The sequence below is a fragment of the Hakea prostrata genome, chromosome 3, assembly GCF_041222555.1.
Source record: "Hakea prostrata isolate BN-2017 chromosome 3, UWA_Hpros_2, whole genome shotgun sequence".
NCBI classification, from domain to species: Eukaryota; Viridiplantae; Streptophyta; class Magnoliopsida; order Proteales; family Proteaceae; genus Hakea; species Hakea prostrata.
Window position 1 is genome coordinate 72,529,456 of NC_142602.1, and position 72,089 is coordinate 72,601,544.

The 72,089-nt window shown below is 37.7% G+C and overlaps 3 protein-coding genes across 9 annotated transcripts; 1 reads left to right on the plus strand and 2 right to left on the minus strand.

Moving 5' to 3' along the window:
* Positions 1 to 8,838: 8,838 nt before the first annotated feature.
* Positions 8,839 to 25,146, plus strand: LOC149022995 (high mobility group B protein 15-like). Its single transcript, XM_089150878.1, has 7 exons — positions 8,839 to 9,111; positions 9,421 to 9,705; positions 12,800 to 12,878; positions 23,342 to 23,504; positions 23,633 to 23,761; positions 23,900 to 24,300; positions 24,404 to 25,146. The coding sequence occupies exons 2-7, from the start codon at positions 9,464 to 9,466 to the stop codon at positions 24,845 to 24,847; spliced, it is 1,458 nt and encodes a 485-aa protein (XP_089007004.1). The 5' UTR covers positions 8,839 to 9,111; positions 9,421 to 9,463; the 3' UTR covers positions 24,848 to 25,146.
* Positions 25,147 to 27,509: 2,363 nt separating this feature from the next.
* On the minus strand, positions 27,510 to 29,160 carry LOC149022996 (ethylene-responsive transcription factor ERF062-like). Its single transcript, XM_089147377.1, has one exon. It carries the CDS (start codon positions 29,095 to 29,097, stop codon positions 27,847 to 27,849), a length of 1,251 nt encoding a protein of 416 aa, XP_089003503.1. The 5' UTR covers positions 29,098 to 29,160; the 3' UTR covers positions 27,510 to 27,846.
* A 13,034-nt stretch (positions 29,161 to 42,194) lies between these two features.
* LOC149022997 (uncharacterized) lies at positions 42,195 to 47,166 on the minus strand. Of its 7 annotated transcripts, none has more exons than XR_016172504.1 (5): positions 46,973 to 47,166; positions 46,783 to 46,827; positions 46,471 to 46,573; positions 44,105 to 46,381; positions 42,195 to 43,685 (listed from the first exon to the last, which is right to left on the minus strand). XR_016172504.1 is itself a non-coding variant. In XM_089150879.1 (4 exons), the coding sequence occupies exons 2-4, from the start codon at positions 46,787 to 46,789 to the stop codon at positions 46,279 to 46,281; spliced, it is 213 nt and encodes a 70-aa protein (XP_089007005.1). In that variant the 5' UTR covers positions 46,790 to 46,827; positions 46,973 to 47,166; the 3' UTR covers positions 42,196 to 46,278. The 7 variants fall into 7 exon arrangements, 1 of the variants encoding a protein (XP_089007005.1); XR_016172503.1 differs by having other exon boundaries at positions 44,001 to 46,381; XR_016172502.1 differs by having other exon boundaries at positions 42,195 to 43,661; positions 43,790 to 46,381.
* Positions 47,167 to 72,089: the final 24,923 nt, after the last annotated feature.

A 72,089-nucleotide genomic window follows, 5' to 3' on the forward strand; every position in this document is an offset into this window, starting at 1 on the left:
CACTTACCTCAATCAGATCAGTAAGTGTCACACCCCACCTGTCGATCTCGATTACCCGCCCGACAACCCGTGGGAGTGAACCATCACAGGATCCACGATCTTACCATCAATAATAATAAATGCAAGTAATAGACAATTATGAGCAAGAATAAGTGCAATAATTAATAGAAAGATTAAAGAAGTCCAAATACTACAATAAAAATAATAAAGGAAAGAATCAAGGATCAAAACGAATAATGAGTTCAATGGAAGCAATCAAAATAAATCAAATAATCTTCCTTCCAATTTCTTTCTCTAAAGCTAAGAACTAGTCTTCTAACTTAGCAAGGAAAGGGGTTCTCTAGTTCTTCTCCATACGATCAGAAAAATGTCTGGCAACTCGTCTCCTCCGTCCATCAATGGGTGCTATAAGCGCACTCTATGCACTCGCAGGAGCTCCCACATAAGCTATCTCCATCTCCCACTGACGGTGCCACATCTTCTTCATACGAGAAGGCTCCTTCATGGGGTACCAATCCAATATCCGTCGTATGGCCTCCATCTGTACAGACTAATATAACATGGAAATAAAGGAATGAGTTCTGATGAACTCAGTAAGGATAACATAATTCTCATTCATATGTCAACAAAATCAACAATGCATATATGATATGTATGATATGCAGAAGTACGAATGCTACTAAGATCTAACTGGGCAAGTCTCTAACAATTGACATGCTTTAAGATATACACCAGTCCTCATTTGGGTAGGTCTAGTCACTCCGATCCCTCACACTGGATACCTCTGTTGGGATCCTGGGTAAAGGGGTAAGTCCGCACCTGGCTCACAAACCATGGTTGGGGTTTAAGTCAGCACTCTCTTACCATGACCATTGGCATGAGTACTGGCGCATGTCGGGTTTTCTAATCCAATGCAAGTCATAATGGTAACACACTACATGAAGTCCAGATACATCCCCTATGGCACCAACCAACTCGGTTCAGATCCTTCGCAACCTATGAATGAGAACCCTCATGGACTGGCTACCGCTATTGGACTCCACTCCCTAACCCTATGGTCATCCACATATTGTTGGAGTGGAAAGCTCTCATGACTCCTCACGACACTCGGTCCGCTCCTTGGACGTCCATGAGCCTAACCCTAACATATGCAACCCTACCATTGCATGAACAACAGTGGACCACTAAGTCTCCGCACGGACTGGTTACCGTTGTAGGATGAAATAGTCACATCACCATCGTCAGGGGTCATCCGGCTTCAATTCTACTATCGAAAGGGTAGTTGTATGTGGGGTACCAAGCCATGCAACTCTAGACTCTCCCTAGGTATGTCATCCAGTAGTTATGATAGTGTTGGAGGCATCAGTGAGCATGTGTCCCATACCATAGCCCTCTGATATCTCAAGCCAAGATATCCCAATGGAATAACATTTCCATCAGAACCAAAATACACCATTCATAATCATACCACAACCATAATTGATAAAGTATATACAAAGACATTACAAACAACATGTATACAATAGGATCAACATGCTTATTACAGTTACAACAAGATATACTATTAAAGAACAATTAAGAAAGACATTGATTTAGCATGTTCAAGTCATTGCATAAAGATAAGCTTGTATATCCTTACCTATAATTAAGTAGAACTCCTTTAAAATGCAATCCACAAACAATTATAAGACTTTTAGTAGAAATAGAGAACACCTATAAACAGGGTTACAAGATTATAGAAGTCAAATGAGTTAAATAGACCAATAGCCAAAAGCCACATACTTACTGGAAACCAGCCGGTTGCTTGGGTCAAGCGACGACCACCACTAGTGACCGCCCCAAAAACATAATACTTTCAATCCGAAACTCAGGCTTTTGATCATCCGATTTCAATCCATTTTTGGGATGATCTCAATCCGAATTTCGAACCTAACATACCCGTAACCAAGGGGTAACACGAAACCTAAAAATTAACGTAGGTCAGTCATCCAAAATCTTCCCCTTGATTGGATCCATCATTTTCACGAAAGCAGGGTTTTGTTTTCGGACAAGATCTCATCAAGAACATTGGAAAGAGAGCTACAACTAACCAATTGGGTAACCACTAACAACATGGGGATGGGTTTGAAGTCCTCTATATACTAGCATACTATCATTGTAGTTTCCCCCTTGTTTGGTACCCTTTTGAACCACCAAATTCGGTTTTATATTCTAAAATCTTTGATTTTGTAGGCCACTGTCTCTGTTGGTCGACTCATTGGTCGACTGAGGCAGTTGACCAATCAATCGACCGATGAGGACAGTAACCTCATATTTGGTCTGTTTTGGATGTTTTGATATCTTTCCTTCTAGGTATCTTTCCTAATATGTTATATATACTTGTTTAGGACTTTCTTTCCAAGTTTAGACAACGTCTTACTTAATTTCCCAAGATCCTTTGCGAGTTAGATAAGGTAAGGATGGTTATTTCCTTAATTACATAGATTGCATGATCTAGTTTCTATATTTGAATCTCTTTGATTTATTTCCTTAATTAGATTCTTACACTAATATACTATTGATGCAACTACCTTGATTACAGTAGCATTATTTGTTTATGCTAATTAGTTCATGTATGATTTACTTACCTATTGTATACAAGTTGGATGTTGTTATTGATTTCTTTCCATATAAGAAGTTACCATATATGTGATATGATGGAATTATGTTTGTGTATGATTAAGTATGGTTTGGAAAGGGGAGGTGTCCTTTTGACACTTCTGTCCTTGGACAACTACGGGAATATTATGGGATGTTTCCGGAGATGCCCTTTGGATACCTTCCTAAGACTGTTGGATGACATATTTAGGGTTGTCTAGTAGTGTTTGGCTAGGATGTCCTGTTGTGTCAGACCCTAATCGGAGGGGTATTGAGACTGAACGACCCGTGGTAGCAATGGGGATTCATGGGCACTCAAGCCCGGTAGCCAACCCGTGAGAGGACAAGAATCACATTGTGGGGGCCATTTATTGGTAGAGTTGCATATGGATAGACTTGGGCTCACGGGCGCTCAAGACCGGTAACCAACCCATGAGGGGACGTGAGAGCTTCCTGTTTACCATATGTGGATGACCTATTGGGTTGATGAGTCCGTAGTCAGGGAGTATGAGGACTCTAGTGTGAAGGATACCGGAAAGGATTGCTAGGGGCGAGGAATGGAAGTATCTGGATCTGACTTGATGTAACTAAGTAGGAGACTTGCATTTGGCTAGGCTTGACCCTGACATGCGCCAGTACTTAGACCAATGGTGATGTGAGAGAGAGGTGACTTAACCCCTAGCCATGGAATGTCCCAAGGGATGAAGGACCCATTACCAAATGATGATGGTTGATTGAGACTTTCCTAAAGAAGTACGGTGCTATGACTTAAAGCATGTCTACCAATAGAGACCAACATATAGAGTTAGAATCATAATGCATCATGTGTTTCATATCATATAGCATCTTACTCTACTTTGAAATCCTACTATTTATGTTACTATGGATTAATTGCCTTACTGAGTTTCTTTGAAACTCACTCCTTTTTGTACAATATCTTTTGTTAGATTACTCTACAAGTACTAATGACTACGAAGGTCAATATGAGGAAGCGCAAATTGAAGAAGCGTACTTTACACAAGGTGTTGGCAACCATGAAGATTACATTGAGGACTCCTCGAGTGGTCTTACTTGTTACCAGGATTAGCCCTATTGTGGAGTGGGAACGTCTAAGCGTCATTGATGAAGTCTATGTTTATGAAGACGTTCTTTATAAAGTAGAAAAGACTCTAGCTTAGTTTGTTTTATCTTTCTTTCTTGTCTTTAGAACCAGTTTTAATCTTTCTTTTGACTTGCGATCTACTTTTCCGCTGATTGGTAGAGTGGGATTCCGCCTCACTTTACTTTATGATTTAGATTCATTGATTGTCTTTCGTACTCTAATGATATATGATTTATTCTTTCCTTATTTGGATCTCTCATTTATACTTTGCACATTGATTATTTATGTTCATGATTATGTTATTGTTTATGTGGGAGGTTGATTACCTCGATACTTGATCTTCGGGGTTGTGGATCACACACTCGGGTATGCCAGGTAGGGTACCGGCTGGGTGGATGTGACAAATGGAGGGGTCCAAGATCTTTGACGGCAAAGACAGAGGCAATAGCAGTCATAAATTTTGATAGTAACATTTCAAAACTACCAGTAACAATGATGTCATCCACATAAATTAAGATAAAAAGTGATCCAAAAATACCATGATAAATGAAAAGAGAAGTGTCAGTTTTAGAACCAATAAAGCCAATTTCCAGTAGGAAGGAACTAAGACGATCAAACCAAGTATGAGGGGCTTGTTTGAGACCATAGAGATATCTGCGAAGGCGACAAACATAATCAAGATGAAGAGGGTCAGCAAACCCTGGTGGCTGTTTCATATAGACTATTTCATTTAGAAAGCCAGGGAGAAAGGCATTTTGGATGTCAAGTTGGTGAATAGGCCAAGAGTGGGAAACAACTAAAGATAGAACCAGGCGGATAGTAGTGGGTTTGACAACAGGGCTAAAGGTTTCATTGTAGTCAAGACCCTCTTGTTGATTGAACCCTTTTGCCACTAAGCAGGCTTTGTGTCTTTCAATAGAACCATCAACCTGCCTTTTAATTCGAAACACCTACTTGCAATCTATAACATTTGTCTAAGGAAAAGGAGGGACAAGAGACCAAGTGCCATTCTTTATTAGGGCATTAAATTCATCATTCATAGCTGTTTGCCAGTGAGGGTATTTGTTGACAGTAGTGAAAGAGGTAGGCTCAAGTTGGGTATCATCAGAGATGGATGTAAGTAGGGCTTTGGGTGGACGGTGGGCTTTGGAGCGAGTTACCGTGGGATGAGTGTTAAGAGAAGTGGTTGGAGGAGTTGGGGAAGTAGATGGATGGTGAGGATCATAAGGGAGATCAATAACAGGATCCAAAGAAGGAGAAGAGGATAAGGATGAGGTGGAGGGGTGGGGCCCAAGGGGAGGTGATTCAAGTAGGGGTGGGGATGGGAGTGGTGAGTCTTTAGGGGAGGGGATTAGGCTAGGGGAAGAAATAGGGGTTAGGTGGGGAGGGGAGGGGAGTTGTGGTCTTCTAGGAGAGTTGATTTGGCCAAGGGTGTGGGTGGGGTTGGGGGGACTGGAGGAGGAGGAGATGGAGGAGGAGAAGGAAACACAGGAGGAGGTCCAAGAAGAGAAGGTAAAGGTGGTTGAGAGTGATGGGTAATTGCAGTGAATGATGGTTGGTGAAAAGGAAACTGTTTTTCATAAAAAAAAAAACATGGCGGGAAGATAAGAGTTTATTTGTTTGAGGATTGAAGCAACGATACCCATGGTGACGAGGATTGAAACCAAGAAAAACATGCATGCTAGAGCAAAACTCTAGCTTGTGTTTGTTGTAAGGACGAAGGTAAGGGTAGCATGCACAACCAAAACCTCTTAAGGAGGCATAATCCGGATGGATTGGGGTGAGACATTGCCCAAAACAAGGGTAGGAGTCCTATTTATAAGAAATACTGCAGTTTCAAAGGCATGGTTCCAAAATTTTCTAGGGCAAGAAGAATAAGCTAACAAGGTAAGGCTAGTTTCAACAATATGGCGATGACGACGCTTGACAACCCCATTTTTCTCATGAGTGCGAGGACAAGGGAGGTGATGATCAATCCCACAAGAAGTGGGAAAGGTAGACATAGGGCGATATTCGCCACCCCAATCACTTTAAAAGTGTTTAATCCGTTTGGAAAATAAATTTTCAACAAGTAATTTAAACCGTTGAAGAATCCCAACAACCTCAGACTTCAAATGCATAGGATACAACCGAGTGTACTTACTAAAGGCATCCATAAAAATAACATAGTACCAAAAACCATCAATAGAAGCAATAGGAGAGGGTCCCCATACATCCGAATAAATCAAGTCCAAATGGGCTTTAGAGGTTGAAGTAGAAGAGGAGAAGGGGAGTTTATGACTCTTTCCTTTTTGACAAGCATCACACAAAAACTGAATTTTCTCAGAAGTGACAGGTAATCTAAATTGAGAAACAAGACGGTGAAGTAATTTAAAGGCAGGATGGCCAAGTCTGGAGTGCCATTGGGAGACAGAGGCGAGTTCACCAATGAAAGCTTGGGGAGAGAAGTTGCCTAAGGGCCTCTGGTAAAGTCCATTCCTAACGATTCCCTGGAGAAGACAAGCCCCTGTTGCTCGATCCTTCACATAAAACAAGTTAGGATGAAACTCAAAGATAGCATTATTGTCACAAGTAAACTTGGAAACTGATAAAAGGTTCTTTTGAATGGAGGGAACATGAAGAACGTTATTGAGGGAAACATGATAGAGTTGTGTAGGGAGAGAAAAAGTATCAGTGTGAGTGATTGGCAAGCCTGTACCGTTACCTACCAGAACCTGATCCGAACCAGTGTAAGGGTGAGCCAATTGAAGATTGTCAAGGGCATTGGTGATATGATGTGTAGCCCTAGAGTCAGGATACCAAGTGTTTTCTGTATGAGGGCCTCCAGAGAGTTCGAAAACATGGACGAGAGGGGGGGGAGCATTGGTTGTACCTTGAATAGCATGATTGTAGCATTGATAACAATCACGAGCTTTATGGCCGTGACGATCACAAATTTGGCAAGTAATGAGAGATGATTGTTGTTGTTTGTAACCACTAGCGGAGGGTGGAGTGGCAAGACGAGGAGGATGATAGTTAGAAGAACGTCCACAAGAAACTTTACCTCTGTAGTGCGATCGACCCCTAAAGGGAGGATGATAATTGCGAGCTATACTAGTTTGAGCCAGATTAGCCAAAGGAAAAGAGGAGTCATAGGCTAAGTCATCGTTAAGACTAATTTCTTGAGTGAGTAACATTCATTTTAACTCCGCAAAAGTGACAAGGATGCCACAAGTTGTAATAGAAGTAACAAAGACTGAATAATTAGGACCCAATCCATTGAGAACATGAAGACAAATATCATCATCTGAAACAGTCTTATCGGCAGCCGCAAGTTGACCGGTAGTATGCTTAATACGAAGAAGATAATCATGAATCATACTATTATCATGTTTCATGTTTTGTAATTGAAGGCTAAATTGCATAATCTTTGCTATAGAAGGTGTAGCATAGGTAGATAAAGATGAAGCTAGACTGTTCCGCCGGTAGTACATCCAACAATTTGAGCATGGACAGATTATGTGAGTGATGCAATAAGCTAACACATGAGAAGTTAGTCCTGAAGAATCCATGAATTGTAGGCAGGATTCGGTGTGCATACAGGAATGGAGTCTTTTTCAACGACTGTAGTTGTAGGAGGACAGATGGAGGAGCCATCCACAAGAGAAAATAAGTCATTAAGTCTTCATGAGAGGAACAAGTTGCAACCTCCATAGTAAGTAATTGCTATCGGTGAGCTTGATGGTCAAGAGACTGTTGAGAGAGGGAAGCGAAGTGGGGGGGGAAGAAAAAAACCTGGTGCTCTGATGCCATGTTGAAGATAATATTAGTTGAAGAAAACAAGAGAGAGAGAGAGAGAGAGAGAGAGAGAGAGAGAGAGAGAGAGAGAGAGAGAGAGAGAGAGAGAGAGAGAGAGAGAGAGTCGTCTGAGTGTGCGTATGAAAGAGCACGGAAAATAATAATCACATTGATTTACGGAAAATAGTACATAGCTTTATATAGAAACAGAGTCCCTCTTCATAGTATTCTTGGAGTATTTCTCTGTATAGTTCTAGGAGTTTTGTGATTGTGGTGTTAGGACTCTAGTGTTTTATATTACATAAAATATTGATTAGGAGTTTGTACCAATCAGTATCTCCTTTGGGTTGTCTAGTGTCTTTGTGAGTGCCAATTGTAAAGTTCTTTTTGTATGTAATAACTGGTGTTTGATTAGCTGTAGGACTTCTAACATCAGTAGAACTCTTGAAAGTTTGATCAGTTGTGAAACTTCTAACAGCAGTGGAACTCTCGGAAACAATCTTAGTCATCGTATATACTTGAGATGAAGTAGCGACTAGGATGTTGGTTGATTTTCCAGATATATCCTTAATAGTTAGTAGGTCCCACCTAATATCTTGATTTATCTAAGGATGCAATTAATATTGGGGTAACTCATTGGGGTTGATAATTTTTTCAATATACTTTTATTTATTAAAAATGCAAAAGATTGAAGCCAAACACTATTATTAATCCATCACACATCGGCACCTTCTTATCGCATAATGTGAGATGTGCCGTTCATAGCGGAGAGTCATTAATGACACGTTTATTTTTTCAAATCACTCGCTACCTCTGCCTTAGGCTAAAAATCTGTCTTTTTTTCCTATTTCCCCCTTTTCTCATAGTTTTCCTTCCTTTCTTTCTTTGTTTTAAAAAGTAAAGCATAAAACGGTTAGTATGTATACATCTCTCGTCTTTCTTTCTTTTAAACTTCCTCTTAACCCTTAATAGTAGGTTTAGAATTTTGATTTCTTCTTATTTTTTCCCCCTGTTCTGATATCATCAAAAAAAACATACAACCGTACACCATAAATTTTATTTCTTCTGGGTAGGTTTCTTTCTTCTCTGCTGCTTATGTATTTGTTCGTATTCATATCAAATACTATATAATACAAGACCATGGAATATACAACAGAAACAAAAATATCAGTTTGATGGGTTTTGTCTTTCATGAGATGTCAACCCAGTAGGATGTGAATTTGTGATAATGGTGGCATTCTAAAAGTTGGAATGACTGGCACCAGGTTATTTGAAAACTCTATAGACTTAATGGGTTCGTCAGTGTGAAGAGATATAAATACAAGTTATTATTATATGTCAGTAATGAACAGAGTTATGGCGATGGCTGGTAAAGCCGTAAGCAGAACCTCTGCTTCTGTCATGGAGTTATTTGAGGGTCTCTTCCTCTCTTTCAAAAGCTTGATTGAAATAGGGCATTGCAGAAATTAGCCTATAAGGGCCATTCATGGCTGTTGTGCCAGTTTTGTCGTATGATGGAGGTTTCTCGAGTTCTGAATTTCTTTATAGTTACAAGGTGTTTGGATGGTTCTTCTTCTGCGTCATTAGCTTCATGGGTATTTGTTTTTTCTTTCTCCTCTGTTACTCTTTTCTTTTCTGGATCCCTTGAGATTCCCATATTAGCTTATGTAATAAATGCTCTATGCTGGTGTTGGTTCATGATTTTGGTTTTGCGGGTTTTGTGCTTGCTTTACTGGGTTACTTTGCACTTTATAATCTTACAATTTTGTGGTTTGCTTATTTCTCCATCGAGTTCATTGGTTTGGGCTTCGCTTCTGATTTTGCATGCAATAGTTGTAACCGTTTGGTTTTCTACTTATTAATCCTTTGTCTTTTTTTTCTTTCTCTTCCTTGATTTTTGACAGTTACAAGGCTTAAAACCCGCAAAAGTTTTACTAGGAACAGTTTATGGAAAACTTGGTTGAGAGAGGAAGAGGAACAGAGGATCAGGGCACGAGTTGTCGAAGAGATTTGGCAATGGTGTCATCTTCTTCTGGATGTTATGCGAAGCCATTACCGATTAAAGAGGGACCTTCCACATCCCGTCCATATCCTCCACCGGTTGCCAAGTACCAGGATGTTGTAGCAGACAGAAAGCTTTTCATGGACTCGCTCGAGAAGCTTCATTCTACCATGGGAACTAAGTATATGTAAGGCTTATTTTTTGATTTTATTAGACTTTTTTTTTTCAAATATAGACTCTAATTTCTGCTTGTACTTCTTATAATTTTTGATTTTATTAGACCTTTTTTTTCCTTTCAAATATACTCCAATTTCTGCTTGTACTTCTTATTTGAAACAACATCAATGTATGAAATGGTCGATTGTTGGTTGTATTCTTCAAATTGTAGATATGTTAAAACAAACACTGAGAAACAAGAAGAAACGAAACATCGCAAAAATGACCCAATTTTACATGGTTCGCATTAATGTGACTCGCTTTATCCACAGGCGAAGCTGTAGATTATTCATAGTCTAATAGGAGAAAAATACAATAGAGATCTCTCAAGGACACCTTGGCACTGATACCCTATCATGACAATCCTATAACTACTACTACTTGTTCTTGCTTACACCAAAAGATGGTAAAACTCTGTAATGCTCCTTCAAATCAGTTGGACCATTGCCATGCCTTTGGTAACACCGCCGACCTTGTAAAAAATTCCAATTAATTGCGTCCAGGAATTGTTGGAGCAGGCCAATCTTCGAGACACACATAACAATTATTCCACAGGCGAAGCTGAAGATGATTCAGAATGTACTGACAGAAAAATTAATAAAGATCACAGCATTGATAGAAAACTCATCTCAAAACCCTAACACAAAACCCCCAAACCACTTCTTTTTATTGCTTACACAACAAGACAGTAAGACTTTGTCATGCTCCTTCGAGTTATTTGAACTTTGAACCATCTCACATGCCTCTGGTTCCATCTACCATCACAGGCCTTGGAAAAATATCCAATGGAGTTGTCTCAAAAGTTGTTGAGACACACATAACAATACTTCCATGAGTGAAGTTGAAGATGATTCACAATGTAATAGGAGAAAAAGCAAAAAGAGATCTCTCAAGAACACTTACGCAGCACATATCACAAAATAGGACAAAAATAATTGGAGATCTCTCAAGAACACTTAACATGGGACAGATAGAACTCTCTTCTCAAAACCCTACATGAGAACCCCAATTGGACCTTGAAGTTGGGTTGAACAGTCATCCATGCCCTCTGGTATCATCTCAGGCATCAGAAGAAGTCTCTTTCTGAGTTGCCCCAAAATTCATTGAGCAGGCCAATTTTCAGATGCACATAAGAAGATACTACTGTTTTTGGTCTCATGAAGAATATTAATTTATTATGGACACCAAGGCTGGAGATTTGTATTTCTGTACGGTTTGCCTTATAATCAACACTTTTATATAAAGATTTGTTGATATTGCCAACTTGGTGCTCCTCATGCAAATAAGCTATATATTTTGGTATAAGTAGCTCACGTAAGACCCTCAGAGGATTGCGTTAACAAGTTCTCCCATGAGAATTTAGAGAGTAGAAGGTGGCAAGCCTCTATGTCAGAGATTTCATGGCTGGCTTGAAAACCCTTGATGTACGTCTGAACATGTGGCTATCCTTTTAGTCTCTTGAACCGCTCTTGATTCCTGTTGTCTTACCAATCACGTGAAATATTAACTGATAAGGAAACAAATAATGCTTATTAGTGCTAGTTTTTTGTCTGTAGGTGCTGAAGTTCCATATCTTTTGATGTCATGGGGCATAAATAGGAAAACCCTTGATGTACGTCTGAACATGTGGCTATCCTTTTAGTCTATTAATGGTTAATATAATATGTATGGATTCTGATACTTGTTTCAAGCCAAACAGGGTTACTATATCATGTTTTTATTATTAAATACTCTGTATTAGGATGCATTTCCTTGGCTAGCTTGGTTGCAGCTACTTGTTCATTTTCATTATTGTTTTACAAAGAAGCTTGTCAACCATGATTTCACTAAGCGTGCGGATAACTTTTGGCTGTAAAGAATGGAAAAGTTTCTTTCTTTGTTGGATGCAAATTTTATATTAGGAGTTCCATGGGTCCCCTGGAGATCTGTTTTGTTAGTGAATCTGAATTTATTATTAATTTTTTCTTTCACCAAAGGATGGAAACTTTCAGGCTGTTAAGTTTATTTTGTGATGGTAGGTGCTCGTATAAATAGAACTCATGCTTCCTCCTATTTCCACGGAATGAGGCATTTGAGTGCAACCTGTTGTATTTTTCATTCAAAATTTCCTCCTGTTTCCTTTTTTCTTCTTGGTTGATATCATCATCTGCTGTTATGTTAGTTTTTTTAGCATCATTCATGAACATGTTTGTAGATTAGTTAGTGAAACTTTTGTGACATGTGTATGTAAGTCACTTGAGCATGATCTAACTTATTGACCCATAATTACATTCTTGCCCTATTTTGGCTAAGGGCTTGGGATGACCTAACTGAGCTCTATGTTGAGTCATTTTATGTAAGACCTGATCCTTAGTTTTGATTTCTGTGTGACAAAAATCCTGAGCTTTCACCATTTGATGAAGAGAGCAGCCCCAACAATGCTGTGGGGGGAAATTGGCTGGTGCAACATTGATTTGATTTCACTATGTCTTTGGCCTCTTGGCCTTTCTCACCCCCTAACCTTAATCTTTTTTTCAGATGGAGCCAGAGATCACCCATTCTTATTGGAGGGAAGCGTTGTTTGTTTAGATGAATGGTGAACCTGATGGATGCTTCTTCAGTCTTCTTTATTGTATTGCATGAAGCTTGGTGTGCATTGTATTGTTTTGCTTGTGTCTTTTGGCTTGGATGGGTGCTTCTTCTTTATTGTATTGCATGAAGCTTGATGTGCATTGTATTGCATGAAGCTTGATGTGCATTGTATTGCTTGTGTCTTTTGGCTTGCTGAATTAATGCAATTTCCTCAAGTGAACAAAAAGTGAAATGTGCATTGGGTTCTGTGTTTTTCTCTTCATTTATTCTTCCATTTTTCTTAGAAAGTAATATGGCATCTCAAATTGTTGATTAAAAATTGTTATTTTTTATTAACACATTATATAAATGAGTTCTTTGGCAGAAGAAGCTAGGAATGAATGCTTCACTATGTAAACTGTTCTTGATAAATTATTTTAGTGAGTTGTTGGAAACTTGGAACTTGCTTTTGTGCTATTGACATTTTCATTGCTTTCATGGGATTGTGATTTCAGGATTCCGACAATAGGTGGCAGAGAGCTAGATTTACATCACCTCTTTGTAGAGGTGACTTCACGAGGGGGTCTCGGACAGGTTAGATGAAGCAACTCTATAACATGCTTATTTCCTCTTTATCATTGGTCCTACTTGGTTACTTGTTCGTGTCAATTATTATATATTAATGTGGAAAGAGGGTGCGTTGGGAAACAGTGAAAAATAAATTCTCTAATCATACTACCTCAGTGATCAAAGCTTCATGCTGGTGATGTAACGCAGGTTCTGGGTTAGCCTTCAGGATCTTTCTTTACTTAGAACAAGCTAATAAATGGGCTAATAATGAGGTTAGGATTATCAATGGGACGGTTTGGGTGTGGTTTTGGGATGATTGGAAAATTATGGGTTCTCCTATGGGATGGTTTTGGGGAGGAATTTTCTCTAAGTTTAGGTTAACCAAAACCTTGAATGGGCTGGAGAATTGTGTATCTTTGGTATGGGAGGTTTTGGGGTTTTAACAAACTTCAAGATAGGCTGGTTGATTGAGATAAATTGGGGTTTTAACTAACCCTAAAGGGTAGGACCTTGGAGGGAAAACAATTCAACTTGTGGAACGGATGGGGTAAGGGTTTAACAATTTGGAAAATGGGGGACGGGGAAGATCGTGATTAGGTATGGGATGGGTTCTTGGAAGTCTTCAAGAATCTTGACCTTCCCTCACACTTTGTTTTCTTTTCCTTCTTCTTTCATTCTTTTCTTTTCCTTCCTTTCTTTCTTTTCTGTTTTTCTTTCTTCCTCTGATGCTGCCACAAGATCAAGAAGGGGCAAGAAGGCAGGGAGGGAGATGGGGAGGGGCTGGAAGGGAGCTGTGGGGTAAGAGAGGATGGGATGGAGGGGGGGGGTGAAGGGCTGCTGCCGCAAGGGAGAAGAGGTGTGGGGAAGAGGTTTCTGCTACTGCAAGAAAGGGGGAGGGGTGGGGGTTCCTTGTGCTGGCTAGGGAAGAAGAGAGAGGGGCTGGAATAGGAGGGGAAGGGGCTGCAAGGCACTTACTGGTTTAGGGATGCTGCTGTAGCCTCGAGTTGAAGAAGGTGATCACCAAGAACAATACTGAAAATTTCAGAAACTCCTCGAACTTCTCAGCCCAGGTCGTGTGGTAGCTTCCCACACTTCTATTAATCTTCAACAGTCCTTACATGGAGGTGGGGGGCTAAAAATTTGCCTTACATTGGAGGGAAAAGACTTTGACTTAAATAAGAAAACCAAATTGGACTCAACTAGGGAATCCTTTATAGATTAGGATCCCCATTACAACTCAATAAATAATTAACAACTTAACTAATAACCAGGACCACTAAGATAATAAGGAAAATAAAATTATTTAAAAGTAATCTTGGCAAATAGATTCCAACTAGGAGTCTCACATAGACTAGGATTCTTAATTGTCTTAACCATGACATAATCAATTAAAGGAAATAAAATAGATCTAGACTCTTCATGAGGCAAGGAATCTCATTGGACTTAAGGGGCATAAAAAATGACCAAAATACCCCTTACGGCATTTGGCCAGCCCTGGTTGTCGCATGCCCAGGGGCTTTTTTGGGCCTCCATGGGCCTGCTGCCTGGTTACATCAGCTGGTGTACATTGTATGCAAAAACAAAACCATTTGGAAGGAGATTAGTTTCCTTGAACCCCACAAGCATTGATGTAGATTGTAGCATGATGTGATGCAGTGAAAGTTATTGTTAGTGAGTTACTATTCACATGAATGGTAACCGAGTGGGGTTATATTATTATTGGAGTTCTATTTTTACCCCCTAGTTTATGTTTGAGTTGTACTCTTAGTTGGGAATCCTGATCAAAGTTTACTTTCTCTCTCTCTCTCTCTCTCTCTCTCTCTCTCTCTCTCTCTCTCTCTCTCTCTCTCTCTGTGTAGAGTCTTAGTAAAAAACTGGTTACTGTTAATGCGAATGATAACCCTAGCTCTACTTTAAATCCATTACTGACACCATGTAAGTGAATAGTTGTCCTAATTCTACTTTGATTTGTGATTTTTATTTCTTATGGCTTGCCATTTGAGGCTATCAATAGAGTTGTATTTTCTCAAGAGAGCCCGCGAAACATTGGTTAGCTTTGAGAGAGTTTTTCATTCTCCCAATCCCCTTCCATTGAATTCTTCAGCTTAGGTCTACATTGTTAAGCATGGGTTCGTGAGTATAATAGGTAGCTAATTAATTTAGTTTTATTTAGAATTTGTTTAGAGCTGATCTGAATTGTTTGGGTTAGTTTGAAATTAGCTTGGGATCCTAGTTTATTTTAAAGTAAGTTAGCTATCCTAAGTTAGAAGTCTGTTTCATTGTCTATTTCTAAGTCTTGAGTCAAGAGCTACCATACTAGGAGTTATATTATATGACTGTTTGACCGGTAAAAATACCCATTCGATGGATGAATATTGTAGAACAAATTATTAGTAATTTGGCTTATGCAACTTGATGGATTAATATTGTAGACCTGATTATTAGTAATAATTTGGCTTGTGCAACTTGGTTGCTGCCTATTCCTTTCTCTGGAAACCTCTTGGTGTTAAAAATCCAGTTCCTTGCTGGTTCAAAGTCTAGGAGATTGTGGGTGCTAGGTGTTAAAAGTCTAATTCCTTTCTTTGATTGTGGAAACAATCTACTACGAAAAGATCACCAATTCTAATAGGTTGGGAAGCTTGTACTTGGTAAGAAGGTCTCATCTGAGCGGCTGAGCCATCTCTCCTGCTTCCCTTTTTCCGTTTTTGTAAAGTACTCTGATAAAAACTACCCACAGCCTAGACCTACCATTAGTATCCATCCATAACCCACCCCACAGCCTTCTCACATCATCCCCTTTTTCCTACCAGGAGTATGCACAAATTTACCATCCAAGATCCAAGGGTTTAATTCAGTTCCCCAAGATAGCCAAATTTCAAAATTAGATCTACATCAATCTAACCATCAGATTTTCCTACAACTTGGAGCATCATCCCCCAAGTTTCCTCTTCATCTCCACCCATCTGTAGGATCTTCTGATCCATCAAGCTGTACATTCACCCCATGGAAACCAACATTATTTTTGACCCTTTAAACACTGTGTTGAAGAAATCATTATTTATTTATTTATTTTTATTATGGTTGCATTCAAACTTGACTCCTTATACTATAGCCACATCCCATCAAGCCAAACTTTAGGCCTAACCATTACCCAACGAATTTCAGGAAACCTATTCTTCCCTCCCTGTTTGAGTTGATTCTTGTTAGAGAGTGAATACTATATTAGAAAAACTAATAAGGGTTAAGAAATAGGGGTAATAAAGGAAATTAGGGTAGGAAACATAGGAAAGATCTCGTGGGTTTTGTTTCTTTCCTTTTTTGTAAATGTGATCTTCCTATAATAAATAAAGAAAGCTCTGATCTTCCTATAATAAAGAAAGAAAGCTCTCGAGGATTCTCACATCGAGAGTGAGAACTCTCAAATCTTTTTCTCATTTTTCTCTTCCTTCTCATTCTCGACTCCTCCTTCTGTTTGATTCACATGGTACCAAAGCCTGCTTGCTATTCAAACTATCAAATTCCAAGTTGTATTAGTTCAGAAAACCCCTGCAACACTTAAAGAAACTTCGCAGCTTGGTTTCTGAAGACTTAATAGTTTTTGTTTGAAGGGGGGGCAGCACCTTACGCTGGTTTCTGGATATTGTTATGGAGTAAGAAGTTTCTAAACTTCTATTTTTGTTTGAAGACTTTAAGCCACAACTTCTGGATTTGAGGTTAGTAGTTGGTTTCTGAACTTTTTATATATTAGGAGATTTATCTGGTGATTGCTCTACAATTTCGAGCTCTCTGTTTAAACCAGCAGTTGCACTGCTACAATTTTTCTGCAAATTTGTTCTGTTGGAAGATTGGATATTGGTCCTAAGATATTCTAGTTTGATTTTTCTGGGTCTGCAACAGTGATTGGTCTGTTGTGGGTTGGCTACTGGTTCTGCAGTTTTTCTGGGTTGATTTTCTTATGAGAGCAATTCTGGAAAAAGAAAAAGAAAAAAGGCATTCTCTAAACCAGTTGGTTAGGAGGCTTGCCTCAGATTCTGTTCTTCTACTGCGAGTATATTCTGCTACTGAGAAGAAGTTATTTATAGTTGGAAACTGCTGTGAGGATCAGTTCTTTTTTTTTTAATTTTTTTTAATTTTTTGGTAGAAGTTGGGAGGATCAGTTTTGTTATTGAAGAATCTTGGGGAAATTTACCTCTTTGTTGATGCCATTATATTTCAGACTTGAAGTCTTTTTTTGAGAAATTATTTCTGAAGTACTGGTAGTTGCTGCTTATTTCTTACTGCTGCTGACTTGTTTCTAGTTGAAATAAAGCGTCTCTTGACGAGACTAAGGAAAGATTAGGGCAGTATGTATACATCTGAAATTAAGTCTGAGGCCAAAAGTACTATTGCTGAAATCATGACAACAACATCCCATCGTATTTCAGAACAAAAACTTGAAGGGACTGTTAATTTCCATCAGTGGAAAAAAATAGTCAATGTTGTGTTGACTGGTCGTGGGCAGCAAGACCATCTCACTGTGTCAACTGGGAATGATACATGGAAGACTATAGATGCTCAAATTCTAGGACAGATGCTGAATCTATGGAGAGAAATATTGTTGACTTGGTTACGCATATTGACACAGTGAAGGAGTTACGTGATTACCTGAACATTCTATATTCTGGACGTAACAACCTCTGCCACATCTATGAGGTTTCACAGGAATTCTTTAGGGTTGATAGGAAGGGTAGACTTTTAACCCAATATTTGCAGACTTTAAGAAAAAATGTGTGAAGAAATGAATGCTATCCTACCCATTTCATCTGATGTAGTTGAAATGCAAAATCGGTGGGAATTTATGGGAGGACTTGGGAAAGAATTTTACTCAGTTAGAGCATAGATTCTAGAGGGGAGATAAGGTACTGTCACTATCTGAAACATTTTCTTGAGTGCTTCGGATGTCTAAAGAAAACTCACATGAGTCCTGCCCCACCAATAATTGTGCCTTAGCATCTTTACTCCAAACCATAGCTTTAGAGGAGGGTCAGGAACTGGAGCTACTTCTTGGTGTGGGGGTGGAGGATCAAGAAGAACCCCCAATACTCAGGGATCTACTGATTCTGCTAGGTTTGTCTGGACTTGTTATCACTGTGGTCGTACAAGACATATATAGAGGTTTTGTTGGAAGCTTCATGACAAGCCCCTTAGGTTGCTAACACTGCATCATCTGAGTCATCTACTATTGCCACTTCACAGTTAGATGGGAAGACTATGAAAATGTTTGATGAAGTATATATTCGCTACACCCAGTTCTAGGCACTTTAGTCTCAGCCACCCACTGCTGTCTAATGCTACAGCTTGTGTGTCTACCTCCCCTCCTTGGATCATTGACTTAGGAGTGTCTAATCATATGACCTGAGTCTCAGGTAACATTTCATCCTTTTGCCCTTTCTCTCTGTTGCGACCCTTGCTAATGGTTCCCATGCTAATGTTAAAGGAATAGGAACTGTCTGTCTCACCCCCACCTTATCTTTATCTTCTGTCTTATATTTACCTTCGCCGATCCGATGGCAGAGAATCTTGAAAAACTCAAGTTTCCCTTTAACTTATTATCTGTTCATAAGTTAACCATCACTTACGACTGTTTTGTTACTTTTTTCCCTGGTTATTGAGTTTTTTAGGATCTTACGACGAAGAGGACAAGTGATAGAGGCGGTGAGTTGGGAGGGCTGTACTTGTTTATTCCTCTGTTGAATGTTTGAGCATGTCTACCCCTCACCAAATTCACTGTCGTTTGGGTCATTCTTCATTAGATGGTTTGAAAATTTTGGATAAATGTTTTGTTCAACTTCTTCTTTACCTTGTGAGTCTTGTCAGTTTGGAGGCTTCATCGTGTAAACTGTCCTCAAATTAATAGTAGGTAGACAAACCTTTTTCTCTTGTTCATTCTGATATTTGGGAACCATGTCCTATTACTTCTACTTTAGGTTTTCAATATTTTGTTACTTTTGTTGATGCTTATTCAAGAGTTATGTGGATATATATAATATAATAAAAAGTCATTTTGAATTGTTTTGTGGCTGAAATTCATGCACAATTGGGCTAGTTATCAAAGTTCTTCGAAGTGGCAATGCCAAAGAATATTTCCCCTCTCCTTTTAATGCATTTATGACATAAAATGGCATTCTTCATCAATCCTTTGATGTCGACACCCCACAATAGAATGGTGTGTTAGATTAGAAGAATTGCCATTTGATGGTAGTCACCCGCTAGTTATTGTTTGAAATGCGGGTCCCCAAATCTTTTTATGCTGATGCTATCCTGACTGCTTGTTATCTTATTAACAGGATGCCCTCATCAATTTTGAAAGGTGGTATCCCATATTCCTTATTGTTTCCTAGTAGTCCTTTATATGAGTTGCCTCTTCCTGTATTTGTGAGTGTTTGTTTTGTTTGGGACCAGCGTTTAGGTTTGTCTAAGCTTGACCCAAAAGTCCTTAGGTGCATGTTGTTAAGAGATCAACTACAGTCTATTGTACTTTTGTTGGAGGAAACCTTGTGTCTTGGAAGAATAAGAAGCAGTTAGTGGTTGCTCGACCTAGTACAGAATTAGAGGCCTTAGCACTTGTCACTTGTGAGTTGATGTGGATTAAGCTTTTTTTGGGAGGGTCTTGGTTTTGACTAGGAATCACCTATGTCTCTTTGGTGTGATAACCAGGCTGCCATCCATATAGCAACAAATCTTGTTTTTCACAAGCGAACAAAGCATATTTAAGTAGACTGTCACTTTGTTTGTGAGAAATTACAGCAAGGACTGATTTCCATTCATCATGTTCAAACAGGAGAGCAGTTGAACATCTTTGGGGGTTGAAAGAGTGAATTATATTTGTAACAAGCTGGGAATGTTTGATGTTAATTCTCCAGCTTGAGGGGGGAGTGTTAGAGAGTAAATGCCATATTAGAAAAGGTAATAAGGGTTAAGTAATAGGGGTAATAAGGAAAATTAGGGATCCCAATGACAGTTTGGAGTCCATATTGGACTCAATCATGGATTTTAATTTCTTTCTTTTTTTGTAATTGTGATCTTCCTATAATAAAGTAAGAAAGCTCTCAAGGATTCTCACATCGAAGTGAGAACTCTCAAATCTTTTCTCTCATTCTTCTCTTCCTTCTCATTCTCGACTCCTCCTCCTTTTCTTGTTCAGTTCACAGTTCTGAATAACGATCTTGGCGCCCTCATTCATTTGAGGCTACGTTAAGGGGAAAAGGTGACTTGGTACAGCAGTAACCAAGTTCTCAGGCAGCGACACACCTGCTCGAATGGAGAAGCAGCATCATCATCCATCCAGAAACTTGAAGATCTGGGAGGACTGACAACATTCTTCAGAGATCATCTTCTGTAGTAGCAGCAGTTCTCAAGTTCCAGCAAATGTGGATTGAACCAGAGAAGAAGAAAATTGAAGGGTCAAGAAAATAGCTGTGGGGATAAAGGTATTGCAGCTCTCTCAACGAGGTTCCTTATCTCTAGAAGTCAAGATCAGTAGCAAGGCCCTAGCGTTTCTTATCACTGAAAAATGGACAAGAGTGAAGGTAGCTGTAGAGAAAAGTTTCATTGTAAACTTCATGGGGAGGGCACAGCCTATTACATATTTATAGAGCACTAGTGCTTTCTTCAAAGATTAGAAAGTACTTTTTCTAAAACTTAATTAAAAACTTACATGAGAATAGAAAGTACTCTCTCTTTAAGCCTTTTAGATCTCCTTGCTATATCTTGTGGATCCCATCTTGAGTTTGCACATGCAAATTCTCAGATGATCCTGGCGGCTGTAGTAGGCTCCATGATTATGTTCAGGAGCCCTTTTAATAAATGATACTCAAAAGACCAGATTGCCCTTCACTTAAAACTTGAACTACTAATTATTTGAAAGACTATTATGCCCCCATGATCTTGGATTTGGGAAACACACAACTCTTTGGTTCAGCCCATGGTTGTTAGGCCCTCTGGCCCAAGGATTTAGCCTTTTTCCAATATTTCTTGCCAAACAGCTTGGAATCTGCATCACCCAACTGTGCCTATTCCACTCCATAGCATCTTCTAGTTGCTGGCCATTCTCTGCCACAGCTCAATTGCCACTTCAATTAATCAAGCTGCTTTTTAAGGTCGTCCACAATTGTTTGTCCTCAACCTAATTGTTCTTCTCCTAGTTTTTGTCTTTCTCCAAACACCCTTTACAAACCCCTTAAAACCTACAAAGAACTATCTGACAATCAGGAATATTATCATTTTTGGATCTAGTCACCTTCACAGTCCTAGAAAAACTCCATCCATGCTGCATCTCATTCTGACCATTATTACCTTAGATTTTGTTCATCGTGTTCTTTCCTGAAACCCAGAATTCAAACCCTAATTTGCTGCTATTTCTATTGCCGCTGTATTTCACCGTCAAAACATTATGAAACCTGTACTGTTAGATTCCCCATCGTTCACTTGACATAACCCTACCATCAAACCTTAGGTTGTACGGAACCCTAAGCCTTGTTTTGACCTAACTGAACTTACCAGTTCATAACAGATCCTTGTTACTGGCTTCTAGTTGGATCCCTTCCAATCTGAAACTACATCAAGTGCATTGCCTTTTGGGGAAAACTTATCTTTTCTACTACTGAGCAACAGAGGAACCCTTCTTATAATCTTATCTGCAACAGTCGTACAAATGTTGGAATAGATGGCCTCCTTCACTCATCGCCTCCTTATATCAAAATTTTGCTTTACTTTTGTGTGAAGAGGAAAACAGACAATAACAATTTACTAGGGTTGAGAAAACCCTAGTAAATATAAGTGGGTGTGGAACGTTAAGAGAGAGGGGAGTGAAACATGGAGGGAGGGACTTGAATGGCTATATATAAACTATTCCTGCCCCTCGTTTGTCTAATTAGATGAAACTCTTTTTAAGTTTTGCTCCATTTGGACCAAGTGGTCGCCATCCGGTTCAAGTCTTTGGGAATTGTCTCTCTGTGAAGCAGTTTTAAGAATGCATAAATTTTGACCCTCCCAGACCCTGCAATGGTGTGAGTCTTGTTCATTGGGTATGCCTTTAAACTCACTCTAGACTTTCCTCATTAATGATTACCTATCTCATGGATATGAATCATATGAATCAGAGTTTATAGAGATGAACTGCCTGTTTTATTAATTGAGGTTGGGAGGGTGCCAGGCTTTTGTTTGCTCATAGATGCAGGAAAATCACTACCCTGTCCCCATGAAATGGAATACCCACCTGGTTGGATGCTTCCCATGCTTGTGCAGGGACCATGCAGAAAGTGGATAAGATGGTTTGATCTAATGACCACGTGAATGGGTTCACCAGAAATGAGATCTCTTTCTGTATTATATTTCTGAAGACCAGTTGATTATTAGCCAAACTATTCTGGAAAAGGCCTTTGTAATGACCTGGTGGTGGGTTAAACTGTTCAGTCAGCCTGCTTCTGTCAGTTTATGCCTCGACAATTGTGATAGTATTCCTACCTCTAATTTGTGGGACACTGAATACTTCTTTTTAGTTATTCAATCTAAATTGTGAACACAATCTTGGTGCAGTGGTCAGATTCCTAACCACCATTTTCTGTTAAGTGCAACATCCCTATCTTAATAGGACTGTGAAAAGTAATTTCTGTATTCAGCTTCTTATCTCTTTACTATTTGTTCTCTACTTTTCTTGCCAACACACATACTTCTTTTTTTTTTTTTTTTTTTTTGGGGGGGGGGGGGGGATTTGTTTGGTTGGGGGCTTTAATACAGAATCAGCTTTATTAGTGGTTATGATCATTTTGTTTCTGTGTCACTGAGGGTCCTCCTGATGATCCCGAATCAAACCTAGTTGCAGCTCATGATGTTTTTTTCACATTGGGTTAGGTTTGCTACAGTAAGACATAAAGTAAATTTAGCCTTAACTGTTTGTTGACTGGATTACTTTGCAATTTGATAAGGATTTAACTGAAACCCATTCATTTCTTTGTTTTTGGATGTGAATTTTATGCTTACTATTCTTTAGTTCCTTTGAACTGCCCTGCTCTGTTACTAGTGTGGTTGTCCTGCTATCTAGGAACCTGGACATTTGAGGGTCCCTGGAAGCTAGGAGACTCCAACAAAGTGGCTGAGTCATCTGGATGCCCTTAGCATCTCATTAACAACAACATTTTCCAATCAAAACTTGGTGATTTTTTTTGTGCTTCTTTAATGTGGTACACTTCAAAACATGTACTAATCTAGCTTGGCAATTAGGTTTTGCTTAGTAGAGGGGAAAAAAATTCTAAGGAAAATTAGATGACCTCTGCCCGATATGGGATTTCAATGGAATAGGATGTGACAAACCTACAATTAAGGTTGAGTGAGTGGAAAGAAATGGCAAAGAAGGATAACTAGATGAAACTTGCCCAGTATGACATTCTTTTCAAGAAAATATAGTTGTCTCATTTTATAGATACTTATTGCCTCTCCAAACAATACAGGTCATTAGAGACAGGAGATGGAAAGAAGTAACTGCTGTTTTCAATTTTCCCGCCACAGCTACAAATGCATCTTTTGTCCTGCGCAAGTACTACATTTCCCTGCTTCATCACTATGAGCAGATCTACTTATTTGGAGCCCAGGATTGGACCTCACCCCCTGCTGGTGAGTGTGTTGAACATCTGGTGCCTTTGTAAATGTTTAGGTCTTTACTTTTATACTATTAATCCTGGGAAAGAAAGGGGAAAATGTGTGTGCTAATTCTACAATGATGTATGGAAAATGTGTTGCAGTTCCATTGCATTCTCCAATTCCCATGCCAGTTCCACCTCGAGGGCCAGTAGAATCAGTGCTACCGTCAGCTGAAATGCAAACAAGTGTTAGCGTAAAACGGAGGAAAAGTACTGGGGAGTTCCTGCCAGGTGGTTTGTTCATTTCTTATACATCTCAAAGTTTATGAAGGACTTCAACCGTCTCCTTATGCATATTAGCTTTCTTGTTTTCAAATGCCATGTCCTTGTTCAAAATTTCTAATTATTTCCTCCCTCTTGTGGCTGCAGCAAGTCCATCACCGCCAACACTTTGCCCTGTTGTTGGGGTCATTGATGGAAAGTTTGAACATGGCTATCTTGTTAGTGTCATGGTTGGCACTCAACAGCTGAAAGGTGTGCTGTATCATGCCAATGAACTCTCAGTTGGCCAAGTGCCACAATATCCTGGTTTCCTTGCCAATAATAGTGGCATGGATGCTGCTGGGACTGGCACACGCCGTCGTAGGCGTCGGAAGAAATCAGAAATAAGAAGGCGAGACCCTGCACACCCAAAACTTAACAGAAGTGGCTATAACTTCTTCTTTGCTGAGCAACATGCTAGGCTGAAACTACTCCACCCTGGAAAGGACAGAGAAATAAGTAAGATGATTGGTGAATTGTGGAACAAACTAACAGAGCCTGAGAAAGCTGTAAGAAAAAAGCATTCTCTGTCTTCTGTTTCTAATTACGTCTGTTAAATATTGAAGTTCAAAAGCACTTGGTTCTTTTTTTCTGATTTAATATGGATTTCAGGTTTACCAAGAGAAAGGCGTTAAAGATAAAGAGAGGTACATAAGTGAGATGGTGGTATACAGGGAGAGACAGAGAACTGGAGGAGTTATCAGTGATGCTGTTCCAATCCAGCAGCGGCTTGCAGGACCAGATGTAGCAATGGTGGAAGTGGATCCAAATGTAGAAGCTGAAGAAGGAGACTCCCTTCAAACAATTGAGACAGACACTAGTTCTGGACTGTCTGATTCTGGAGAGGAGAAAACTGCAGACAAGGATTTGGAGATTGAAAAATCTCATGTGGAAGGAAATGGATCTGAATCTGCCAGTGAAGTTCCAGGGGTGAAAATGGAGGAAGAGGATATAGAGTTGCAGAACAAGGATCAGAATATAGATAAGGACATCTCGGGTTTGGATAATGTTTCAGGCTCCATGAAGGAAGATCAACTAGCTAGTGAAGGACATTGATCCGATGAACGACTGGTATTATTCTTGAAAAGGTTTCAGCTCCGGTCATTCATCATTTTAGGTGCTTTTATGGAATCAGGTCATTGTTCCTCTAATTTGTAAGTGACAAAGCAGTAGAATGTTTGTGATCTAATATTCAGTAATACCATTTGTCTACCTTCGGTGTGCTCTTGTTGTTCATTGCGATATGTTTTCAATTATTCTAAATTTTCATTGAATTTTTCTTTTTCCTACTTTATGATATACTGTTTTGCCATCAAAACCAGTCCTTATGAGGGATCAAATTGTCACTCCATCCCCTTGCTAGCTTTCCCTTTATAGAAAAAGAAAGGAATAGAAGAGGAGTTGATGGGTGACTCAAACTCTTCCCATTGACACTTTTTTTTTTCTTTTCTTTTTTGGGTAGGGACTTTCAATGTATTGGTTTCTATTAGAATGCGGCATAATCAAGATCTGGATGGATGTTTTTTTTTTTTTGGTAAACCGCACTTTATTCAAAAGCAGAACGGTTACATACGCCCAACTCCTGGGATAACAAATCCAGGAGCCAGGGAGAGCTCACAGGCAAAACACACCTGGAACCAACAGACAGACCACCACGGGCCAAAGCATCAGCAATCAGAAATGACGGATGGATGTTGGTAGTTGGTGTTTTGACTTGTGTGACGACACTGATTCTGGGTAGCCTAAATTGCATTTAAATTCTTTATCCAGCTACCCAAATTATCTACAGAGATGTACGATATTAATTATATCTTGAATTAGGGTTTTGATATAAATATGTACCTCTTTTTTCCTTAATTAATTTTGAAGAAAGTTGAAATTAGTGGAGTGTTGGTAGCCGTGAGTTTTCTTCTCCTTCAGGGTTTTTTTCTTCCTTTCTTTCCGTTGTGTGATTGTTCTTAGGATTTGATCCTAACACATCCTTCCTCAGATTGTGATTTCCAGTGCTACATATTCTATCAGAAATAAATAGCTGCTATCTACGAATTTACAACTCTCAGTAATTTATGTGCCTTAGAAGCTAAGTTTGATAGGCACAGAGGCATGGCCTAAACGTACAGAATGATTTATATAATATAATTTTTTTTTTGGGTTAGATGACCTCTCAAGGTCTGATGTTCAGACTCAGAAGCAACGTAAGTGAGACAATTTTCATCATCCAACCAAACCACTGCTTCTTCTGGTGCAGATCGAATTCCACCCTCATCTCTTCAAGTGAGACATGTAGATGTTCTAGACTAGAGGACCAACTGATCCAACCTCTTGATGTTGTAAAATTGCTTTTGCCTCTTTTGAGTCTTTATAGTTTTATTATTTGATCTTAAAAATGGTAAACCTGATGGCAACAGCTTCTGCACAAGCAGATTCCAAGAGGACAATAATATCATTTAGATTAGCAAAACAAGCAACCTTGAGCTTCTGAGATGAAGAGAAAGGATTCAGAAAAGAAGTTAAAGAACCCATTTCTTTTGATTGGGTGGGCGGACTTGGTTATCCAATAGCTGAATCCATCACCAAAAGTTTAAGGTTGGCTTGTAGTTGCAGAAGAAATGGCTGTTGCGAGAACCCAACTCTGGGCTGTTACGCTGGGATTTGAACTAGTTTTGAGTTCAAATCGATGGATTTTGAACAAAACGTGGTGTTTCAGTATGGACTGGGGACAGAAAGTGTCTCAAAAAGCCTTGGAAATAGGTAGCCATCATGCAAATGAAATGATGCTTCATCCTTCGATTCAGAGGAAGACCAAAGATTATTTATTGCCTCAAAGACTGTAATCTTGGAGCTTTATCTATTTCTCCTGTTTCTGGTGTAAAGAATAAAATCTCAGTGCTGAATTAAGCACAATAATTCCATGAACATTGAGAAAACAAGAGAAGAAGAAGGTGCAAGCTTTGCTAAACAAGGAAGGACAGAGAATACTACTCGGGCGCAGGCACAAAATGATTGTTTAACTCGCATACAATTTTGGAATAGGCTTACAGGCAATGCAAATAAACTGCTCTGCTCTGCATTGCATTTCCCATGGAAGCCTGCAAAGTACACCATACTTGGGAGGTTTACCTTGTTCTTATGAGTATCTTTTATCTTTAAGAGTAAATGAAATATCAAACGTTAGAACAATTTTTCATATGATACTTAGCATAAATTTTGGTCCATATATCAATTAAACTTGTGGAAGGTGCCCTATAATAAGGCAGCAATTACCCATGAAAGACTATCCATCAACACCACTAGAGCCACTTCCAAATATATGGGAGGAAGTTCTAAATCTTTGATAGCATAAACTCAGAACTTGGTGGACCCATTCATGATTTATGGTCCCCCATTCATCATCTACATTTGTTCCTGATATTCTACTCAAGTTGTCCCCACCCCTGTTTTTTTCTCTCCCAACCCCACAAGGAATCATTTCCAATCTCCACTTTCTTAATTTGATAGATTTAGCCTACCAGAGATAATTTCATACATTCCAAATTTGGAAGCCTTGTAGTCTAACAAAGAGAATAAAGAGATACACTGTGGTTGTGTTCCCCCATGGCCCATTTCCCAGTTCAACCCAGTTAATGGAATACCTGTACCTTGATGGTAAAGAAAGGAAGAAGAATAAAAGAAAGATACACTGTACAACAACAGAACACGGACGCAGGGAAATTGTCAATGATGCACCATTTCATCAAAAAGTCATCTTGATAATTCAAAAAGAAAAAGCAAAAAGTAGAGATCCAAAGTTTGAGTCATATTGAGAAAAATCAAAAGGAAAGGAAAAGCTGAAAGCAGAGATCCAAAATCTGGAAACCAATACTGCAACTAAAACTCATAATCTTCCTACTGACATTGGTCGAGCTATAATAAGATTAAAATAAACAAACATACCCACTTGAAGATCTATATGATCCTTCATAACTGATGGGTTCACTGTAGTTCTCAAATTGTTTAGCATAATTCTGTACCATATCCAATATTTGAAATCTTAAACAGAAAACTGAAATTCATTGTTATGAATCAGACACTGGAAGGGCATCCCAGATCATGTCCATGTCCAAGGAAGGCATTCTACTCAAAAGAACTGCATCCATATCTGATAATAACTCCTGTTTCTTCTTGATCTCAGCCACTTCAGAGCCAATTCTATTCTCCAAATCAAATGCACACTCCTTTTTCATTGGCTTTTGGCACAGGATTTTGAGGTTTGAACTCTGAGATTTGAGTTTCTTGGGTGATGAAGGGGGCGGCGGCGGCGGCGGTGCGTTAGTGGCTTTCTTTTGATCACTGAACGCTTGTAGCTTTGCTTCCAGGAGGGCTGCAGTGCTACCATGAGAATAGTTGGCCTTGAGTTGCTGCTTGAGGTCTGGAAAGTTTAAATGTGCATACTCCCCCCTTAGTTTGTAAGCTGCTGTGTCATATGCAAAAGCAGCTTCTTCAGCTGTGTCGAAAGTCCCCAACCACACCCTTGTTCTATTCCTTGGTAGCCTGATCTCTGCAACCCACTTCCCCCAATGCCTTTGCCTCACCCCTCTAAACAGCTTCCCTGGAGATGAGCTCTTTTGGAGGAGATGATCTTGTACTCGTCTTCCTCCGGTGTATTTCATCGGCTGTGTCTTGGTGGCTCCTAGCCAATGCTCACTGAGGCCTTTCGTTGTGCAGTTCATAAAATTCTGATTCATCTTGAGCCATTCAATTCCAGATTGGAGCTGAGTCTGATGAAGTTCATGGACAGGGAGTAATGGGTTCTGTGAAGTTAACATGGTTTGACACCTCTCATTCCTGCCAACTGTATTGGCAATATGTGTGCTGGTCTCTATGGTATCGGGTTCCTGCAAAAACAGAGTTAAATTCGGAAGGTTTGAAGTAGTTGGTGATGAAGATGGTGGTGAAGGTGCTTGGGAAACTCGAGACAATTCAGGGAATATTTCTATGAAATTTACAGGAATAAAGCTTTGATGGATGTCATCAGCTCCTCCACTTGGTCCTGCAGAAGTTGTTACAGAGCCAGCACAAGCAAATGATCTGCTTCCCTGTTCTGCTACCATAAATTGAGGGGTGAATTTTGCATCAGTCGTAGCATCATCTGCCGAGGAACTACACTCAGATGAAGGTGATGAAGACCTCATTGCACCACCGCCGCCGCCGCCGTCGTGACAAGTGATTGGATCCATTTGCCAGTGTATACCGGTGTTCATTCCATGAACATAAGATGGCAATCCTTTCTGTATGTAGCTTGACATCTTGGGGAACTGACCTTCCATTCCAGGAAGGGAAGAATTGAGAAGAAGAAAAAGTGAGGAAGAGCTGTAAAGAGAATGATGCAAACTAAGTCTCTGTGCTATAAATATTTAAACTTGGCACAGCTCATGTGACAGGTTTCTGTTAAGCATCATTAAAAATAAAAAAGGACCCACCAACTGTTAGTGAAGCCTAGTTTATATCATCTGAGTAGGATCCCTGCTTAAAATTGAAAAGCTAACACCTTCCACCTCATATTCGTGCTTGCCAATACTCAAAAGTTTCTATAAGAAGTATAGAACCAATCGAAAGCTTACAGCTCATACAGTTCCAGCATAACTGTCATTCATCTCTCTTGGATGGGTTTGTTATTATTCTTCCATGAAAGTGACTGGAATGGGAACAAACCTCAGAATCATCTTTGCTTTTTATGGCTTTAAGTGGTGTTTTCTTCCAGTGATCATGTGAGCTTCTCAAACATCCCACATGTCCTTGTATCACCTTTTACCTTCTTCATGGTATTTAATATGAGAATTTCTCAGTTTCCTCTTTCATATTTTGTGCCTAAACAGCAAATACTGAATAATGGATTCAACTAGTTCAGTTGTTCAAACTAATCTGGAAATACAATCTGTAGTACGAGCAGATATGCTGGTTCCATGATCTAATCAAGATCAAAACTAGCTAAGGAGACATCAATATATTCCATCATCCAAAAAGTCCCCCTTTTCTTGGAAGAATATAGATATGATGGTGTGTGGAACCCATGACTAATATGTCTGAAGTCATACTATATGTGATCTGTCTCTGTGATCGATGAATCAATCATCATCCTCCAAGTCAGAGATCTGGGGATTTTTCAGAAGCAATATATGCCAATTGAATTGTTCATATTAATGAATTGGCCTAATTTCATATAAGTTGATACTTCAACCAGAAGTCTTCATAGAGTGTTAACATCACAAAGCCTATTTGGTACTTACTTATTTGGCTTTTCTTTATACCTTTTCCACATGACCTTTGAGAAAGATGAAGGGACAATACACCACCTCAGCAAGGTTAGCAGAAAAGTGGAAAAAAAGAAAAGAAAAGAAGAGAAGAGATCCATGGACCATACCTAGCTACTTCAAATCTTGAGAATTGAGACTCAAAATGATTAGAATCACTCAAAATTTTCTGTATTGAGATGGGTTGGAATCTTTATCTTGGTAATGTAGATTCCAAGACATTACAATGTGGCTACATGTAAAAATCTCATCCATTCCTTAAAAACTGTAAAGGGAATTATCTATAGAGCTCTCTTCCCTAGGAGGAACTGTACTTGGATACAAAATCATGAACACCTATAAGGTATGTTAATAAGCTTGTTGGTGAATCACCAAGGATGAGAAGACTCTAGAGAGGAAAAGATGGAGAGAGGGAGAGGCTTTGAATTGTTTACTTAATTTTGTCAGATTAGGTTCATTCATGTCTAACTTCAACTTGCAGTGCACTAGTTTAAACTTTCTTATTAAATTTGATCAAGCACATGGTGCTTGCTAAGCAAAACACTATTTTATCTCACTGCTGCTGATGATTATTAAGAGAACTAGGGGACCTTTTTTTTTAATGTTGCTTTTTTATCCTTCTCTACTTTTCAATAACTTCTTTATTTCTTGGTGGTTTCTGGGCCCCTATACCAACAAAAGACAACAAAATATACATAACAAAGCAGCTAACTTCACTTACCACCATAGCTTTCAGAGCCTTCCAGGACTTCGATCTGAATAAATTAAGGTCAATTTGGTTCAGTTTAAGGATCAAACAGGTGATGGACTAAACAAATAATTGCATAGAAATCATAACCAATCCCTCCTAATAACTTTATTAGTTCATCAGATGTGTAACTATGGGCTACATCTTAGAACAAATGGTAGAACACAGGGAGGAGTTCACAACCTTGAGTTTCACCAGATGCAACATGGGTTTTAATCTAGCTGTTAATCTTTGAGGATCTTATTCCCTGGTTGGCATATCTAGCTTCTTCACCACCAATCTGAAATTTCAAGATATGTTTCTTTTAATAGCTGCCAGGTATGTCATTCTGCTCGGCAAGTCAAGAAACTAAAGATGCCAGCCGAATCTACAGCTGTGGGGCTTGCATTTAGACCAAGAACCATTCTCAAAATTTGACCTACCCATTTAGTCCCATTTAGTCTAGGCCGTCTACTGGTCAAAACTGCTGAGATCTGTATGTTCTGTTGCTTGCAAAATTGGACTCACTCAACCCCAAGGGTGGCTCAGTTGGTAAAAAACCAATTATCTCTAAGTAAGAGGTTAGGGTGAAATCATGTCTTATATTTAAATTACATGTAGCAGCTATCCCTGAGGATATGGTCAAGGTGTGCGTAAGCTGATCTAGACGAACCCTAGTTTTGGAAAAAAATAAAAAAATTGGATTGACTCCTAAAGGCTCAAAAGGTTGTAGGGTTTGACGCCAGAAGGCATTGATCGACCTTGCGTGTTAATCTTTGTTACATGTTGGTCCATGCAACGGTTTTTCCCTATGGGATTTTCAAGGTTGATGTGGTAAAGACTAATTATTTTCAGCTTCAGATGTTCCAAGGCCTGTTTCAGGTAGTGGCGTAAAAGGATCAGATAGTAGTAATACTATATTTGCATCCTATTTATATTCAGACGGATTCAGTTGGATAGTTATTTTTTTAAGTAAATTCTTCTAAATTGGTATTAATACAAACTGAATACAAGTTTTTGACTACCTGTCGACGTCTTTACAATTTTATTTGTGAGGATTAGGTTTGAAATTTAAGAATTTAACAAGTTTGAAAGTTATTTTAGTAATAGAATCTTGAAAAATAGTCACATGTTATTTATAAAAATAAGAAAAACAAATCCAAGTAAGTAACTTAATTGAATAATTTTCTCGAATGGATAATAATCGGTAGGAAAACAGTATACCATATCCGCATCCTACTAATAATCAGAAGAATTTGGATACCCCTAAATGAATACGGATGTGAATTTGGAGGTAAATTTTGTTATCCATTTACACCCCTAGTTTTAGGACCTATATGCTAAGTAGGCATGGGTTTGATTCAAAATTTTGATTTCTTCGAAATCACAAATTGTCGGTCACAAACTATATGGATATATTTGGATACAGGAACTAGCATTGAAGTAGGGTTTTCACTTGTTCTTATATTAGTCTCTGAAAAGAATTGAGAAGGATAGAAAAGAAGCATCGATCAATCAAACACCAAGACATGAAGCAATGGATCATGTCGGTTTCAACTACCATTCAGCTTTTGTTAGATTCTCTCAGAGTTTGTGGAGTTATTTTAAGTAATTTAACAAAAAACTGAGCCTTCATGTCTTACTCTTACCATGTTTTTAAGCCTTTGCTTTCTTTCCTGTGTGTAACAGCCCACAGACAAGTAATATTCTTGCATTCTTTTTTGGTAAGAAGTAATGTTCTCGCATGACTCACATCAAAAGTAATATTTAACCTAAAAGAGAGAAAGGAACTTCATCAAAGTGGAATCTTCTTATTCAATGATTTTTTTCTCTTTCTGTTTTAACTTTAGTCTTACACCACATATCCTTCCAATGGGCATTCTATCTAAATCTAGAATAGAATCTTTCTCCAAAAATCTAGATTCAAGAGATCAATTTAGAAGAAAATTCTCCTTTTAACTATCCATTTCTCAAGCTCTTCATCAGTGTAAGACAAAAAGATCCATTTCAGTAGATACTCCTTCATATAAAACCTCTATACAGATCATGCTCAGAAGAACATGTATAGAAACAGCAAACCCTTTTGAATATTTTAAAAGGTTATCATCCTATGAAAACTGAGTTGCTGTACTTCTGCAACTACTTCTCATGAACACCATTATCATGAACTCCACCACCAACAATATTGGTTTATATATATATTTGAAGAGGCACTTTAGAGATATGTTAATAAAACATGACTTGATTATCAGTCTTGTTAATTAAGATTAAATTATAAGCTATATAGACAAAGTTGATTGGATCAATTATAGGCATGTGGATGGAGTCAAATGCAAGAGGCGACAACGATTAGGTGGAGGAAATTAAAATAATAATAATCATAATAACTGGCAAATGAGAAGTCTCCATGTGTTAAAAAGATTCTCTCTCTTCAAATGATCATTTATCATCTTTTAATTCTTTGTTAATCATGATCATGAGGAGTTGAATTAATCCCAAGAATCGAATGAAGAAAGTTCAATCATTTAGAGGTGTTTACCAAAAAAAGAAAAAAAATAAGGAGAGAGAGAGAGAGAGAGAGAGAGAGAGAGCTACATGAGGAGATTATTAACTTAAATGAGGATTAATGCAACTGGGTTTACATACCCTACATTGAAGACTGAACTGACATACCCTAGAGAGAGAGAGAGAGAGAGAGAGAGAGAGCTACATGAGGAGATTATTAACTTAAATAAGGATTAATGCAACTGGGTATACATACCCTACATGGAAGACTCAACTTAAATAAGGAGTAATGCAACTGAATATACATACCCTACATGGAAGACTGAACTGAAAGTCTTTTTTTAATTTCATTTTTGGTTGAGCACTTAGAAAGGTTTCTTTGAATTAGAGAAGGGCTATAGTTATTGTTTCTTACTATTATAATCAACAAGGCATATATGAAGGAGGAAGAGAAGGCTAGAACTGGAAGTCACTGGGAGTCTTCTAATTAAACAAGTTTATAAAGAAAAGAGTTTTATATAGAGATAGAGAAAGAAGGGATGAGAAGAGAAGAGTAGAGAAGAGAAAAAAGGCATTAGAATTTTTTTTTCTTATAAAACCATATGAACATGAGTGGAGTGGATGGCAAGTTAAAGACAAAAGCTCTACATAGGACCACTGCACAAGGGAAGATGCTTGCTTTCTTCACAACTGCTCCCTGTATACACGAGAGAGAGAGAGAGAGAGAGAGAGAGAGAGAGAGAAGAGAGAGAGAGAGAGAGATGATCAACTGCCTTTGATTCTCTTTAATTCTCCCAATCCTGATAAGCCATGATACCACTATGCATGGGATTAATTTTGGAGTGTAATGTAAGCCCTTTTCATTTGTCAAATGCAAGAGCGAAGTGGACGAGCCCCATAAGGATAAGGTGATCATGAGAGAGCAAGAAATTAACGGTGAATTGGACATTGTTGAAAAGGAAGTTGATGTGGTGATGAGAATGTTAAATGCTTTTAGGCTACATTTTCTGCTACCAGAACCCTATATATGCCTTCCTCAGTAATCATCAAGCTGTGAAATTATAAAATCCTTTTCAGAGAATTCACCTTACAGAACTTGACAGACGAGGCAAAGCTAGCTTGTAAAGCTAAAACATTAATAAGATCTGTTAAATAAATTGTAGAATATATGTGGTGAAAGCTAGCTAGCTTGATCTCTTTCTTGGACCATAAGAGAAGATCACTTCTTATCAATATATATTCATTTTCTATACTGAGCTCATCATACTGAGGCCATCCTTGTAGACCTGGGGATGAAAATTATGTCGAGCAACAAATTAAAGACACAGCAAGAAAAAGCCTGAACTAGTCGGTGACAAATGACATAATTATCTTGTTATAGAAGCAAAAGAGAGAGACAATACATTGTAAGCATTTCCTCTTACTGTTTTCTATAAGAAACTTTTGATGTTTTTGAGAGATCTTCATCGTATTTTATTATTCATTATCCATTGAATAGTATTATTTAGACTGTGTTGTTACACACTAAACTGGTGTGTGAACCATTTTAAATCTCTCTCATTCTTTTGCAAGATAGGAGAAGAATGTTAGGAAAAGAAGGATGATGGATGACATGAAAAACACAGAATGAAAAAAATAAAAAATAAAAAACAAAAGTAAGAAGAAAACAGCACAAATGAGGTATGCTAGGTGCATCTTTGTTCTCCAATAGGTTATGTTCGAGATTATATGTGCTACAAGACCTAAAGTATGCTTATTCTTGCTGAAAATTTCTCCTTAATGGGTGTCACAAATTGAATTCAGTTTGTTTCAAGTCTCATAAGAGAGAGAATTTAATAACTACAATCAATCATATACTACTAATGTGTCCAAAAAATGTTAATCCTTTGGATTTGTAAAGATGATCTGCAAAATAGGGTTAGATGTGGGCCGACCGCTGGGGTCGGGAGGCCACCTCCGAAGCTTAAGTCAATCGCTGAACTGATCACAATGCTCTAGCTGAATATAGAGTCTAAAATGAATACAAATTGTAGGGAAATGATCCAGATACCTCTAGGGTGAGTAGATCACCTGTTTATATAGATTTTACCTCCGATTCTCGACCGTTGAGTAGATTCTCAGATCTCTTTAGAGGACCATCCGATCATAGGGTTTTGCCCTAGATATTCGGGGGTGCAGGTAGTTACCAATCTTAGCACGATTCCTCTCTCCGTCTTGATGATAAGTGCTTCCTACAAGTTAGCTTTGTCTACCGCAAGATTCGGGAGGTCGTTCATGACGGATAGCTAGAGAAAGGCGCCCTCTCAATTGTTTCAATTAGGTTAAAGTGGGTCCCGATCATTGTTCAACCAGGGCCAAGAAAGTGAACCCGGTCCAATGGGTTCGGTGCAATTTTTCTTGTATCAACTACAATCCCTTTTACACATCTATTCTATGAAGATATGGCATATTTGAGAACTTAATGTTACTTTTCATTTATGTTCTAGGAGGGTTTGCCTAGTTTTGGTACTCGATTCCTAGTTCTATTAACTCCTTTATTAGTGAAGATCATAGTATTCCTTCTTATAGAAGCATACCTAAGTCTTTGTTGAACATGATGTACTAGCGATTTCATAGACTTATTCAGAACTTGTCATTGACTAGAGCAACTATCAAGTCAACTATGATTTCTTTATCCTTGGTGGTAGTTTTTCCTTACTTGAAGCAAACCTATACAAAAAAAAATTAATTCGAATGCTATCAAAGCTATCGTATCATTTATATGTTTCACGCAACTGAGCAAGCATAGTATTCATATTTAGAAAAGAAATAAAAGATTAAGACATACTATTCATATTTAGAAAAAGAAATAAAAGATTAAGACATACTATATGTTTACTTGTTGATTTTTATTGGTTTAAAAGTAAAATTATTTAGCTGCATGAGTAAACTAGATGCTTTCTGACTTTCATTCTCGACACACAATCTTTTTCTCACTTCTATCTATGTGGGTCTTCCTAATGACAAAATTGATCAGCTATCTGACATTTTCTGAAGCCCTCAAGCATACGATAGCTTTAGATTTTTTTAGAGACATGGCTAGGTACAATGTGTTGAAGAATTCCACCTCTCTATATGATTGAAGAGATGCAATATAAATTCAAGAGCAAATTATACGGCACCCACTATATTTGGAGTGAAATTAGTAACCACCCACTATTGTCTTCAAATTCTATAGCACCCATATGCATAATTACAAATTACCCACAGTCAAATTTGCTGTTAAAATAAATTAAAAATTACTCGAATGCCCTTACTTTTATTTAAATCATTTTGAATTCAAATTTCAAATTACCTAAATGCCCTCTGGGTAGGGAAATGACAATAATGCCCCCATTTTGATTCAACAAATGACTATAATACCCTTACTGTGATTTTAATGATTGAAAATATGAAGTCAAATTACGTAAATGCCTTCGGTAAGTGAAACATAATGGATGCCATGTAATTTGCTGTAAATTGAATGTTTTCATTGCCATAGTCTAAGACCCTATGCCTGAACACTAGATGTTACCTATATATTGAAAAGAAAGAAAAAGATAACTACATATAACTTGTATAAATAAAGAAGATTGATCAGATTGATTTTTCTTCTAAAAATGTCAAAACTAATATTTTCTCTCTCTTAAACACGCATGCATACATGCATAAAGTCTTTTTCCTACACATTCCTATGGTAAAATATCTTTGTGGAGTATGATTTGAAGCCAATAAGGGATTTACATAACTCATGTGAGGAAAATATGGATGCTAAGTCAAATAGTTGTTGTATAAATTAATTATTTTAATAAGTTTTGAATATATATATATATATATATATATATATATATATATATATATATATATATATATATATATATATCATACTATCATACTACTATAATAAAAGCATGTACTCTACCTTTTTCGCAAATCTTTTCCTGTCCTTTTTTGTCCTTATAATTTTTCTAAATACCAATAATGTTGTACTATTTGTTGTTTCTTTAGTTATTTTTGCAAAGATAATTTGGACATTGTAGTCATGAATTATTATGAATTTATCCTTAATTTTAATCCCAATTTCTCTCTTGACCTCTTTCAATCTCTCTCAAAGTCTGTCACTCTCAATATCCCTCTCCCTCTCGAACTCTCTCTAAATCACCACTATCTCTGACGACCTCTCTCAATCTCAGTCTCTCGCTCTCTATATCCCTCTCCCTGGCGAGCTCTCTCTGAATCTCGCTGTGAATCCCTCTTGATCTCTCTGAATCTATGTATTTGTTCTCTCATTGCAGAAATATCCCTATATCCCTCTCCCTCTTGAACTCTCTCTGAATCTCGCTCTAAATCCCTCTCGATCCTCTCGAATCTATGTATTTGTTCTCTCATTGCGAGAGCCGACGATGGTGAGAAGAAGACGATGGGGGAAGAAGGAAGATGGATCGATCCACCATGGTAGCATACTATTATATAAAATATCCTATACGAATTTAGAAAATTCATGTTTAATCTTAAGATATCTCTCAAACTCTCCCGATCTTTCTCACGACGAATTTGAAAGAGTCATTGTTTTAATCCCTCTCGATCTCTCTCAATCTCCTCTTCTCGGGAAGATGGAGCAGGTAGCTTGAAAACCGCCTAGCCCTTTATATTTATTGATAATCCGCATGTTTTCACCGTATCGGGCCTCAAGACTGAAAACCAAGATTCGGGACAAGGAGGGATCCCACCGGATAGCGGAGGTTGATCTTCATCGGGAAACAACTTGAAGATGGAAGGACTCTTGCAGATTTTAACATCCAAAAGGAGTCCACATTGCACTTAGTGCTGCGTCTGCATGGTGGAATGCATATATTCGTGAAGACCCTCACTTGGAAAAGCATTACTATGGAGGTAGAAACTCTGATATGATCGACAACATGAAGAAGATTCAGGAAAAGGAGGGTATCCCTCCGGCGTCTCATCTTTGTTTGGGAACGGCTTGAGGATGGACGAACCCTTGCTCGAAGGATTCTACCCTTCGCCTTGTCCTTCATCTTCGTGGTGATCTCGTGAATTTCTTGCAAGTGTTCCCTTAAAGTCTTCTAAATGCAATATTATGATTAGTAGTTTTCTTTTCGGGCAACTATTCCGGTAAAGGCATTTGTTACATTTTAATGTGGATGTGGTCAAATAAAGGACATTTTCTTATACTTTGGAGTCATGTGGTTTTTCTTTACGTTTATGCTTGGTGAGTTTGCTTTTCTTTTGGCTGTCTTATTCTCTCTTTGTTAATAGTTTTCCTATTGTGTGTAGATACTCATAAGTTCAACAGTGATTTGATTGCCCCCTCCCCAAAGGATATATAAATAAAAGTATATATAAGATTTAAAAGGATAGCTATGAAGGCATAAAGGAGAGTTGTACGTGTACCAAAAAAAAAAACATACGGCATAGAAACTTCAGCTTTTAATCCCATTTGGACTATATATATGCAGTCGTAGGACAAGAGTGCTAGATGTTTTGAGCGTTTTCCCTTGCATGATTCCATTGATTTTCATCTCTTTGTAAAGAGAACATCATCAGAATTTAGAAAACCGCTGTAAACAAGAGATTTTAGAAACGAATAGTTCTAACTTCGTCGGGTCGACATAATCCAAGAATTCGGTTTTTACCACCATCGGATCTAGGATACCTTTGTGTTGCTATCGTTCTCTTGTGACTGCTTCACTTGAGGTTCTATAGCCTCTTCTTGTGGGGGCTACTCCCCTTGTTCAATATCATCATGCTCTATAGAATATGATGTACAATGCAAAAGAAAGACTTAATTGGATAATTTTTTACTTTTGTGGTGCAAAAGATCTTCTTGATGAATCCTGATAATGTGTAACCATCTGACTTCTCTACATGTTGAACATGTGAACGATGAGAAGTCTAGGAGGTCCCCCCATTCCCCCCCCCTTTGTGGGTTGATCCTGTAGCTTGTCATTGATTTTCTTTCTTGATGTGTTAATGATTAATGATTGGACTATTCTTAAGAGGCAGAACCCTATTGATGATCCTTGATTTGTTGCACTCATGCTTCCATTCTTGTAACTCTTCATTCAACTTCTTAGTACTCATGCTTCCTTGCTGATAGAATTCATCTAATTCTATGCAAAATGAAGACCAGGCGCTTTGGAAGATCAGTTCATTGCCATCTGCGGTGATTACATTCTACAATTTGATACATCCTCGGATTGGAGCTGGCATGTGTGGGGACTTGGATATGATCCAACACCGACAAAGATAGAGAATGCTTGTTGTCGTTCATTACAATGGAAAACTACAAGCCATGGCTCCCCATGGCGGTCACTAAATACAAGTCCTACTGGTCCGGATATGTCCAATTTAATAACACTTACCTCCAATTGTGCAGCATTAGTGAATAACCATTTTTCTTTCTTCAGGTGAATAGTGAATAGCCATTCTTTCTTTCTTATATTGTGTATATCTGCTATTTTGCTCTCCGTGACTTTGTATGGTTAGATGTGCCCGGTAAAGTTCAGAAATATCATATTCTTTCCTGTTGCTATCTTTGGATTTTCTCATCAACCTGTTGTCATGATCACATTCTTGTTGTGCTCTTTGAGGGAACAATAAATATGAGGAACCTGCAAAACCAAGCAATTCACCGTGTTGTTGGGATGATATTGATATATAACACACCATGCATGGAACTACTAACAGTCACATATGGATACTTTGGGTGAACTCGATTTCTTTAGTACATAGTGAGAACAAGAAGAGTCCTTCAGAATTCCAAAGTAATTCAAGTACAAAGAGGATTCTTATTTATGAAAAAACCCATTCAATCATGATCAATTATGAAAAAATTCTAAAAATTCGGGGGGCATGGCCCCGCCCTTAGTGGGTCCACCCCTGGTCACGTGCATTTGCACGTGTGCTACTTAACTAGTGTATATATATATATATATATATATATATATATATATATATATGGTTTGAAAAAGCATGCAAAGAGTTGAAATTTCTGCTACCTTCTATTAAGTAAAATTATTATTATTGTTTTTCTTGTACAAAATTTGTAACACAGTCAACTCATACTTGTTGATATGGTTACACTCATAGAAGGCAAAGATTTCAACTCCATTGATGATTCTTGAGTGCTTCCTTCAACTTCCACACTAGCAAAAGGTCTTATGCTTCCCATTGACTAGATTTTATTCTCAGTATATAAATTCCTTGTGACTAATTCCAATATATTGACAATTGCTTGAGAAAATTGAAAGTAATTTGCTTACAAAATCACTTTGATCTCATATTGACATTTGCTTGAGAAAATTGAAAGTAATTTGCTTACAAAATCACTTTGATCTCATATTGACATTGTCTCATATTTTTCTCCCTTGACTTATCTAAACACCTATTTGTTCAAATTAAATTTAAGAGTAATATTCCATTATCAGTAAATTTAGTTAGAATACTCAAAAACGTAGATTAGGACTAATAGTCATTTTAATACTACAATCTAGCTCTGTCATATACTACAATCAATTTTATACATCTTTTCTATAGACACATGACATTTGATAATTCAATGTTACTTTTTAATTTACATTCTAGGAGGGTTTGCTTAGTCTTGGTACTTTCTCATTCTATGAACTCCTTTAGTGAAGATCATGGTATCCGTCCTTACAGAGGCATACCTAGGTCTTTGTTGAGCATTATGACATATAGCTTACCTCAAAGCCTTATTCACAATGGAGCAATTATCAAGTCAACTATGATTTCTTATTCTTCATTCTTTCGTGCTAGTTTTAGCTCACTTGAAATAAACCTATACATAAAATTAATTCGGACACTATTGAAGCTGTTATATCATTTATATGTTTCACACAATTGGGTAAGATAAACACTATATGTTTAGTTGTTGATTGTTATTGGTTTAAAAGCAAAATAATTTGTTTACCCAAAAAAAAAAACCAAAATAATTTTGTTGTGTAAGTAAACTATAGACGCTTTCTTTCATTCTTGACACATGCTCGCTCTCTCCCGGCTAATATTTTAATTTTTAAAAAAAAAAAAAAAAAAAAAAGGTTTTAAAAACCCCAAAAAAAAAAAAAAAAATATTTTTTTTAAAAAAAAAAAAAAAAAATTTTTAAAAAAATCCCCCCTTAAATTAAAAGTGCAATAAAGATTCAATGTCGTCATCCCCATAGTCTAAATCCCCTATAGCTAGACACTAGATGTTACCAATATATTAAAATTCAAAAGAAAAAAAAAAAAAAAAAAACCACATAACTTGTATAAATGAAGAAGATTGATCAGATTGATTTTCTTCCAAAAATGTCAACTATATTTTTCTCTTTTTAAACACGCATGCATACATACATAAACAAGTCTTTTTCCTACAGGTTCTTATCGCTTTCACCAATGGTAAAATATCTCTGTGGAGTATGATTTGAGGCAAAGGAGGGTTTAACATAATTCAGGTGAGGAAAATATGAATGCTAAGTCAAAAGGTTCTTGCACAAATTAATTATTTTAATAAGTTTTGACCCCCAAAAATTCTTGATTGCAATTAGTGAAAGGGAATATATATTTTTATATATTTGGTCAATGAAGAAGCATGCAAAGAGTTGAAATTTCTCTAGTAAATTATTATTATTATTATTATTATTGTTTTTTACAAAATTTGTAACACACAGTCAACTCATACTTTTTTTTTTTGTGAACATAAAATTATAATCAATATTATGATTATACTTTGTATTTAAATAAGACTAACTCAAAACCAACTTCCTTATTCTTCTAGAGTGAGAAATTCAGAAGTTCAAATGACAAATCAAAGGTGTAAGAAATATGAAACAAAATTATTGTGGTTTGAACTTTTCTTCCACTTATTATTCTTCTTTGGTTTTCTCGTCCTTCATCCAACCCTAAATTGATTACATCCGGAACTAACTTATAATTTATAATATTAGATCTTCATATCCTCTATGTTAGTACATTAGTATTATTTTCATATATTGTATAGATATCATATTCGATAAATATGAAATTATGATCTCATTTTGGGATCATCAGTTCATTTACTTAACATGGTATCATCACCGAAGGTTCACTCCTGAGGTTTCTTCATCCATTGCAAATCCATATTTTCTTGCCTAGTAGTATCAATATATGAAAATAATACTAATGTATTATACTCTAACACTACAGGCTCTACTTACTTCGTGCCTCCTCGGCTCCACGTATCTTCACCGACACCTCTTAGGCTCTCTCATGGTTTTGCTACCTCTTTTCTCTCTCGTATGGTTTTACCCATCCCTTACTTGATCGGTTGAAATTTTAATCTCGACTGTTGAATCTCAATGGTTGAGGTCGAACTGATGATCCAAAATGTATGACTTGACAGTCATGGGCTGAAGCAATGTCCTTCAGAGATGCATATGGAAAAGGCTCTCAGGCTTTTCAATATCACTGATGATTAAGAAAGTTGTAGGCTGAAAATTTGCCCAACCGATTCCCATAAATTAAGTGTGAAAGAATTCAAGTTAATAAAAATGAAGGGTTGAAAACCCAGATGTTCTGCCAATGTATTCTCATGGCCATCCTGCAACATTCACCCCTTAATAAATTGAGTTTTCTTTATCAGTAGCTAGGGAGGCATAGATTTCCGAAACCCATATTCTTCATTTCATCTCCCACTCAAACAAAAGTAGAAACTTGCAGAGGAGAAGTTTGGCTCTTAACACTTTGATTTAGAACCTCAGTTTCTGCTTTCGGTTTTTGGTTCTCACAAATATCAAGATTCCAGGTTCCATATCAAAAGAGAGTAAGACAGCAAGCAAAAAAAATACCCCAGGTAGAAAGGCTGATTGAATTAGGATACGAGACATTTTATCATGAAACCAGCATCCAACAATAACAATAAACAGTTAGAAGTTAAATGTTAGATGACAATCTGATTTTGCAAAGCTTGTCTTCAACAGTTAATGATATGAATGGTGACGGATAATGTTTCTACCTGTACCTTTCGTTCTCATATAGTCACCATCTCATAGTTGGGCGTAAACCCTGCACTGTCATTGATGTAAACTCACCACCCCAAATAATCAAACACTGTTGCCCTCGCTTTATGCTCTGGCAATGAAGGTAGAGGTACTTTGTGTTCTTTGGTTGCTAGTATCCACAACCCTCCCTAAGAATGAACAATGCTGAATTTCTTGATAAATCAAACACAATCAAAGCAACAACCACACACACTTAACAGACTTCCTTTGCTCTTCCCTGCTTGATTTTCTCGCATATCGTGTTTTGTACTAATAAACCTATGCCTATCTACCTAAAGAATAATAAACCAAGTGTCCTGCAAAAGCAGGAGAGAGGAGCACAAACAATACATTAGCAACAATTCAGCAACAACCGTTAAAGGTACTTCATCAGGCCATAGGGTCAGAATTTCAACATAACCTTTACTTCAAGGTTCACCAGCTTCAGGCGGTGCGGTAACTAATGACAGGAGCATCATGATGATGCGTTTGAGCTTCATCATAGTTCAAACAAGGAATATTTCATTGTGCCAGTACCGATCTCCAGTGAAGAACCGCCTGGCATTCCCCCCAAAACCACAACCCCAACCCATTAAGAAAAAACTCAAGAATAAAATGAGGAAGAAGAGCACCATGTATGAAGTCTAACCACTAGCAGGTTGTGCTAGACAAAGCCATATTGTAATCAGAGAAACATAGGTAGCAACGCTGAGGAAATAACACAGACAACTTGTACCAGATTGAATATGACCTATCAGCAGCTTTTAAGGCATATGGATTACTGAGCATCAATGCCGTCCTGAAAATTAAAGAGCAGCGATTAGGAGTTCTGACAATAGTTTTGCATGGTCGAGCCAAATACAGTACTGCACTTTGGGTTTCAAATGCCCCAAAGTACAAAAAACCGATTCCCCTGTTCAAGACTTGAATGACAATTTCAAATGCAAAATCAGTTCAAATAAAATTCCAAGAAATGTACAAGTGACTTTGTACTAAATGGCTCCTCTTGCCCTCCAGTATCCCAATCAGTCAGGTGGGAGATTCCACTGTTGCACATGGCCACAAAATTTAGACCACAAATAATCAAATAACTATTCCTCCAACTACCATTTCAAGCAGATCATTATCCCTGATCGTTCTTGACTTCTTCATTGTGGAGAACATAACTCAAGACACTGAAAACGGGTGAAGGATGACGAGAACTTCAGTCCTCACAACACCAATTCCCTTATCTTGCTTCATCTGAATCCCATCAATCACTCCATCACTTGGGTTCTAAACTACCTAGATTTGGCTCTCTTCCTAATCATCATATGAGGTCAAACAAAACAATTGCCTAAGTTACTAGGTTGTAGTGAGGAGTTAAACAAAGTCCACATTTAGCAAGCTTTTAAGACATGTGGATCAATGGAAATGCAAATTTCCTGAAAAACAAATAGAACAAAAAAACGAGTTCTGATAATATTTTGTCTGCTTCAACCAAAAAACAGCACCTTGGGCACAATAAAACCTGTAAGTTACAAATTTATTCACCCTTAGCCCCCCCCCCCTCTTAATGACTTGATTAAGGGCATGCAAGACTAATTCCTGGAAGAGTAAATGGAAGTTCTACCAGTAGCACATTCACCTCTTTGGTACCTCATTGGCCAACTTGGAATCTTATTTCTCACCTATTGGCCAAAAATTTTAAACTCTGAAATACTCTGATTACTAATCATTCATTAACTAAACAAACCCCCCACCAAAAAAAAAAAAAAAAAAAACCCAACTCTCTCCAATGATTTCTATTATCCTTCATGATTTTCTCTTTTTCCACATTAACAATATCTTTTGCGGCATGTTTAAGACATTGAGAGACTAAAAAGATGCCTAGAACTCCAGTCCTCATGCTGCCAATCCCTCTTCTTGCATCATCTAAAATGCATCAATTATTCTCTCAGTGTCCCAACATATTTCTTCCCATTTGAGAACGGAATCACTTAGCTGAACTAGCAAAATAGAAGTCCACCTCAATTATCTACATTAACTTAACTTCCTAATCATCAGTAAGAGATCAAAACAGGTAACAATTTCCAAAATTCCTAGGGGTGGTCATGAAGATGTTGGGAGTCCACATTTGCTATATATAATTAGTAGCTGCAAGCCTGCAACAACAGATATCAAATGGCCAACGTATACAAATGATGAAATGTTAATCTACAACTAGGGTTCACTGGCTGCAACAAGGAGATCAGGCACCACGACTAGTTTCACATTATTGATAATTCTCAGCTGTTTGAAATGCACCATCCATCCAAAATATCAGGGGACCAAGAATAAATACACAAACAGTCTTAAAACTGACGTTGAAGGTTTCATTCAAAGTCAGTCCAAAAATTATCTCAGACGTGAAAGATCCAGTTAAGTTGATGATTTTTCCTTCCAGAGCTACTGGAGATAAGATCTACAAGTATGGTTCCGGGAATTGGAATCAGATCAGCCAATTTGGAAATTGGGATTTCAGCAGACTCAACTTGGAATTTGAGGTTGGTAACTGTTTCCACCCAATTTCTTCCTAATTCGGATTGAGATCAGTAGAGACCAATTATCAGTCAAATACTTAATATTTTCAGAAAATTTTGCCTAAAGTTAAACAAGAGAAAACAGAAGCAGCAGTTGCTAGAATGACAGCAGTTAAGATTTAGACCACATATAAATTAAAATACAGAACCCAGAAAGTTACAGGAGACGCATATGACCTATTTCATGGACGAAACCAATGGGTACATAGACATCACAAGATAGAAACATAAAAAAACAAGAATCTGCATACCCATGTACATGATATAACACTATGATTTCACTACTAAAGAGAGAACCCAAATCCAATCTATCTATCTTAACATCCCATCAACCCCTACTCAACTGCTGTTATTTCTTGGTGTTTCTGTTATTACTTTTACCTCCCGCATCCCCTCCTGATGCAGCTTGTGCGGCTTTCCTCGCTGCCTTCTCTTGAAGAGCTTTTGCATCCCTGCACACAAAAAATTTGAATCAAACATCAAAACGACAACTCCCAAGAAAAGATCTTGACGACGAAAAATAAAAAAGGCAGATAATGACCTTTCTCGGCGTTGTTCAGGGGTTAATCCGTCGTCCTTGCCTTTCGCCTTTGAGCCGTTCCTGGCCATAGCTCTCTCGCGATCACGCTCTCTCTGGTTTCCGCGTAAGTTCTAATTAAGGCCAAACAAAATCCAACCAAAGACCCGAATTTTTTCGAGTATTTCACTGAAACTACAGAGCATCACTAACACCCAGAAATCCTTGGCATGAATTATGAGATTTATATATTCAACAACAGAGACTGAACCCAAAATCAGTGTCAATAGATGAAAAAAAGGAAAAAAAGAAAAGAAAAATAGTTCCAGAGGATATGAGACATCCTTTAAGAGCACAAAGAAGATCTGCCACAAACCAACCCTGCAAATCAGTGTTAATAAATGTTAGAAACAATAACGCAAAAAGATAACGGGTCAAAAGGGCTTTGATTATCATTTTCTCAACTGCAACTAGCTGAAAATTGAGAGAGAAACGAAGGAAACACAGTAAGAATAATACAACAGACCTTATTGGTAGCAGAAGAGAGAAAATATTAGATGGATCTACTGCTATCTCTCAGAGATGAATTCCTATGTTGAGCAGCTGAACAGAGTCGGAGAGGCAGAAAAGAGGAGCTGAAGTTCACGAAAACAGTGCAGAATGGTGAAGACGAGAGAAGAACAAAATAGACTTCGGAAGCGTCTGGAAGCTTTGTTAAACGGTGCGTTCCCACTTTTTCCACCTTAAATTATGGCGGACAACATTTTAACAGCTGGACTATTCTTATTGGGTATCACACAAACGGATTTGTAGCCGACGGGGCAATCTGAGCCATTGCTTCTGGACCCACACATCATACAACGATTTTAATCCAACGTCTCTGTTAATTCAGGTTTTTTTTTTGTTTAAACTTTCCTTCCTTCTCCTTCTCCCTCTCCTTCTTCTCTTTTCATATATATATATATATATATATATATATTTCAATTGGTAGCTTAGGAGTCTTTGGCATGATTTTTATTTTTAATTTTTATCTAAATAAATAGAAATGATAGTCTTTAGTACAATTTATACAGCTTGTTTTTATTTAAAAAGAATAAGAAAAAATCAGAAGTAAAGAATAAGTCTCAATTTTTAATTTTTCTTTATGAAAGTCACTTTCATTTGTTTTTTGTGCTGCTTAAAATGCATGTGACTCTAATGGTTTTAAGTGGGGTTAAAACTGTAATTTACGTTGTTTTACAAAATTTGTTTATTTTTCTCTTCGTTACCGTGTGAGGAGCCGAAGTTCTTCGTCTCTTCCACTCTTTCTCCAAATATTAGGTTTTGCATCTTGTTACTTTTTTTATTTTTCGTTTGTTTCTTTCTAAAATTAGAACAACAAAAAGGAGAAAGAAAAAGAAGAAAAAAATGAAAAGAAAAACGAAAAAACGAATTTATAAAGACCTAGAAAGGGAATAAGATGTTGTCATTGTAAGATGAACTCTTTCCATCGGGGGGGGGGGGGGGGGAAGGAAAAAGGGGGGGGGGGGGGGGGGGGGGGGGGGGGGAAGGGGGGGGGGGGGGGGGGGGGGGAGGAAAGGGGGAGGAGGGGGAAAAAAAAGAAAAAGGGGGAGGTGGGGGGGGGGGGGGGGGGGGGGGGGGGGGGGGGGGGGGGGGGGGGGGGTGGGGGGGGCCCCCCCAAACCCGATGCTGGGTAAGGAGAAGATCAAAAGAGCCCACACAATAAATCTTGAATTCCATTGATGTTTCTCTTCTACAAGCACTATGTTTGGGCTCTCTTCTTTATCACTCTTACCGCTTCATATGTCAGTTTTCAAAGTTTTGTCTTCAGGTAACCGTTATTTTCTGCTTCTTCAGCTGGAATCCAATGGGAGAAACAGGTAAGAACCTCTGCACAGATGTACCTATCTGGTGGCATGTCTGTATTAGTCACTAGTGCCACCGAATTTCGTTGGTAACCACGTTTCTCTTGCACTCAAATGCTGTGGCAATGGTGTTATGGATCTTGATAATTTTAAACAATTATTATGATCCACCAGATGATTGTGGAAAGATATTCTTGACTAGTTCCAATAATTTTAAATGTTAATAAAGCAACACAACAGAATTTACATCTGACACCTTAATGAATTCACTAGTTCATTTGGCCGTTCCATTTGAAGTTTACATGGGAGAAAGTGGGATAGGGACACTTACTCATGCTTGCACATTCTCTCCATTTGAGGTTATTGGGTGATGAGAGAAATGCAACTGTTTTGGAGGAATTCAAAATACAAAAGCATTGATGGTGAGCTTGTAGATGTTGTGGGCGATTCGTGGGTCTTGAAACCTAGCCCTACATCAGCCTCATGGCATTCGGTTAATGGGATCAATGAAGGTTGCTTTCTTAGAAATTCAATCTCCACACACTTGGTGGCATATAAGGGAAGCTGAGAACATGTATGAAGACAAGTTCAATAGAGAGAATAGATTGCTGGGTGTTTGTGGGCTAACAAGAGGGATCATGCACTCTGGTTTGCTCCACCTGAGTGGAAGGAATGCAGGCTGGGAATATAAATTCTATTATTGTTGCCCATTACTAAGCTTTTGTTTAATGATGTTGGGTTTGTAAGAGAGCTAGTAAAATCCACTATGCCGGCTTTGTGGAAGGAAGGGGTTCGGAGAAGGATGAAAAGGGTTTGTGCATGCAATGAAAGGCATGTATGTCCGGTACAGAGCTCTAGGGAAGATAAGAAGCTTGAATAAGATTGATGATGAAAACTCACTGTCCAATTTGCTGTGGTGGGTACATAACATAGGCGACTCGGAAGGGGAGGAACATGTGAAAAGAGGAGGAAAGTACAGCTGGTTTGGACATTACAGTCATCGAAGCAACCCATTTTCTTCTTCTGTTTACTGTACATGGTATTTGAATCAATAAACTCGTTTTTCTTACTTTCTTTTAGCGTACATTCAGGTATTTGAATCTGCAAACCAAAGGCAATTTATCAAAGTTGATCTATTTTAGAACGCGAAAGCAAGCCTCTTGTTTGTGCCCCCAGGTGAAAACCAGCTTCTAGGTAGTTTAGGGGAAGAAGCATGCTTTAAAGGAGGATAGCATGGTTTTTTTGCTATAATTTCATCCTTATTATTTTTTTCTTTTCAAATAAAACATCTACTTGATCTTCCCTTAAAAAGATTAAATAACTTTGTAAGGCAGTACGGAAAGTTAATCATAACTTTCTAAGGCAATATAACAAATTGATGTTTAGAAAGTTATGATTAACCATAGGCTGGTACCATGTGTTAAAAAAAATACTGTATTTCAACTTTACTATTATATCAATACAATAAAAAAAGAAAAGAAAAAAGATTATGAAGAAACCTGCTTTAGTGTCTTTTAGCGATTGAAATAGAGAGAACCATAGAATAGGAGATTGAATTTATGATAATTGATGCTTATACTTCTTAGAAGATTGGGAACAAGTAACTTGGGGGTTTGGAATGTCGAACACCATATATATATATATATCATATATATATCATACTACTCCTCTTTTTCTGTAAATCTTTCACTTGATTATTGTATCCTTTGTTTTTATTTAAATGTCATATTTTTTGTATTAATTTTGTTGTTACTTTATTTTTTACTCATAAATTATTGGTACCATTTTCAGATTTTTTGTTTAAATGCGTAAAATTAAATTAAATTAAATCGAGAAAATTTTTCCTAGAAAAGAGAGTAAAAGATATATATTTATTTTTCAATCTCAACTAATATTCCTTATAAATCACTAATAAAATCCTCAAATAAAATAGGGAAGAGATTTTTTTTTCTAAAAAAGGAAAGTGTATATATCGTACTATTATATAAAATACGAACTCATCTTTGATGGCAAATATTTTTCTTGACTATTTTTTTCTTTATTTTTATTCAAATGACATGTCTTTTTTTACTAATTTTCTTATTGTTCTTTTTTTTTTTATCATAAATTTTTGGTATCCTTTGTATTATTTTTTCTTAAATTTATAAACTATAAAATCAAATCAATCAAAAAGGAGAAATTTCCTTCAGTTAAAACTGAAAACCACACAAGAACATGGTGATTAGAGAGTTAAAGATGGGCAGGAGGGGGTAGATACAAAGGCATCTTAGTGAAGGAGGTATTCAAATGGTGGAGAGCTTTTTGGTGCAAGCAGAGCATAAGGATGCTTTTTTAAAATTTTATGTGACCCAACTTACTATGTTAATTAGTTTCCTCATTGTCTCTGGTGTTAGGATCATAGATCATTTGATCTATATAGTTCTTGAGTCATTTGACTATGCAACTGACCTTTTTTTTTTTTTTTTTCTTTCGTTTTGGATGAAGAAGTGGGATTTAGTTTTGATCAACCAAAGTAGGTACATGATTTATGCTTTTTAGGATTGATGATCATCCAAAGTATTCACCATCTAAGGAGGAATATGATCATAACTAAAATTGTTGCTATTGTTTTGGAAAATGTATATCTGGGATCTATAGGCCTTTATATGTTACAAGTAAGTATATTCTGGCAGTCAGTAGCTTTAGAGAATATAGTTTTTCCTATAAGTGCAGTTAGGTTAGGTTGTTGGATTGCCTTAATTGATGAATATCGTTCAACTCAAGAAAAAGGCAGTATAAGTAGTAGCTTAGCAGCTAAGTAGGGAACAAAATGGAAGGAAAAAAGACTTTCTATGTATTCATCTATAATCATAATGAAGTATGGTACAAAATTCTCTAAAGGGATTGCTTATTTTACAAGCTGTCAGAGAGCAGTGCTTCTAACCCCATGAATTATTCAAGTTCTGCCACATACAATACAAGTAAAAGAAAAAACTGAAGTAAGTAGAGAATGTTTTCTTTGCTGCTCCCCACTCTCTTCTCTCGTGTTGAAACTCACTTGACAAATAGTTTCTTGCATCGCTTGCTTGGCTTGGTTCATAGACTAGCTACTGCTTTAGCTTCACCACAACCATTGGTGTAAAATCATGGGTACAAGGATTTGAAGTCCTGATGACACAGAGGTGCCACACCTAAGTATTTGATTCTTGCTGGGTACCTCTTCATGGGTACTAGAATTTAAACCCCATTCCACCTTGAGGTAATAAACCATTAAAAAGTTACTTGGGAAGGAACTGAAGGCCATTTTTGGGAATGACAAGACCATTGCTTAGGTCCCTGATAGGCATTACTGGCTCCATTTATCTAAGGACGTGGAGCATGTAATGGAGAGGAGCAGAGTGTATCGATTGGCAAAAGGAGGCAAACAAAATACAGGACTGTATTCTCCATTGTTAGTACCAATAGCCACATACAGATATAAACATAAAATTCATCTTAGGCATTTTCTACACAAGAAAGGTATGTTTCTATTGTTGTGGGTCTTGACAGATTCACAAAAATGGCCCATTTCATTCCTTGTTGAATACAATGCTTCCCACACTGCAAAGTCTTCAAAGAGATTGTAAAGTCCTTGAGCTATTCTTGAAATACCCTATGGTAGGGAATCAATAAAAAGTTATTGTTTTCTAAGCACATTCCAACCCCAAATACATGGGCAAACTAAAGTAGTAAACAAAAGCTTGGTCAGATATCATGAGTAGCCAGACCCTCTATACTTGACAATTGACACAGTAGAGTTGGTTAACATAGCTTTGTGAACAGGACTAATGGCAGTAGTTCACTTGAAGCTCCCAGTGATCTTGTTCCTCCCCCAGAGAATGCTAAAGTCAATACAGATGTAAATGAGTCCAACCTAAAGATTGCTTCAACAACGAAGTCTACGAGGTTAAGGCGGACAAACATAACAAATATGTTAAATTCATGCCTACAGACATGGTAATGCTGAGAGTTAAGCCTAGAAAGACACCAGCCATCAATTAAGTTTTTGAATATCCACCTCTCAACATCCAGCACAACACCTGGAACTTCCTTGCAGAAATCAATCCAACTCTCTGACCAATGCATTACATCCTCCTGTAAGATGTATTTCAAACTATCATCCTCTTCATTGATGTTGTAGGCGAAGTCTTTTGCGTGAAATTGATCCAACTCAGAACACAACTCCTCTGAGTTCTTTGTTCTTAGGAGCGCCTCTTGTTTATGGACATGTTTTGTCTTGACCTCCTCGACAAGCCATCGGGAAGCAAGACCTAGAGGGATTTTGGCAGGCTGGCATATCTTATCTTTTGATAAGTGCCTATTGTACAAACAAGGTATTGAAGTTTGGGCTGTTCACGTGATCCCATGAACAATAACGTGAACAATGTTATGTCATTATTCCTTGTTTTTTTTTTTTCTTCCAGATATGCTACTCTTTCTAATGTAAGAATCTTGCTACACAAGTTTTGGTAGTTTTTAGCTGGGAACTACCGGTCTCCGAAACGAGATATGCAAGATATTGACCAAAATAATTTATAGGAAATAATTTAAATTTACCACATATTTGCATCAAGTTAGGATATAGCATCAAATTTAACAAAATTATTGACCAATAGCCCCGGGGGAAATTTTTTGAGGTGCCCCGGTCGGTGCGCCCGCGACCGTTCCTTGGTTTAAAAGCATAGTTTCTATTTTTTTATTAATTACTAATTTCAGAACTTTCCTTTTTAATTACTTTCTATTTTGGATAGATTTTAGGAGTTAGTTTTATTAGAAACTTATATCTATAAGTTGTACTCTTTATTTCTTTTTTTAGAGGGAAAGATGACTTGCTTCTCAAGTTGTAATCTAGACTATTGATATCTATAAATAAGAGGATTGTGATTCTAGGAGTGTTAAGCTAGAATCACATGCTTGTGTGATTCCTATCAATTCTTTTTCTTTCTTCTTCTTTTTCTTCTTCTTAGTTCTTTTGTTCTTGCACTATTTTGGTTAATTAAAGTTTGTTTTCTAACACAAGGTACATTAGATGCATAGGTATTGTGCATTAAACACTTAGCACACGTACAATTGAGTAATGATAACTTCTTATCCGAATACGGTCTCGCCGATGAGTGGTGGCCTAAAGATGCATCGAGTGATGTGTGAGAAAAATCATTGTCGCCAAATGGTTGGGCTAGTATCCTTTTTTTGAGGAGTGTCGAGAGATTAGCTTGGAGCCAAGAGGCTAGTTCAAAATTTGAAGTCCAAGGAAAGCTAAGGGCCAATCTAAAGACTGGTTTTTTTAGGAGAGCCAAGCGGCTGGACAAAGGACTATGTCGAACCCGGTTGACCCTAGTTCATATGGTTTGCATTGGTTTGGAAGTCTCAAAAATGGTTTGATATTACTCAAGCCCCCTAGTCTTTGGATTTGCACTTTGTGTGTTAGGTTTGAAGATTGATTTCTCCAAATACTTGCAATCTAAACCGTCATTCGGGAGCCCAAAGGGCTGAGCATTCCTTGATGTGACTCATTCAGTGGACCGACAGTTTGGTGGTTGAAAGAATGTGTGCGCTATTCAAGGCGCTTCCCGCAATGACACTTCCGTATGCCATTATAAAAACATGGTTCAGTTTGTGAAATGTTTCTCCTTGGTGGCTGTTGATTAGGAGTGATTTGGATCTTCCAATCAAAGTTTGCTTGGCCATATAAAGCATTCACCTGCCTTCCTCTTTTTACAACAACTATTGTTTTGAAGCTTGTGGGAAGTTCTTGGCAAGTTACTGAAGGTCTCCTTATATGATCACCTCGAGTTACGCTTTTGACCAATATGTCGTCAACGTAGACTTCCATGTTTTGACCAATTTGTTTGCAAATTTTTGTTAACTCCCATATGGTATGTAGCTCTAGCTTTCTTTGGACTGAATGGCATGACTCTATAGTAATAACTTTCTTTGTTGGTCATGAACGCCATGTGGACTTTGTCCTAATTAAGGCTTCATCAAGACTGATTGTATCTAGAGTAGGCATCCATGAAGCTCAAGACTTCAAGCTCGGCCGTGGCATCTATCAATAGATCAATCTAGGGAAGAGGATAACAATCTTTTGGACTTGCCTTGTTAAGATATGTATAATCCATCCACATCCTCCACTTTCTGTTGGCTTTCTTTACCATGACCACATTGGCTAACCAAGTGGGACATTCAATGGGCTGAATGGAATTAGATTTCTGTAGTTTCTCAACCTTTGCTTGGATAGCCTGGTGCTTCTCAACTTAGAAATTCCTTCTTTTTTGGACTACGGGCTTGGCACCCTTGTTGATCTAGAGGCTGTGCTTGGAAACTTGTCGATCATTTCTGGCCATGTCCTCCACCAACCATACTAAAACATCAGAGTTTTGTTTGAGGAATGCCGCAAGCTTGTGCTTGAATTCATTACTTTGTTCGGAACCGATCATGGTTCCTCGATAAGGGTTGTCTTCATTTAGGGGAACTCGTTGCAATTCCTCTACAGGTTCCCCTCTTTGTACTTGATCCTCCTCTCGATCATCTCGAACTTTCTACAGCCAATGTTAGTCCTCCATACGGAGCAGATGGCTACTTTTTGATGAAGTTGAGATAGCAATTTCAAGACTGTCTTTGATCAGTTTTACAAATTCTAAACCCTTCATTGGTTGGAAATTTCATCATCATGTGCTAGGGTGATACTATGGTCCCTAGTGCACTCAAAGTTGGTCTCCCCAAATTAGCATTATAGGGTTGTAGTCTTCCAGCTAAGGCAACAAAGAAGAATGTTAGACTTATTTTGTCTCTAACCTATCTGTTTGTTTCTTTAACCTATCAAAGATAGAATGGGGGTTCCTTGTTTGTTGAACTCCCCTTTGTTCTTGTTTGGTCTTTGCAGAGTCAGTGGGGAGAAAAGTTACTCCAACTCTCTAGGCCATGCCTTGCTAATTGACAGGGGAGGGGGCCACTGTCTTTGAAAGAGATGCAGTAGGGCCTCTTGGAGGCATGATTTGAGTCCATTGGATCACCATCATTTGGAAGGTGGTCATCATCTCCATCATCTTATTTTCCAGGGCCTGAGCTTGAACAAAATTGTAAGTGGGGGTTGAGGCCGTTCTCTGCAAGGGAAGTCCTCTATTCAAAACAATTGCTTGTTCTGGGACTTTCACTTCGCGTGGTGGTGGCAAGGGAGGGGCCTCCTTAAAAGTACCCTCATTTTGAGTATTTTGTTTTTTTTTTGTTCTTTTTTCCACCAAGTCATTCGCGTCCTTGAGACTTAGAACCATTATTGTCTGAATTTTCCCTTGCCATCGTTACTCAGGGATAAAAAGCACAAGAAATAATCAAAAGATATTTCTTTCCCACAGACGGCGCCAAATGTTGCTAATTTGTCAACTCCAATTCAACCATGAAGTGTCTTGAACCTGAGATTTGTAGATCAAAGGAAACTCATGAAAGTAGGCCACCTTTGTGGACGGGAAGCCGCCTCCGATGGTAAAATTAGATGCTAGATAACATAATTCCTTGTAGAGAGGAATTAAAGCCCGAAGAGGTGATGTACTACTCTTGGGTAGGTACCAGAGTTTATGCTGGATTAATTGGCTTTTCTTGTCTTAGTGTAGCTCAATTTGGCTTAGTTTTCTCTCTTACTAGAAGAGGGTATAAATGACTGTTCTTATACTAGAAGAAGACTCCATGGAGAAGATGGATGGCCATTGGATGGCTTGATTCGATTCACAAGGAAAAAATCAAGGCAAAGGTTTGGCTTGCTTGTGCTCGAAGGGACACGATTTGGGCAGTCTTTACGAAGTTTACAGGGATGCCTGCCAAAAGTTGTCATCAGATGGGATGTATTTTGTTTTGACCTCCTCGAAATCTAAATTTGAGGAGAGCTAAGGGGCCAATCCAAAGACTGATTTTCAAGGAGAGCCAAATGGCTTGACAAAGGACTATGCTGAACCTAATTGACCTTGATTCATATGGTCTGCATCGGTTTGGAAGTCTAAAAAATGGTTTGATATAACAACAATAAAAACCTAGATTCTTCTTCTCGCTAAAGTACATGGAAATTTATTGAACTGGTTAGGTTAAAATGATCGAAAACCAATCCTTAAGGTTGTGTGGAAATGCACAAAAATAAAAGCAATTGTAAACTTAACTATAAGAAAATGATTTAGGTCAAGAAGTTATAAATGCATGTCTCCAATTGAAAAAGAAAAGAAGAATTAATATGCTAGGTTTGAATGAGCAGAAAATCAGATACAAGTGATATTGATCAAACCTGTCACAAAATAGGATATTTGGAAATGCTCTTTAATGGTTTCAACGAGTTGTGTACGATCAACAACTCCATGTCTATCTTCCGCAAGCTCAAACTCTATATTCGTAGCTTTAGCATTTCACAGTGACTGAAAAAACTACGTTGCGATTCCAAGTAGCTCAAAGCCATACTGAAGAAGAAGAAGAAGAAGAAGAAGAAGAGGGTTGGGTTGGGTTGGGTTGGGTTTGAGTTGTTAAGCCGCTCAGGTTAGCAAGCTCACATGGTTCTTCTTCACATAAATGTGTTTAAAGTGCACATGTTTAAAATGAGCGGTTGCGATTAATCACACTCATAGGGTAAATGTAGACCCTGCACTGCATGGGTGCTGTGCATTAATTATGCAGCACCGAAGCAAAATCATTTTCCATTAGAACAATAGTTGGTTAGAGGAAATGACAAATATTCCTGTAGTTACATTATTCTATATCTTTTTATAATATAAAATGACAAAAGGAGGAAGAAAAAGGAACTCATGGGCGAAGAAAAATGATGAAATTTAAGATTTAATTTTACCTCGGGCAACACTGTAAAGTCACAATAGAATAGGAAAATTTAGAAATTATGAAGTTATCTAACTATGATTTAACAAAATTTACTAATGGAGTATCCTATTGCAAAAATTTGAAAGATATTTTTGTAAGGATATTGCCAATTGGACATAATTTTGAGGTGTCCATGTTTTTCGTCAATTATCTTGATGTGTCCCTCAAAATTTACCATAATATTTTTCTTTGATGTAGTAAGGTTAATGGGCCTCAATAAGGGACATGGCTGCTTGCATTTCAACCTTATGGAACTGTCATGCATTGCATGCATGAAATATGGTTATAACTATTATACCCAACACATTCATTGTGACCTTCTCATCTTTCATAGCCTATAATGGGATTTCCTCAAAGAGTTTAATATAAGTTTCTTATTGTCTAGAAAGAACCTTGCCATTTTCTTTCTCAATATGTATTGTTATGTTATAACGAGGGTACAACAATTTGGCAGCTTTCCACTCCTTGGCTCAGAGATTGTTACCCCATTGCCTTGGCTTTTCCTCAATGAATAAGTTTCCAACTAAAAGATATGAAAAAGAATTGCCATTGAAGTTTTCAATTTCAAAGACTGAGATATTGGAGAAAACTAATTTGGCAAGTGCATGATTATCACACACTCATAACACAATTATTTCTCTTATTTTATGAAAATATGTTAAACGTAGAAATATCAAAGCAAAGGTGCTAAGTGCATAGTTAATGCACTCTTCGTGAGTTCAAGGGAAGGTGGTTAAGGTGGTAAATGAAATTCGAACTTTGGTGGCGGAGGTAGGTCATGTTCGGTTCTACCATGTTGGATGTGAAGCCAATAGAGCTATTGATTGGATGTCAAAAATACAACTGTATTCGTGTTTGTCTTTGGTTTTCTTTGCAACATCCCCTCGTGTTCTTAGGGAGATCATTCAGACAAATTTAAGCCCCAATAGGTTTTTCTTTTGTGTGTCTTGGGCTTTTAGCATTGTCTTTGTACCGGAAAAAATATAATATATCAAAGTATTGGAACAAACAAAGGAGTGAAACTGTTTTTTCTCAAAAAAAAATAAAATAAAAATGTTATTGGAACAAATAAAGGAGAGAAATTAGGGGGACACATTCTATCCCTTCAAACATCAAGATCACCTGTGATAAAGTAAAAAAATAAGAAGAAAAATTGAAATATTTTGACTTGCCATGTTTGAAAACTTTCCAAAACTTCGCATTTGCATTTGTACAACTTTTTTTTCTTTCTTCTTCTTCTTCTTCTTCTTCTTTTTTTTTTTTTTTTTTTTTTTTTGATTCGCCAACAAATCATTATATTATATGTGTTGTATCTTAGCACAACAACTCGCGTCATTAATCTACCTTATTTGTTTCCTACAAAAAAGTAGTTAGTTGATTGATAGTCAAAAGATCAATTACGTTAGCTAGCTAATTGATGGATTCTAGATCCTTCTATTTGATTCTAAATATTTTCTTTGTACATTTCATTTTAGGTGGACATTAGTTGTATATCTTCTATATATACCTCTTAAGGTATTGCAATACAACATGCCACTTTACAATCCGATATGCATGTTTAACATGGTATCATCGTAGTGTAGTGTTTTTGATAATTCTTTCACCATGGTTACATTATTGAAGCTTTCGCAGCCCCTGCTAGATCACCTGTAGCTTCTTCATGTGAAAGTGACCAGCAACTACTTTCATTACTTCCTTGTGATACTCATCCTTTAACAAATCTTACAAGTAACCCCGATGTGTTTCAATATTATTTCTGCCACTACTTGGATATTGGACTTGGGTGCAAGAGATCACATCTTATTTGATCTCTCTCTTTTTTCTACTTATTCAAAACCCAACCCCTCATTTTTATTGATGGATCACAAGCCCATGTTGCTCACGTTGGTATTGTTTGCGTACTACTTCATTTACTTATTCCTAATGTTTTCGATGTCCCTTATTTTAAGTATAACCTTGTCTCAATTAGTAAGCTAACAATTGCCACCAATTATTCTATTACATTTACTTAAGCTTATTCTGAATTTCAGGAGAAACAATCGATGAAGATTATTGTGACGGTTAAATATTTTGGTGGCGGTCGTTATTACTTGGACAGTTGGACTTACCTTCCTTCCATCTTTTTCTGCCTCTGTTGCCTATGATAGACATTTTGACCTTTTGTATTGGCGATTAGGCCACCCTAATCTCAGTTTAACCTCTTCTTTCAAGCATTTGGATTCAAGTATTTTATTATCAAATAAATGCATTTGTACTGCGAGTCCTTTGGCAAAGTATGCAAGACTAACATTTCCTACTAGCTCCATTTCTACTTCATCTTGTTTTGAATTGTTGCATCTTGATGTTTGTGGACTACATCGCTTAACATCTATGTCTTATGCATGTTATGTTTAATAGTTGTTGATGATTACTCAAAAAGTACTTGAATATATTTAATGGTTTCAACAACGGAGGTGAATCATTTCATTCTTCAATTCTTTGCTATGGTTCAAACTCAATTTAATACTCATATCAAATGCCTTCATTCCAATAATGGAACATAATTTTTTAATGCACCCACCAATCAATTTTTGGCCTCGTGGTGTTCTCCACCAATCTAGTTGCAATGCTACCCCCCCCCCCCAACAAAATGGGGTTGTAAAATGCAAACACCAACATTATTAAACATGGCATGAGCTGTATGTTTCCATCTCATTTGCCATCAGAATTTTGGGGGGATTGTGTTCTCACTGCTTGTTACATCATAAATCGTCTTCCTACCCCTATGCTCCATGGAAAGACACCTTATGAGGTACTTTTTAACAAGATCCCAACTTTTTTTCATGTGTGTGTTTGGTTGTTTTTGCTTTGCTAAGAACATGACTTACATAAATTTGATAAAAGGGCCTCTCTTGAAAATTTTATTAGTTATCCTTATGGGTAAAGATGTTATCGCATCTTTGATATTTTGTCCAAAAGGAAAAATAGTTAGTTGTGATGTTATTTTTCATGAAAATATTTTTCCTCATTCTTTTCTATCATCCACATCTCCTGTTGGTTCCCTTTTGTTACCCTTACCCATCTTAGACGCTACATTGAAATCGGCAATATTGTCGACACTCGACCAATGGCACCTACTCACCCCATACTTCTTCCTTCCCCATCATCCATTGTTCCCATTGATTGTCCACAACAATCATGACGACTTCCAAGGTATTTATAGGATTATGATTGTGCCTTACCCTCATCCTAATCATCTTCATCCGATCATGGTTCAGGTACATCCGGCCACTTGGTTAATTTTTTAAATTATTTCCATTTTCCCCCACCCCATGTTGCTTTTCTAATCTCACCTTCAAATGTTATTGAACCTACGGCATTTGCTGAAGCATTGAAAAGCTAAGAATGATGTGATGCCATGCAATCTAAAATTGTAGTCCTATCCGATAACAACATTTGGTCACTTGTTCCCTTACCACCTGGCAAAAAGCCCATTGACTTTAAATGGGTTTATCGCATTAAATAGAACTCAAATGGTTCCATTGAGCATTATAAAGCTCGTTTGATGGTTAAAGAATATAATCAAATTGAAGGTGTAGATTATAATGACACATTAGCCCCTATGGAAAAACTTTGTAACTGTATGTGTCATTCTTGCTTTTGCTGATGCATGTGGTTGGCCTTTACACCAATCAATGTTCACAATATGTTCCTCCAAGGAGATCTTGATGAGGAGGTTTACATGGTTCCCCCACCATGTTAGTCAAATGGCCAGGGGAAAACCTAGTATGTCCCCTATATAAGTCTTTATATGGGCTCAAACGGGCCTCTAGACAATCGTTTGCTGAGTTCTCCACCGCATTACATGAATTTGGACTCTCTCACTCCCTCACAAACTATTCTTTGTTCACACTGAGACATCGAGAGGATATTGTACATGTTCTCTTATATGTGGATGACATTGTCATCACTAGTTCTAGCAATACTTAGATAAAATCTGTCCAACACATGCTTCACCATGTTTTCACGTTAAGAATCTTGGGACACTCAAGTATTTTTTGGGTAGGGACTTTATCTTTGTCAATGGAAATATGCCATTCAAAGTATTTTTTTGGGTAAACTATAATATTTACTATACGAGACCCCTTACATGTTCTACTAGCGTCGTACGTTCAGAGTCCCCATCTTCTACCAAAAAAAAGAAAGAAAAAAAGAGTCCCCATCTAGCTGGGCCACTACATTATATCCCCTAGGTGCTACAAACAAAGGCTGAGTTAATAGTTGATATTATTAAGACACAACCTCAATAGTAGAAAATGGTTGAATGATTTCATATGAGAGAACCTCAAATATATAGACAACATACATCCCATGCTGGTAGGTAATTATGAACAATAAAGAAAAGATATAAAAGATGGAAATACAATACAAGGAAATGTTTGTATGGAAATATAATACATGGAAATGTTTGTATAGCAAATATAATACATGGAAATGTTTGTATGGAAATACAATGTATGGAAAGAATCCGAATTGAAGGAATGATGAATGGAAGGAATTCAAATGGAAAGAATTCAAATGAGAAGAGAAAATAATATGGAAATAATTCAAATGAGAGGAGGGAATAATATGGAAAGAATTCAAATGAGAAACAATTAGGAAAAGGATGAAAAATCATCCTTAGCATGCCTAATACTCCCCCTCAAGTTGGAGAGTGAATGTCAAGAACTCTCAACTTGCCTCTATGATTGAGAAACAAATCTTTTCCAAGGGCCTTGGTGAAAATGTCAGCAATTTGGGCAATACTAGTGGTGGAGGTCGGTTGGATAAGACCATGGCGAACCTGATCACGAACCACATGACAATCAATCTCGATGTGCTGGTGCACCGTGAAAGACTGGATTCATAAAAATATATAAAGCAGCTTGAATGTCACAAAATAAATGTATTGGTTGAGGGACCATGACACCAAGATCTTGGAGCAATGTAACTAACCACATGAGTTTACAAGTGGTGACGGCCATGCACGATATTCAGCCTCAACAGATGAGCGGGACATAGGTGCTTGTTTTTTAGATTTCCAAGATAAAGGGTTGGAACCAAGAAACACACAATATCCAATCGTAGATCGTCGAGTCATAGGGCAACTTGCCCAATCTGAATCACAATAAGCATGGAGTGATAACTCACTATCAGCAGATAAAAGAATCCCTATGAGGCTCATGTGTGAATTGACTAAGAACATTCACAGTGTGAACAATATCTGGACGAGTAATTGTGAGATAAATAAGTCGGTCCAATAACCGAAGGTATGGTGTTGGATTAGCTAAGGGCTCACCATCGGAAGCAGTTAACTTGAGGTGTTGTTCCATTGGAAATTGAGTCGGATTAGCACCTGTGAAACCAACATCAGTTAAGATGTCCAATGTGTATTTTCGTTGGTTAATGAAAATACCTTTCTTGAAACGGGCCACCTCAAGACCAAGGAAATATTTAAGCGATCCAAGATCTTAAATCCGGAAATGTTGCTGACGAAGTGATTTTACGTTGGAAATCACAGATGTGTCAGACCTAGCAATTAAAATATCATCAACATAAAGCAAGCACAAAGGTAGATGAAGACTCTATAAGTAGAGAAAATAGAGAGTAATCTGCCTTAGATTGCGTATATTCAGGATCAATAAGGGCACCAAAAAGCTTGGAAAACCAATTACGGGATGTTTGCTTAAGCCCATATAGGGATTTGTGCAAGTGACAAACCAATTCTCCCCCTTTCGATGATAACTAGGCGGAAGAGTCATATATACCTCTTCATCAAGACCGTCATGGAGAAAGGCGTAGTTGACGTCCAATTGATGCAAGGACCATCCTTTGATAGCAGCAATGGCAAGAAGTGTTCAGACAGTAACCAACTTGGCAACTGGGCAAATGTCTCATGGAAATCAATCCCTTCAATTTGAGTATAACCTTTTGCCACCAAACGTGCTTTATAGCGTTCAATTGACCCATCTGAATGCCGTTTGATTTTGTAAACCCATTTGCAACCTATGGGTTTCTTGTGTGGGGGCAAAGGTACAAGAGACCAAGTCTTGTTAAGGTCAAGAGCTGCAATTTCACTATCCATTGCCTCCTTCCAATCAGGTGAGACAATAGCCTTGGCAAAACTTGTAGGTTCAATTGTAGCATTGAGGGCCTTGAGATACCTGAAATGGGGTGAGGATAATCTATGATAGGACAAAAAACAATCAGCAGGAGTGAGAGTACCTGTGCAAGAAGGAGAAACTTGGGCATCCATGGCATAACAATGATAATCTTTAAGATGGGGGTGGTGGTCGATGAACCCGAGATGGACGGGAGATGGTGGTGGATGGAAAGTTGGGTGAAGAAGATTCATCCACATGTTGGGAAGAGGGTGTGGTTGATAACGGTAGATCCGACAAGATGGGTAAACTGTCAATATCTGAAGTAGCAATGGGTAAAACATGCAATGATGAAGATGACAATTTTGAAAAAGGAAAAGAATCTTCAACAAATGTGACATCATGACTAATGAAAACCTTATGTGTTTGTAAATCATAAATCTTATAACCTTTTTGTGCATATGGATACCCAATAAAAACACTTGGAGATGCTCGGGGATCGAATTTATGATGAATGGATGAATGATTATGACTATAACAAAGGCATTCAAAAGTTCGAAGATGGGAATATGAAGTGGTGACTTACCATGTAGCAGCGGGGTGGGTAAATGATTAATTAGGTAAGCGGCTGTCAAAACACAATGACCCCAAAACTTATGAGGTAGACTGGCTTGAAAAGATAGAGCACGAGCCACATTAAGAAGGTGCCGGTGTTTGCGTTCAATAATCCCATTTTGTTGGGGTGTATTAACACAACAATGTTGGTGAACAATACCATGGGTTGAAAAAAATTCAATTGAATGGGAATTAAAAAACTCACGACCATTATCAGTTTGGAGTTGTTTAATTTGGTATCCAAATTGGGTTTGGATCATAGCAAAAAATTCCCTTAAACGGGACCAAACATCAGATTTATGATTTAACAAAAACACCCAAGTGCATCGTGAAAAATCATCCACAATAGTTAAAAAATATTTTGCACCACAAATTGAGGGAACGAAGTAAGGTCCCCATATGTCACAATGTATCAATTCAAAACAAGAAGTGGTAGAAATTGTACTAGATGGAAAAGGAAGTCGAGTTTGCTTAGCCAAAGGACAAATAGAGCAAACACAATTTTTATGAAAAGAAATAGTCGGATCCAAATGTGCAAGATAACTGGAAATTTTTAAAGATGGATGGCCCAAACAAGAATGCCAAAGATCATTTGTGGGAAAAACAACAGCAGCAACAAAATGATCCAACTCCAAATAATAAAGTCCATTATTCGCCTTACCTAGCCCAATCCTCTCCTTCGTACGTAGGTCTTGTATCACACAATGATCATGGTAAAAAGTTAGGAAACAATGAAGTTGTTGGGTAAGTTGGGTAATAGATAACAAATTAAAACCAAATGAAGGAACATGTAAGACATTTGTGAGAGGTAAAGTGGGTATGGGGCTGCAATTCCCAATATGTGTAACGGGAGCAAAACCTCCATTGGGAAGACGAATGGATTGGGTGTGGGGAACAAGACTATCCAAATGAAATAAAGATAAATCTGAAACCATATGAAGACTGGCGACAGAATCAATAACCCATAGAGAAGATACTTTACCTACAACATTTGCCAAGGGTGTAATGTTACCAGTTTCCAATAGAGATAGGAGTTTATGGTACTGATCTGTGGTGAAAGATGGTGTAACAATAGAAGGGACCATAGTTGCAGCAAGAGAGTGAACCGTTGGAGATGGCGGTGCGGTGGACTTCGTAGCACGTTTGGGAGGATACCCATGTTTTTTAAAACAACGGGATTCCAAATGACCATCCAAACCACAAAAGTCACAATGATAGTGTTTCTTGGTACCATTTTTGGAACTATATCGATGAGATGTGGCAGCCAAGGCAGAGTGCGTGAGAGCGGGAGCAATAGCCTCATGAATTGTGCGATGACGCTCCTCTTGAAGTAAGAGAGAATAAGCACGATTCACTGTCGGCAAAGGGTCCATCAAAAGTAATTGGCTACGAAGTGAGCCGTAGGAATCATTAAGTCCCATAAAAAATTCAAGAAGCTGACCTCTATGAATAAGATCAGAATGCTTCTTTAGAAGACCACATGTGTAAGGTGGTAGATCATTATATGAAGAAAGCTCATCCCAGAGCCCTTTGAGAACCGTATAATAAGAAGCCAATGAAGATGTGCCTTGTTGATGGGTGGAAATGGCACGACGAATTTAAAAAATGCGAGGTGCATTTTGTTGAGAATAATGAGCCTCAAAGTCGTCCCAAACCTCATGAGCAGTAGAGGCATAAAGGACACTATGAGCAATATCAGGAACAAGAGTATTGACAAGCCAGGAAAGAACCATACTGTTACAGCGGATCCATTGAGAAAGCAAAAATGAATCAGAAACAGGTTTTGAAAGAGAGCCGTCAGTAAATTGAAGTTTGTTTTTCGCTTCAAGAGCCATATGCATAGCACGTCGCCAAGTCGGATAGTTATCACCCTTTAATGGTTGGGTGACCAAAATGGCACCCGGATTGTCCGAGTGATGAAGGAAAAATGGAGAAGAGGAACCAAATCAACAAACTTAGTATTGGTAGCCATTGAAGAGGAGGAAGAAGAAGACGTGGTGAATAAAGATGTAGAATCGTGTTTAGGCTGATACCATATTAAGACACAACCTCAATAGTAGAAAATGGTTGAATGATTTCATATGAGAGAGCCTCAAATATATAGACAACATACATCCCATGCTGGTAGGTAATTATGAACAATAAAGGAAAGATATAAAAGATGGAAATACAATACAAGGAAATGTTTGTATGGAAATATAATACATGGAAATGTTTGTATAGCAAATATAATTAATGGAAATGTTTGTATGGAAATACAATGTATGGAAAGAATTCGAATTGAAGGAATGAGATGGTATGGAAAGAATTTGAATTGAAGGAATGAGATGGTATGGAAAGAATTCGAATTGAAGGAATGATGAATGGAAGGAATTCAAATGAGAAGAGCAAATAATATGGAAATAATTCAAACGAGAGGAGGGAATAATATGGAAAGAATTCAAATGAGAAACAATTAGGGAAAGGATGAAAAATCATCCTTAGCACGCCTAATAGATATTGTCAAGGATCTCTTGGGACAGGAAGGGCTGTAGTTAAGCTATTCCAATTAGTGATGAAAGAATTATAAGGCAGTCAATCATCAAAAACACCACAGTCAAGATCTTCAGTTAAGGCATCCACAGCTGCTGCAAGATCAGATGTACCCCTCCTTTTGCCTGCTTTACACAAGACAATATTTCCCTTGACTACTACACAAAAAAGAGAATGATAATAGAAGACCTGCAAGCCCCAAAGAAGATGTAGTATCCTTTGGCCAATTAATGTCTCTAAGTTCACTAGTAGTTTGAGATTGATATACTCTAGCATTCAAACATGAGAACATTCTATATTGAATGATTTTTGCTAGAAGACAACTTGTTATGAATCTTCCAAATATAATTGTGATCGTTATTAACCTCATGCCCTAATTCTATATGGACCGAAACATACAAGGGTTTAAACAAATTGAGACAGAGAGATGATTACGGAGTTCGGCAATATTGCCTACGTCTCCGGGATTCAAGTTTGAATCCAACTGCACTAAATCAAGGATGTTTACAAAGAAGGAGAAGAAGGGAAGGGTTCGTGATAACACCTGGTACAGGTGACAATAAGCCCCAATAATACCATCGAGTGTTCGTCTTCTTCCGCTGATCAAAAGCCCTAAACAATCTTCATCAAGATCCTTTGGAAATCAAAGTTGCAGATGCTCGAAGATGGCTGCCATGGAATCCTTCAAGAGAGCTCCAAGAACCCGTAGAACAGAACCTCAAAATGTGAAAAACGAATTGCATAATAGCCCATGAACCAACCCAAGCCTCATCAAATACGAAGGCTATGAACCGTATGAACCCAACCGGTTCAGTACATGACTTAAAAGAGACAATTACCAGATTACCCCCCAACAATCTCCCCCTTAATCTGTATATCCAAAATGACTATAGTGAGCTGGATTACAACCATCATCATCCAAGTGTACCTGCACACACAAACAAAAAAACCACAGTACAAAGCAAATAATAAATATGCAAAATACCTAGACATATACTAACTATGCAACACTAAGGACTCCATGCAGATACACCATGCAACAAACTGCACCAGGTAGAGAAACCCTAATCATAACTCATAATTCATAACTCACTCATATAACTATGAAGAGCACACATGCACACACCAGGCATATATCTCATAACTGAAACAAACAGAGAAAGAGTTATAAAAAATTTGGGCAGCATCTCCCCTAAAATTGCAACAAATGCAAAACCTGATAAACAAACAAAACAACAACAAGACACACCACAATCTAAAAACAAGTAATATACAACTCAAAACTACATAACATATGTACTAAGAGACAACATCACCAATTCCCAACAAATCAAAACAATGTAGAAATTTAGAAAGAGCAATGACTTAGTACCACAATCTGCAGGGTTAACCACTCTCCTAACTCTATCCCTTGCCAATTGGTAACTACTCAGATCAGGAACCTCTTCCACCTCTCCAGTGGAAGTCTCAGGAAAGGGCAATGGTCCACTCTCAATATCAGAAACTACAATCTCAGACTCTTAATCACTAGAGCTAGGTTGAAGGGAAGTCAAGGGTTCCTCAGGTATACTAGAATCAAGAGTCTGAGCAGGACTTAAGGAAACATCAACCTGCCCTAAATCAAATTGAGTGAAGTCAGTCATTCTTTGATCAAGTGGATTCAAATTGGTATTGTCAATGGAAAGACAAGGGAACACACTCTCCCAAAAGAGAACATCCCTACTAATAAAGGTCTTGACAGCACAGTCATATCCCATAGCTTATAGCCTTTCACCCCCTCAGGATACCCTAGAAAGATGCTCTTTTAACTCTTGGGTTCTAATTTACCAATGCTCTGGTGAGCAAAGGATTCACATCCAAATACCCTAAGGTAGCCAAGACTAGGGGGTTTCCCCCACCACATTTCCTCAGGGGTTTTATACCCTAAAGTAACAGAGGGACTCCTATTGATTAGGTGAACAACTGTTGTAATAGCTTCACCCTAGAAACCCTTGGGTACCCCTGAACTGATGAGCATACATCTAGTCTTGTTCAATATTGTCCTATTCATTCTTTCAGCAATGCCATTTTGCTGAGGGGTATATTTAACAGTCCTATGCCTTTGAATCCCTTTGTCATTACAAAATCCATTAAACATTTCATTAACAAATTCTAATCCATTGTCAGTCCTTTATGTTTTAACTTTCTTTTCACTCCAGTTTTCTACCAAAGCAACCCAATACTTGAACTTTTCAAAGGTTTCATCCTTGGTCTTCAATAAGAAGATCCACACTTTCCTAGAGTAGTCATCAACAAGAGATAAGAAATAAGAGTTTCTACCATAAGACAAGACTGAGGCAGGTCCCCACAAATCAGCATGTACATATTCTAATATAGCCCTAGATAAGTGAGACCCAGCTCCAAAGCTTAACTTGTGCTGCTTACCTAGGACACATGACTCACAAAACTCTAAGTTTTCAATTACATCCTTGCCAAACAGGCCTTGTTTACTTAGAGCTTGCATCCCTTTATTGCTTATGTGTCCTAGCCTAGCATGCCACACACTAGTGATAGTTGACTCACTTGACAAACAACAAATATTGGAGATATCATTTAGGAATGTACTACCCTCAAAACATACAAACCAGACTGAGAAATGCCCTTTAAACATACATGAGATCCCTTAGATACAGAAAGAATACCCCCAAAGATACATGTTACAAACTCAGCACTATCAAGACTACTAATTGAAATCAAGTTTCTCTTCAAGTCAGGTGTGTATCTAACATCATGTAAAGTGAAAATAGATTTATTGTGATTCATCAATTCAACAGAACCAATACCAACTACATCACATAAATCATCATTTCCCATCATAACTTTGGCATTATTTAACTCAGACAAATGTGTAAACCAGTGCATGTGAGGACACATGTGATAAGTACATCCGGAATCTAAAATCCATCCTTCTTGCCTACTAACCTCAGAGATGGTAAGCACCTCACTAATGTCTTCATAGACATTGGCTTGACCATTCTTGGGTCCCGGCATATCAGAATGGGAAGTCTCCAATTCCTTCATTTTCCTTTTATATGCAAAGCAATTTTTCTTAAAATGTCCTACTTTCTTACAATAAAAGCATCTCTTGAGATTTGCATCAGACTTGTTGTTCCCATTATTATTCTTATTGTTATTTTCATGATTTTCAAATACTTTTCCCTTCCCTTTGGGTCTCCTTTGTTTGTAAGATCCTTTGCCCTTAACAAACAGATTTTCCCCACTGCCCTTAGTCTTACCAGAAGCCAATAATTCTGACTCCCTATTCTTTAAGGCATCAATCAGTTGTTCTAGGGAAATGTTTTAACAAGCATACTTGATTGAGTTCTTAACAACAAGATAATCATTATGAAGTGAATTCAATAGGATAATAGACAAGTCTTGGTTTTCCAATTTAGTCTTCTCCTCTGTATTGGCTAAGTCTTGAATCAACTTCTTAAACATACCTAGGTTCTTGTCAAGGCTGATTGTAGGGTCCATCTTAAACCCATACAACCTCTCCTTTAGATAAATCTTATTACCTAGATTCTTTTTCTGATAGATCTGTTAAAGCTTATTCCAAACTTTAATAGGAGTATTGTCTTCATCATCAAGACACCTGATAACCCCATCAGTGATGTTCCAGAGCATGCAACCAATTGCATTCTCCATCACTTCAGTCCTCAAGACTGGGTCAATACTTTCAAAGAAAGCAACTGGGTCATCTATTGATCTTAGGAGCTTTTGTTGAGCCCTTAAGGCTCGGACCTTTCTCTTCCATACCCTCAAACCCCCCATAGGAGTATCCAAACCTAGGTAACTAGGATTCCCCCCTAGACCTTCTGCTCTACTCGAGCCTGTGGTAACCCCACTGATCACACTGGGAGGAGTGTCCTCCCTTGGTAGACTAAACCCCTTGCCTGGCTCCACTTTGAAGCCGGTACCATACAACAATCAGTATATACAAAAATAAATATTCACAATATTTGATATTCAATTCTAAAATAGAAGATTATCTTAACCAAAGATTAAATAATCAGATATTAATTAACCACAAAATCATAAGCTCACTTTATACAATTTCAGCAGCCTTATTAACAAATTGTTAACACAGCAGATCAATACAGACCAAGTATTGTATCAAATATTAACAAGAAAATTAGGGCAGCAACTAGTATAATCAGAAAACAAGAATTAATGTGATCAATTAAGCACTAAACATATCAAAATCAACCTACTCATACTAGATTATCACCCAACATTTTACAAATAGATTTACAACAATATACCAAGATCATATGAAACACATTAGCAAGGTTATTCATAGAACCGAATCATATACATGACATATGAAATCATATTATTTCATAAGGATGGCATATATGACAAATTTATATAGAATCTATGAGAACCGAATACATTGAGTCATATAACAGAGGTAGGCAGCGAAAGAACACAAGAAAAATCTGAGATTGTAAATTGAGACAACTGTAAACCATATGAGCAAACAATCAATTTAGGATTTAGATGTTTAAACAAAACCTAAAATGAAACATAGAACATGAACCAGAAGGCTTTGATGCCAATTTATGATCGTTATTAACCTCATGCCCTAATTCTATATGGACCGAAACATACAAGGGTTTAAACAAATTGAGACAGAGAGATGATTACGGAGTTCGGCAATATTGCCTACGTCTCCGAGATTCAAGTTTGAATCCAACTACACTAAATCAGGGATGTTTACAGAGAAGGAGAAGAAGGGAAGAGTTTGTGATAACACTTGGTACATGTGACAATAAGCCCCAATAATACCATCGAGTGTTCGTCTTCTTCCTCTGATCAAAAGCCCTAAACAATCTTCATCAAGATCCTTTGGAAATCAAAGTTGCAGATGCTCGAAGATTGCTGCCATGGAATCCTTCAAAGAGAGCTCCAAGAACCCGTAGAACAGAACCTCAAAATGTGAAAAACGAATTGCATAATAGCCAATGAACCAACCCAAGCCTCATCAAATACAAAGGCTATGAACCGTATGAACCCAACCGGTTCAATACATGACTTAAAAGAGACAATTACCAGATTACCCCCCAACAATAATAGCAAGTTATAATTAAAGCTAAGAAGGAAGGTGTTTATGATGGGAAAAATAAAAAACCTAAGCAAGAAAAACCTAAAGCTGAGGAGAACCAACTTTTCAATTTGTGTTCCTTAAAGCATAAAAAGGAATTAAGACGACATTCTAAAATGCTTAAAATAGATAACAGTTGGGTATTGAGACCAAATATCCCACTTCTCCAAATATAATCAGTCCAAGAGCCATGAAAAAACAAATGCATTTCAGTTTCTGGTGGGTATTATACATGACATGACATGCATTAAAACCAGATGACCACTTTGCGATCATTGAATTGACATCAAGGCCATTATTAATTAGTCTCCAGAATTTTTTTTTTATATTTTTATAGCGAGGTAAAATTTTCAATTGCCATAGAAACTTCCACCATCTGTGTACATTTTAATTGTAGCTGGATCTTTGTTCACATTAATATTAGTTGTTAATGGATTTCACGTTATTGAAACCAAAAGTTATTCTCTAATAAACTTACCTTTTTCAAAACTTGGGGGATGG

What these genes read in the sequence shown, in the direction of transcription:
- LOC149022995 (XM_089150878.1), top strand. Translation starts at nt 9,464, where the DNA reads ATGGAAAACTTGGTTGAGAGAGGAAGAGGAACAGAGGATCAGGGCACG. An exon ending in ACCATGGGAACTAAGTATAT is followed by an intron (nt 9,706 to 12,799) that starts GTAAGGCTTATT and finishes TTGTGATTTCAG; the next exon opens with GATTCCGACAATAGGTGGCA. An exon ending in TTGGACCTCACCCCCTGCTG is followed by an intron (nt 23,505 to 23,632) that starts GTGAGTGTGTTG and finishes AATGTGTTGCAG; the next exon opens with TTCCATTGCATTCTCCAATT.
- LOC149022996 (XM_089147377.1), bottom strand. Translation starts at nt 29,097, where the DNA reads ATGGAAGGTCAGTTCCCCAAGATGTCAAGCTACATACAGAAAGGATTG.
- LOC149022997 (XM_089150879.1), bottom strand. An exon ending in CCTGAACAACGCCGAGAAAG is followed by an intron (nt 46,382 to 46,470) that starts GTCATTATCTGC and finishes TTTTGTGTGCAG; the next exon opens with GGATGCAAAAGCTCTTCAAG.